Raw genomic sequence first — 72,089 nt, 5'->3', positions numbered from 1 at the left:
GACTAGGCTCCTGCTTTATGTAGTAGCAGTCTAGCATATAGAAGTCATGAATTGTTTTCTTACACAATTCGATATTTCCAAACTCCTTATTCATTACAGAGGTCACCTCTTTCTTTCATGAACAAAGCGAGAAAGCCCTCTGCAGCATGCTCACCTGGCTGAATTGCCTCTCTATGAGTGCTTGAAGTTTGTATGATTTTTTAATATTGTCTCTGGCGCTTCATAGGATAGCATCTGAGACATCTTTCATACTCCACAGTATCGTGACTAGATGATACACAGGTCTATGCCAGGAGTACAGTAACATGAGTATCCACTTATTAAGGTCTTCATTCTAAGCAACCATAAGAAACCATCTCATTAAAATAATCATAATTCAGCGGTTTTGGTAACATGTGATCTTTGCTCAGAGCAGCTGACCCAAAAAAATTTTGGTTATTCCTATGTGTATGCAGAGATTTTTGAAGGTAGTAAAAGTTGCAAAAGTATAAAATGTAAGCTATTAGTTCACACTTCACAGAATTATTAAAAATCTGGGTTAGTTTAGGAACTAATTCTTCTGATGAGTTCTAATCTATAACATGAAGAATTTTCTTTTTTCCTCTGAAATTTTACCACCCACTTAGTGAGTTCTTTTATGTTGTATATTTGTGTGAGAGAAATCTAAGTATTTTATGGCAAGGCAGTAAGTGCCTGCAGTGTCTGACCCAGGAAAGAGGGATTCCACCTGTGCCCACATCATTGACACCCAGTGATTCATTCGCATTAATGAATTAGGTGAGTCATTCATATTGATTTTTGATCAGTAATATGTTTTATGATATTACAACAAAGAGACAATGAAAAGACATGACATTTCTAAACAAGGTTCTCTCCTCAGCTGATCCCACACGAACCCTCTGCTGACATCAGAAGAGTCTGTTTTGTTGACATGTCTCCGTGCAGAAAACGGCACAGCATTGTCTTTAGTAACAGAATCAGTGGGATTCACAATGGAGGGTTCCCCCCTAGTTCACTACTACTAGCAGAATTGAGCATGAAAATCCCGAGGGCTGAAAATCTATAGTTAATATGCTTGATTTCTTTACAGCCATGAACTGTCTTACTGGTAAAGAACAGAGAATTGAGTAGGATTAAATATAGTAATGCACATAAAGTGGTTAGTAAAATGTATGACCATGTAGTAACTCTCAATAAACTTCAAATTTAAGCTTATTGAAAAATCCAACCTTCTCCTCCTTTTTGACCTTATCTTCATTACTAATGAGCTTAACAGAGGAAAAGAATGCTGGTATCATTAAGAAAGTTGTAGAGACAGAAGAGAGTATTTTAATGGGGGATGCATGTGAAAATATTTTAAATAATGTTAGGATGAAGGATAATGCAGGAAATCAGAAAGGAGAGATTATAACGGTGAAAATTTCGAAATAAATGATTGAGGCTTGATATATATAAATTGCCTCAAAACAGAGGCAATTGTTGTGGCCATGAGAAGCAAAGCGATGTTTTATAGGCCAATGTGGGAGAGACTTACAAGTTAAGAATATAAGGTGACAGAAGAGTCATTGAGAATGACAAATGAAGGAGGTGTCAGAGAAGTAGAAGAATCAGGAGAGCTTTTAAAGGCAGATGCAGTGGCTCAGGTGGTGCAGTATAGGACTCCCACGTTGCAGTCACTAGTAACAGGGAGTACTCAAAACTGGGGTGTGTTTCTTACATATTCATGAATTTTGCCATCTTATATTTTACACATGGAAGTTCCTATTCACTTTTTGTTTTTGTACAGTATAAAGGCTGCAATCCTGTGTCTAACTCATCAGTTGAACTAAAGTTGTCTGCATGGATAATTTACAGATCTGTTATTTATCTTGCTACTACAGATCTTTAGTCATCCCTTGATTTTGCTCATGCTTCATCAACTGCATAATATAATTTCTCTTCAACTGCTTACAGATCCTCCACCTTTTTCTGCATGTACAGTTATCATTACCTCTAATAATCTGAAGCCTGGTAAACTACATACTGTCTCATTTGATCTGGTGAAAAACCCAGGTGAAACTCACGTTCATCTGTTGGGCTTTTTCTCTTTCTTCAGGAGTGTGGAGGGAATTGGTGTGGCAGTTGTTGGTTGCATTGATATACTCTGGTTTGCCCTGGGCAATTTTTCATCCTGAAAGTGATCAGGCAATTAGTTAGGGTTGCTGGGTATTCAGTAGATGAACCCATTACCAGAACATTAACATGTTTGATAGACTGGAATTTTTTTAACGGGGCAGGGGAGAGTGTCACAAAATTTGAAAGTCATTCTTTTCCTACTTTTTCTATACATTGTCTCTATAAAAATGATTTTACATCTAACTTTTCTAAGTTCAGTCTTTTCCCTTCTCTATTTAACCGTTATCTTTTTTAATTTTTTTTTGTATTTGAATCAAATATAGTACATTTGTACATTTGGTGCTTCCCAGGGGACAGAGATATAAGAAGACTCAGGTTTGACCCTAGGTGAGGAGCATCCCTAGCAAGAGGGTACAGCAGCATACTCCAGTATTCTTGCCTGGCCAGTCCTATGAACAGAGGAGCCTGTTGGGCTACAGTTAGTAAGGTTGCAAAAAGTTGGACACAACTGAAGTGACAGAATGCATGCACCTATATTTAACCATTTAGTCTCTTGTTTACTGTGGGTTAGAGCCAATATATTGCCTTATAAGGAGTAATACAGTTGTGACGCTGACTTATCTCTAAATCCACACACCAAAAACCTTAGTGTTCATCCCAGGTGTAGAATACAATCTTGTTTATGGTGGGAAAATGGTGCATCAGAAAAACATGGTATAAAGTTATAGGAAATACTAAGCAATGGACTGAGAAAAATAAGAGTAGAAAAATCTAGCTAACACATTGATAGAGAAAAACTAATCTTTAGTAAAAGTCATGAACATTTCAAGAGATTCCTTGGAAGAGTTGGAAAAAAATGGACAGTCAAAAATGGAGGATGAAGCAAAAACTAGTGATTAAAAAGAACTACGTGAATTCAATAGAAACCTTCAGCACCACTTTTTATTAGCTGTCTGCTCTACTGTGTGCTTCTTGAATGACCTATAAGAATTAACATACAACTTTCAAATATTTTCCTCAGAAAGAGAATAATTGTTTCCAATTAGCATACTGTATTGGTGTTTTTGTTTCTGGCTTACTTTACTGTGTATAATAGGTTCCAGTTTCATCTATCTCATTAGAACTGATTCACATGTATTCTTTTTAATGGCTGAGTAATACTCCGTTTTGTATATGTACCATAGCTTTCTTGTCCATTCGTCTGCTAACGGGCATCTACGTTGCATCCATGTCCTGGCTATTATAAACAGTGCTGCGAAAAACACTGGGGTGCATGTGTCTCTTTCAGTTCAGGTTTTCTCAGTGTGTATGCCCAGCTGTGGGATCGCTGGGTCATATGGCAGTTCTATTTCCAGTTTTTACTGAATCTCCACCCTGTTCTCCACAGTGGCTCTATTACTATTTTAATAAATATCAACCCTAGTATACCAGAGAATTAAAGGGAATAAAATTACAATAGTATTAGTAATAATACATTCCCCCAAATTATAATCCAGTAATGCTCCCAGTTTTAACTGACTTTCTATCCATGTATAATTGAGGTCCCCTACTCGTTTTTCTTTACTAGGTGTTTCAATTTTGAAATAGAATGTAGAAAACAATTGAGTGGAAAATTTTGAAAATCACCTTGGATTTTAGATACCTCAAGATTAAGTATGTAATTATTAGTTTTTTACAGTTAGTAGGGCTATTCTTCAGAGAAGGCAATGGCAACCCACTCCAGTACTCTTGCCTGGAAAATCCCATGTACGGAGGAGCCTGGTGGCTACAGTCCATGGGGTGGTGAAGAGTCGGAGACGACTGAGTGATTTCACTTTCACTTTTCATTTTCATGCACTGGAGAAGGAAATGGCAACCCACTCCAGTTTTCTTGCCTGGAGAATCTCAGGGACGGGAGCCTGGTGGGCTCCTATCTATGGTGTTGCACAGAGTTGGACATGACTGACATGACTTAGCAGTAACAGCAGGGCTATTCTTAGCACATATACCTCAGTGTAGGGTGATTGCTATTGAGTGAAGGATGTATGCTGTGAAGTGCAATCACCAAACGGATGATTGGAGATAAAGAATGCAATGCCAAGAAGACACAGGCTTTCATTCTGGAAGGAAAAACATACAGTGTCTGTCATCTACAGTCTAATCTTCAGATTTTTCAAATACTTACTCTTCCTTTGCTCATTTAATAATTTGAGTTGCTTGATTTCTTTCCTACTGAGTTGCATGAGTCTCTTATAAACTTGGATATGAAACCCTTACCAAATATGTGAATTGCAAATATCTTTTTTTCATTGCATATGTCGCCATTTCATTTTATTGATGGCTTCTTTTACTATGCAGAAGGTTTTGAGTTCAATGTGGTCTCACTAGTTTATTTTTGCAGTTCTTGCCTTTGCTTTGGATGACTGAGTTGTTTGAGCTGCTTGTATTTTGGAAAGCAATCCTTTATCAGTTGTTTTATTTGCTATTATCTTCTCTCATTTTTACCAAAAGACACAGACTGGCTGAATGGATACAAAAACAAGACCCATATATATGCTGTCTACAAGAGACCCACTTCAGTCTTGGAGACACATACAGACTGAAAGTGAGAGGATGGAAAAAGATATTCCATGCAAATGGAAATCAAAAGAAAGCTGAATTAGCAATTCTCATATCAGAAAAAAATAGACCTTAAAATCAAAACTATTATGAAAGATAAAGAAGGACACTACCAAATGATCAAGGGATCACTCCAAGAAAAAGACATAACAATTTTAACTATTTATGTACCCAATATAGGGGCACCTCAATACATAAGTTACACAATAACTGACCCAAAAGGGGAAATTGATAGTAACACGATAATAGTATGTCATGTTAACACCACACCTATAATAATGGAAAGATCAACAGAACAGAAAATTAATAATGAAATGCAAGCCTAAAAGGAAATATTAGAGCAAACAGACCTAATTGATATCTAGAGCACATTCCATCCAAATGCAGAATATATTTTCTTCTCAAGTGCACATGGAACGTTTTCCTCATCTTGAGTCACAAATCAAACCTCAGTAGATTTAAGGAAATTGAAATTATTTCAAGCATTTTCTCTGACCACAACACTATGAGACTAGATATCGATTATAGGGGGGAAAAAAAAACAACTTTAACGAACACAAACACGTGGTGACTAAACAACACATTTTTAAATAATGAAAAGGTTACTGAAGAAATAAGGGAAATCAAAACATTCCTAGAAACAAAGAACAATGAAAACACGATGATCTAAAACCTATAGGATGAAACAAAAGCAGTTCTAAGAAAGAAGTTTAAAGTAATAGAAATCCTACCTCAAGAAACGCATTGAATAGACAACCTAACTTTACATATCTTTAACTCTTTTTAAATTTCTCTTATCAATGTCTTAGAGGTTTTGCATAAAATCTTTCAACACCATGCTTGTTTATTTCTAAATGTTTTATCTTTTTTTGATACAATAGTAAATGAGATTGTTTTCTTTATTCCACTTTCTTATAGTTCATTGTTGATATATAGGTCGGCAACTGAGTTTCGTATATTGGAATATAGTAAACATAATGTATGCTACATTTTTAAAGAATAGACATGTTCCCACAAATAAGACATATAGATGATCAACCAGTATATGACAAGATGCTCAGCATCATTAATAATAAAAGGAGATGCAGATCAAAAGCACAAGGGATATCACCTCATACCTATTTGAATGGCAGGTAACAAAAATGTAAGAAATGACAGACGTTATTGAGGATGTGGAGAAAAAGGAGTGCTTATGCACTGTTGGTGGGGATGTATACCGGTGCAACTCCCATGGAAAAATATTGTTGAAGTTCCTCAAGAAATTTAGAAGAGAACTGTTATGTGATCCATTATCCCACTTCTAGATATATAGTCAAAGGAAATGAAATCCTTGTCTCAAAGAGAGATCTTTATTCCCATGTTCATTGCAGCATTATTCACAGTAGCCTTGATATAGGAACAACATGGGTATCTTTCAAGAGGTGAATGGATTAAAACAATCTGATGTGACAGATATATTGGTAAATATTATTTATCCATTAGAAAAAAAGAGAAATCCTTCAATTTGTGGCAACATGGATGAAAGTAGAGGGCATTAAGCTAAATAAACTAAGTCAGAGAAAGACAAATATCACAAGATCTCAATTATAAGGAGTCTCAAAAAAAAAAATCTCTGAGAGAGTGGACATTATCTCGTGGCATACCAGCTCAATGGACATGAGTTTGAGTAAGCTCTGGGAGTTGGAGTGGACAGGGAAGCCTGGCATGCTGCAGTCCATTGGGTCTCAAAGAGTTGGATGCTACAGAATGACTAACTCAACTGAAGAGAGTGGAACTTACCTGTGTTCTCCTCAAAAAGCAAAAGTTAAACATGTGTGATGATGGCAAGGCTACTTAATAGAAAGGGAAACTCATTTCTAATATATGCACAAATGGGGGTGGACAAGATGATGGAGGGGTAGGTAGAAGTGGGGTACACCTCTCTCCACCCATGCATCAAGAACGTCTAAAGACGCAGCAGTTCTCACAGAAGACCAGGTGAATGCTGGCAGGACTCCCTGACTGCTGAGAAGGAATATCTGGATCCATACAGAACTCGGTAGGACAAAGGATAGAAGGGACAAGGAGGAAGGGGAAAGAAGGAGCAGAGCAAGTGGGACCAGCCTGCACCTGCGGGAGAGGGAGCTAAAGCGCAAGGGACAGATCCCTGTGTCCATGGCAGTCCACTGGGATGGGGGAGGCATTTGAGGCTGTTGGGGAATGAACTAACTAATCTGTGAGATTCTGAATGGAGTGAGAACCACATAGACAAGCCATGCTGCAGCCTTTCATACCTTGGACAGGGTTGTAAATCCATTGGTGTCCACGGATGCTGGGAGATGGAACCATGGGGATTGCATAATGATCCCAGGATGAAGACTCCTATGGACCGAAGGGAGTCAGCCCAATGGGATAGGATGGAGGAAATCTGCTGCATGGAATGCTTCTTAAGGAAAACTATAAGGCCATAAAATTAGGGTTCCACTGCCTGTGGAGTAGAGTTATCTCTTTCTCCATGCTGGTACCTGTAGGTTGAGCAATAGAGAAAGACTTCAGTGAGTGTGGTCCTTGAGTGCCTGAAGCACTAAGCAATGGAGAATTTTGAATGTCTATATACCCTGCTGCTGCTGCTGCTAAGACGCTTCAGTCGTGTCTGACTCTGTGCAACCCCATAAATGGCAGCCTACCAGGCTCCCCCGTCCCTGAGATTTTCAAGGCATGAACACTGGAGTGGGTTGCCATTTCCTTCTCAAATGCATGAAAGTGAAAAGTGAAAGTGAAGTCATTCAGTCGTGTCCAACTCTTTGCAACCCCATGGACTGTAGCCTACCAGGCTCCTCTGTCCATGGGATTTCCCAGGAAAGAGTACTGGAGTAGGGTGTCATTGCCATCCCTACCCTATTCAACTACCACAAAATTGGACTCATCTCACATGCTAGTTAAGTAATGCTCAAAATTCTGAAGCCAGGCTTCAGCAATATGTGAACCGTGAACTTCCAGATGTTCAAACTGGTTTTAGAAAAGGCAGAGGAGACAGAGATCAAATTGCCAACATCCGCTGGGTCATCGAAAAAGCCAGAGAGTTCCAGAAAAACATCTATTTCTGCTTTATTGACTATGCCAAAGCCTTTGACTGTGTGGATCACAATAAACTGTGGAAAATTATGAAAGAGATGGGAATACCAGACCAGCTGACCTGCCTTTGAGAAACCTATATACAGGTCAGGAAGCAACAGTTAGAACTGGACATGGAACAACAGACTGGTTCCTAATAGGAAAAGGAGGACGTCAAGGCTGTATATTGTCACCCTGCTTATTTAACTTATATGCAGAGTACATCATGAGAAACGCTGGGCTGGAAGAAACACAAGCTGGAATCAAGATTGCTGGGAGAAATATCAATAACCTCAGATATGCAGATGACACCACCCTTATGGCAGAAAGTGAAGAGGAACTGAAAAGCCTCTTGATGAAAATGAAAGAGGAGAGTGAAAAGGTTAGCTTAAAGCTCAACATTCAGAAAACTAAAATTATGGCATCTGGTCCCATCACCTCATGGGAAATAAATGGGAAACAGTGGAAACAGTGTTAGACTTTATTTCTTTGGGCTCCAAAATCACTGCAGATGGTGATTGCAGCCATGAAATTAAAAGATGCTTACTCCTTGGAAGGAAAGTTATGCCCAACCTAGATAGCATATTCAAAAGCAGAGATATTATTTCGCCACCAAAGGTCCATCTAGTCAAGGCTATGCTTTTTCCAATGGTCATGTATGGATGTGAGAGTTGGACTGTGAAGAAAAGTGAACGCCAAAGAATTGATGCTTTTGAACTGTGGTGTTGGAGAAGACTCTTGAGAGTCCCTTGGACTGCAAGGAGGTCCAACCAGCCCATCCTAAAGGAGATCAGTCTTGGGTGTTCATTGGAAGGACTGATGCTAAAGCTGAAACTCCAATACTTTGGCCACCTCATGCGAAGAGTTGACTCATTGGAAAAGACCCTAATGCTGGGAGGGATTGGGGGCTGGAGGAGAAGGGGGTGACAGAGGATGAGATGGCTGGATGGCATCACCGACTCAATGGATATGAGTTTGGGTAAATTCCATGAGTTGGTGATGGACAGGGAGGCCTGGCATGCTGCAGTTTATGGGGTCGCAAAGAGTCAGATATGAATGAGAGACTAAACTGAACTGAAAAATAAAATATGAATTAAAAATAAATCAAAGATCTGGAATAAGCCATAACCACATCCATAACAGCTTTCAGTGAGCTCTTGGAGTTCTAACTGATTATGGAACCCAAGAATGGTCTTGGGAGATCCTCAAACTTGTAATTGCTGTCTGAAGTGAATGAAGTCTTGAGGACTTTCCATAATGAAATTTGCATCCCTCTAAGGCCCTTCTTTTCATATGCATAGCTGCGATGTTTCCATGTTGTTCAACTGGTACTTTGTCTAAAAAATCAGTAATTAACTCATATTTCAAATAGGAACATATATAGGAGGGAGGGGATTGCTCAATTAGTGATAACCAAGGAAGACTGAAGTTACTCATATACTGTTGTGAAATCCATCAAAGAGTTTGTCATCTCAGACCCTCCACATGGGGCTGCTGGTCCTTACTCAGCTCCGTCAGTCCTTGGCTTCCTATCAGCACCACAGAGCATTCAGTATGGATGAAGCTTTGAGCTACCTTAGACAAGTAAGTCTCCTCACTGGGTGCCACAATCTAAATGCTTGTGTTCTCCCAAAATTCATATGTTGAAAATCTAATCCCCAAAGTGATGATGTTAGGAGGGAGGACCATTGAAAAATGATTAGGTCATGAGGGCAGAGCCCACATGAATGAGATTAGGGCTCTTGTGAAAGAGGCCTGAAATACTTGCTCATCCCTTTTATTTAAGAACATGTCCTGGAAGAGGCCCTCACTCATTTGACTATGCTGGCACCCTGATCTTGGTCTTCTAGCCTCCAGAACTGTGATAAGTAACGTAGTTTATAATCCACCCAGCCTCTCGCATTTTGTAATAGCAGCCTGCATGCACTAAAACACTGGATATGATTAAACAGGAAAAAAAAAATTGTCAGTCTTGTTTTTCCCTTCCAAGATCATGAATGTGGAACAGGTAACACAGATATAAACAATTCCAAATAAACTGTCACATGATAACATACTCCATAGAATTGTACATTTCTTTCCAATTATAGTTCCTTGACATGCCCACTTGGGAAGATATTTTCTTAGAGGTAATTAACATTTAAACCAATAGACTGGATTTTATGCAATCAGTTGAGGACCTAAGTGTAAAGATAGAGGTTTCCCAAAATCAAAGCAATTCAGCCTGAAGACAGCACCATTAACTGGTATCCCAATCTCCAGCCTGTCAGCCTAAACTGGACCCTAAAGCCTGTCACTGGGCTCTCTTCAGAATCCTAACATAACTGCTCTTTGACTTCGAAACTTATCTTCACTTCTCTAGGCCTTGGTTTTCTCACCTGGAAAAGGAAAATTAGAGTAGAAAATCCTTTACATTTCCAAATATTATACAAGTCTCTGTATAAAACAGGGTTCCAAACTGAGGTTTTATTCTTTTTCCTGAAAAGAAAATTATCGATTGGTTGTGCAGCTTAGCTGTTTGGATCTCTTATACTTCTCATTATCTGCTCTACCCCACAGTGTCTTTCTCTAGCTTTGCTTTAAGAAAAAATCCTTGATAGAAATAATTACTTGACTGTTATGGAATATTACTTTTATCTTTGATCTTCCACTGAAAAGCAGAGTTACAGTTAAGCACACTAGTGAGAGAAACTGTCTCTAAATGTCAGGATGTCACCTTGAAAAGTTTGCTGTGCGTAGTTGCTGAGTCGTGTCCAACACTTTACAATCCCCTGGACTGACTACCCTTTGGACTACAGCCCGCCAGGCTCTGCTGTCCATGGGGATTCTCTAGGCAAGCATACTGGAGTGGTTTGACATGCCTTCTTCCAGGGATCTTCCTGACCAGGGATGGAACCCAGTTCTCCCATACCGCAGACAGTTACTTTACTGTCTGAGATGCCAGCTCCCAATAAAATGGGTCTTGAAGTATACAGAAGATGCATGATTTGTCTACTTTTGTATCCTGCGACAGTGTTTTTTTTTTTTTTTCTAATTATCAGTCCCGTTTCTATTTACCTGAACGTTATCTAGAATGAGGCTCTCTCTAAAAGAAAAAATTTAACACTAAAGGAACTTTTATCTGAAATAGCAGTTAAGGTTTTTTTTTTTTTTTGTCCCGTTGTCAATTCATCCAAAATACCAGAGGCTGGGTATTTGCTTTTAATTATAGTATTTACCTCAGAAAGAACAAATGGCTGTCCAGTTTCCGCCATGTTTGATACTCAATAAATAGTAACTTCAGGGCAGTTGGCATACCCCTGTAGCCCTAGTGGAACTGAATGAAAGGAGTGGGAATTGATATTGTTCAGATAATTAGCTATAATATAAGTCAGAAAGTGGTGAGTGAGATGAAAATGGTGAGAATGACATTAGGAAGCCATAAGGAGGAAGATGGCACTTTCATCTAGGAAAGGTAGGTAACAATTCATCAAGGAAGTAAATTTCTTTTGAACCTTCAAAGAGAGATTAGGTGTTTGTGTACAATGTAAGAATATTTAATTTGTAGGCTCTGCTTAAAGTATTTTTATCTGTCATGATGAGAGAGTACAGCTAAGAAATTGAACTCCTTTAGTGAAGTTGAGAATCCTATGGCAAAAAGTAGACTCAAGTGGCAGGTTCCGATCACTGTCTCTGCTGCTGCTGCTGCTACTAAGTTGCTTCAGTCGTGTCTGACTCTTTGTGACCCCACAGACCGCAGCCCACCAGGCTCCCCTGTCCCTGGGATTCTCCAGGCAAAAATACTGGACGGGGTTGCCATTTCCTTCTCCAATGCCTGAAAGTGAAAAGGGAAACTGAAGTCGCACAGTGGTTTCCAACTCTTCACGATCCCGTGGACTGCGGCCTACCAGGCTCCTCCATCCAAGGGATTTTCCAGGCAAGAGTACTGGAGTGGGGTGCTGTCACCTTCTCTGGCACTGTGTCTAGTTCTGCCCTATTCAGGCTTTTAGTCAGTGATTCAATTATCACATTATCTTAGGACATGAACTGTGAGGGCTAGTGTATGTGGAATAAAAGACTGAACATCCAGTGCTTTCCATCTAATAGGGTAACAAAAGATGATGCATCCACAGTTCTGTGAAAGTGAAAGTCACTCAGTCGTGTCCGAATCTTTGTGGCCCCATGGACTGACTATACATTTCATGGAATTCTCCAAGCCAGAATACTGGACTGGGTAGCCCTTCCCTTCTCCAGGAAGTCTTCCCAACCCAGGGATCAAGCCCAGACCTCCCACATTGTGGGCAGATTGTTTACCAGCTGAGCCACAGGGGAAGCCCCCACAGTTCTAGTTCTTTAATTATGTCCAAATAACCAGGATTTAAGGGCTTGGGTGGGGAGAGAAGTCCTCCATGGTTTTAGTTCACTGTATGCTGTGAGAGCAGCATCAATAATTCACTGGAATTTTACTCTGCACGAATGAAAGTGTTTCATCGAACAAACACCTAAGGAAGGCCTGCTGGATGCAAAGAATGGATAGAAGTGAAGAGCACACATGTGGACTTTGTAAATTAGGACTTAAATTTTAGAAAAACAGAGGTAAATTTCAAAGTTAAATGTTGCACCACAATTGGGACATGAGTCAAGAGGGAAAAGTACAGAATGCCATATGTCCACATAACAAGGAGACCTGAGCTCTGTCAGAATCAAAAAAGGCTGCTTTGGGGAAGTGGTTTTTACTGAGATCTTAAAGATGTGGGGGAAGTCAGGAGGTAAAAGAGCGAGGATCTTCCAAGGAGAAGGAATGGCATTTATGAAGAGCTTTAGCCATATGTGAGAATATAGAGTGAGAAGATCAGACATGACAGGATTGAACCTTCAAGGAATTCAATCTACCTGGTAAAACTTATGCAAACTGGACAGTGAATACAAGGTGGAATATGATCAGTCTGTGAAAGAGATAAGAATCAAGTTTTGCAGAGCATAGGCGATATTTCCATTTGCTGGGTAATTCGGTAAAGATTCACCTAAACCTAGGAAACCTGGTTTCTATTGCTACTTTTGCATCGAGTTTTATAAGTTTAGATAAGTGACTTAATCATTCTTGGATTTACTTATATATCCTTAATATGGGAGGATTGTCCAAGATTTCTTCCTTTTCTGACTATCCAGTGAATCCCACTGGTGATTTTCTTGAATTTAAAAAACTCTTCTACATACCAAGAGTAATGGCTGAAATATCTATAATATTATATAAAAAGCATTGAAATTCTTAGTTTGTCTCCTTTTTCAGTTTTTTAGAATATAATTTCCAGATTAAATGGCAAGGTGTTTAAAGTATATGTGACAATTTAAATAGGCATACATGATTAATAGATTCCCTCATTGATTTAATTAACACATCTATTAATATCACCTCACATATTTACCTTCCAAGATCTTTTGGTGAGAACTTTTAAATTTTCCTCTCTTACATGTGTGCTAAGTGACTTCAGTCATGTCCAGCTCTTTGTGACCCCATGGACTATATAGCCTGCCAGGTTCCTCTGTCTATGGGGATCCTCCAGGAAAGAATAATAGAGTGGATTGCCATGCCCTCCTCCAGGGGATCTTCCTGACCCAGGGATTCAACCCACATCTCTTATGCATCCTACACTGGCAGGAGGATTCTTTACCACTAACACCACCTGGGAAGCCCCACAAATCTCAATAACACATTACAAACCATAATCACCATGTTACACATTAGATCCTCAGAACTTATTTATCATTTTACAGCTTAAAGTTTGTGCACTTTTAAAAATTCATTCTTAAATCATTGATTTCTCAGCACTTATTTTTACATGACCTGTGACATGTTCTTGCATTTATGATTTTGGAGTCAGGAGAAAAGATGTCCCCCTCCTGTTATAAGCAGTTTAGCATTACATCTTTGAGGGACCATCTTTATCTAGCAGCTCCATACCCACCCCTATCATTGTCAGAAATTGAGATAATTTACACAGGTAAGGAAAATAAAGAAAACTGGCTTCCCTGGTGGCTCAAATGGTAGAGAATCTACCTGCAATTTGGGAGACCTGGGTTGCACCCCTGGGTCAGGGAAGATCCATTCAGAAGGGAATGGTTACCCACTCTAGCATTCTTGTCTGAAGAATCCTTTGGACAGAGAAGCCTCATAGGCTAAAGTCCATGGGTATCACAAAAAGTCAGACATGCCTGAGCGACTAGCACACAATGAACATTAAAGATTTGGAAGCTGTATCAGAGCTAAGGATACCTTAAAACGAAAAGCAAAACTCTTCAAGACAGGCCAGAACATGGATGCATGAACACTTTTAGGCCAACAGGGCAAAGGAAGAGAATGGATATTGCAGTCTCTAAAGAGTCTTGTACATAGCTGCAGCTAAAAGCAAGGGCCTCTGACCAGAGCTCTGGGCTTCAGTGGAAAAACTTGGCCACTTCTCCTCAAGAAAGGAGTCAGAGGAAAAAATCAATCCACTAATCTCTTTCTCCACTGACTCACCAGGATTATTATGTATTCCTGCTGGATTGACTCTTTTTTCCTTATGTAATGTCCTTGTATTCCTTTGTCGTTAGATATTTTCTTTGCTCTAAAGTCTACTTTATCTAATATTAACATCTGTTTTTATCCTTTTATTTTCCAAATATCCATGCCATTATTGAATTTCTTGGGCTTTCCTGGTAGCTCAGACAGTAAGGAATCCACTTGCCTTGTGAAGACCCAGATTCAATCCCTGGGTTGGGAAGATCCCCTGGAGGAGGTCATGGGAAGATCCCCTGGAGGAGGTCATGGGAATCCGTATTCTTGGCTGGAGAATTCCATGGACAGAGGAACCTGGTGGGCTACAGTCCATGGGGTCATAAAGAGTAAGGTACAGCTTAGCAACTAAAGCACCACCTGGTGTTCCTTCACATTTAATCCTTGGGAGGAACAGCCCTACTCAGGCTGCCTTCTGATGCTAGGTTGAAGGTCAGGAATGCTGGGCCTGGCTTGTCTTCTCTTACGTGCTGCTGTGTTTATCTTCCATTCTTCAGGCCCTAATCTAGTTCAACGTCTTCTTGCCAAATATAAAAGGTCCCCTTTAGTGGTCTCTTCTTATTTCCAGAACAGAGGAGTGGGCACAAAGAGATCAAGCCCATCTTGTCTGAACCAGAAGCCCAAGGTGTGTTTTATAACCTAGGGAAGAGATCATGGAGGGAAGTGGAAGAGGGAAGTGGAAAGGATTCCAGTGCAGGCTGGCGATGAAAGTCATGGAGTCCCTTTCTTTAGAAGTCATCAGAAGCTGAGAAAGTATTTTTTCTAGGTGAGTGTATATTCAGCTCTAAGTGAGTACACTTTCTGGTTCAGCAAATGGTAAGTCTTCTGTATTTTTTCATTAATTTTCTTTACAAATGCATATATAATGATATCCATAAGACATTTTATTTGTTCTTCTAGGCCATTTCAGTTCAGTTCAGTTCAGTTGCTCAGGCATGTCCAACTCTGTGACCCCATGAACTGCAGCAGGCCAGGCCTCCCTGTCCATCACCAACTCCCGCAGTCCAACCCCATGTCCATTGAGTCTTTGATCCCATACAACCATCTCATCCTCTGTTGCCCCTTTCTCCTCCTGTCCTCAATCTTTGCCAGCATCAGGGTCTTTTCAAATGAGTCAGCTCTTTACATCAGGTGGCCAAAGTATTGGAGTTTCAGCTTCAACATCAGTCCTTCCAATGAAGACCAAGGACTTATCTCCTTTAGGATGGACTGGTTGGATCTCCTCGCAGTCCAAGGGACTCTCAAGAGTCTTCTCCAACACCACAGTTCAAAAGCTTCAGTTCTTTGGTGCTGACTCAGTTTTCTTTATAGTCCAACTCTCACATCCATACATGATCACTGGACAGAACTCTGACAAAGTAATGTCTTTGCATTTTAATATGCTGTCTAGGTTGGTCATAACTTTCCTTCCAAGGAGTAAGCGTCTTTTAATTTCATGGCTGCAATCACTATCTGCACTGATCTTCAGTTCAGTTCAGTTGCTCAGTCATGTCCGACTCTTTGCGACCCCAGGAATCACAGCACGCCAGGCCTCCCTGTCCATCACCAACTCCCGGAGTTCACTCACACTCACGTCCATTGAGTCAGTGATACCATTCAGCCATCTCATCCTTGGTCGTCCCCTTCTCTTCCTGCCCCCAATCGCTCCCAGCATCAGAGTCTTTTCCAATGAGTCAACTCTTTGCATGAGGTGGCCAAAGTACTGGAGTTTCAGCACTGATTTTAGAGCCCAGAAAAAAACGTCAGCCACTGTCTCCCCACATATTTGCCATGAAATTATGGGAATGCATGCCATGATTTTAGTTTTCTGAATGATGAGCTTTAAGCCAACTCTTTCACTAGTCCATTTGTTTCAAAGCCATTGCTCTGCTTTTATTAGGATTTGAGATTTAAACCCTGAAAAAAATAAATCTATTGTAGACTTTGAATTTTTTACCAGTAGATGAATTGATGATATACAAAACAACTAAAGATGTTTACTTTATTGAGCTCACAAAATTTTATATATCATATGAAGAGAGTTATTCACATATAATTTTATTCTTGGCCCCTTGTGGTATTCTGAGAACTTTGACTGAAGCTATATATAAAAGAAATTACTTTATTATGATAGTTAAACTACTGGTATAATTATATGTGCATATTCAAAATCCATAGGCCAGTGGCCATAAATATGAGTGTCTTCATCCCCTAGGGAAGAAAATGATAGCAATTCCATTTCTATTTATTTTTATCTCACTGTCATTTAATTTCTACTTTGTGTATATTTTTAAATGTCATAATATATTAGAATAACAATGCATATATAATATTTTTACATAATATAATTAGGTCACTGACAGTGTGTTGAAAAAATGGAAAATACTTTGGAGATTAGTTCTTTAGGAAACAGAAAATTATCAAAATTTGCTGCATAAAATGTTACTTAATTTGGGGGAGTTTACCAATAAGTTTTTATGAAACCAGTTCAACTGAAGAGAGGCAGAATGTTCAGAACATCCATGTTGGTATGAGTTTGCATAGAGCCTCAGAGATGGAAATATTTTTGAAGTTGGGTAGAAGACCAAGAGACCTGACTGGACAGGGGAAAACTTGAATCTTGACTGCAAGTGAGCATGTTTGCTCCCCTCAGTGTGGCCTAAGTTGTTTTTCTTTGAATCACCTCCCTTTCTTCACCTTTATTTCCTAAACCCTGTCCTCTGCTTTACTATTTCTTTTCCCATAGTACAGACCACCTGTTAACATATAATATAATATACTTGGATTCATGTTTATTGCAGATTATCTGTCTTCCACCAGCTGGAATATCAGTTCCCTGAGGATAAGTGTCTGCCTGCTTAGTTTATTGATGTAGACTAAGCGCCTATAAGACTATCTGAGTCAGGGATGAATTAAGTCAATGATCAATTGGTTAAATGACCAATAGCAGAGTACTGGGCAGGCTATAGGTTTCAAAATTATTTGATTTTAATTAGCTATTATAAATAAGCTGTTCTACAATTAATGTTACAAGGTTAAGATGTGTTTCTGTATCTTTTATCAGCATAAACATAAAACTACATTTGAAGATAAGGTTTTAGACCCAACATGATAGCTAAAATGCACATTTGGAAAATATATATGTACTAGTTGAACTGTTTTCTTTATCCAAAATATAATTATATTCCTTTTCAAAAACTGTTTCTTACATAGGTGTGTGTACATATATGTTTATATATATAAATAAAATTCCATCTAGTCAAAGCTATGATTTTTCCATTAGTCAGTATGGATGTGAGAGCTGGACCATAAGAAAACTGAGTAAGGAGGAATTGAAGCTTTTGAACTGAGGTGTTGGAGAAGATTCTTGAGAGTCCCTTGGACTGCAAGGAGATCAAACCAGTCAATACTAAAGGAAATCAGCCCTGAATATTCATTGAAAGGACTGATACTGAAGCTGAAGCTCCAATACTTTTTCCATCTGATGCAAAGAACTGACTAATTGGAAAAGGCTCTGATGTGGGAAAGATTGAAGGCAGAAGGAAAGGAGATGGCAGAGGATGAAATGGTTGGATGGTATCACTGACTCAATGGACATGAGTTTGAGCAAGCTCCAGGAGATGGTGAAGATGCTGGGTCCATGGGGTCTCAAAGAGTTGGATATGACTGAGTGACTGAACTTTACTGAAGGTATGCATATGTGTTATGTATATAACATAATGATTATATGATCATTATACATTGGTCACATTGACAAATAATGCTATTTTAGTTTCAGGTATCATTACACATAGATAATATTGACATATAATGAAACTTTGGTTTCAGGTGTACAACGTAATTATTTGATGTATATTGCAAAATGATCACCACAATAAGTCTGGTGAACATCTGTTACTAGAAATAGTTACAATTTTCTTCTTGTGATGAGAACTTAAAAGATTTCTTCAGTTCAGTTCAGTTCGGTCTCTCAGTCTTGTCTACTCTTTGCAACACCATGAATTGCAGCACACCAGGTATCCCTGTCCATCACCAACTCCCGGAATTTATCCAAACTCATGTCCATCGAGTCCGTGATGCCAGCCAGTCATCATATCCTCTGTCGTCCCCATCTCCTCCTTCCTCCAATCCCTCCCAGCATCAGGGTCTTTTCCAATGAGTCAACTCTTCTCATGAAGTGGCCAAAGTATTGGAGTTTCAGCTTCAGCAACAGTTCTTCCAATGAACACCCAAGACTGATCTCCTTTAGGATGGACTGCTTGGATCTCCTTACAGTCCAAGGGACTCTCAAGAGTCTTCTCCAACACCACAGTTCAAAAGCATCAATTTCTTGGTGCTCAGCTTTCTTCACAGTCCAACTCTCACATCCATACATGACCACTGGAGAAATCAAAGCCTTGACTAGACGGACCTTTGGTGGTAAAATAGTATATCTGCTTTTGAATATGCTATCTAGGTTGGTCATAATTTTCCTTTCAAGGAGTAAACGTCTTTTAATTTCATGGCTGCAATCACCATCTGCAGTGATTTTGGAGCCCAAAAAAAAAAAAGTTTGACACTGTCTCCACTGTTTCCCCATATATTTCCCATGAAGTCATAGGACCAGATGTCATGATCTTCGTTTTCTGAACATTGAGCTTTAAGCCAACTTTTTCACTCTCCTCTTTCACTTTCATCAAGAGGCTTTTTAGTTCCGCTTCACTTTCTGCCATAAGAGTGGTGTCATCTGCATATCTGAGGTTACTGATGTTTCTCCCTGCAATCTTGATTCCAACTTGTGCTTCTTCCAGTCCAGCGTTTCTCATGATGTACTCTGCATATAAGTTAAAAAAGCAGGGTGACAATATACAGCCTTGACATACTCCTTATCCTATTTGGAACCAGTCTGTCGTTCCATGTCCAGTTCTAACTGTTGCTTCCTGACCTGCATACAGATTTCTCAAGAGGCAGGTCAGGTGGTCTGGTAATCCTATCTCTTTCAGAACTTTCCACAGTTTATTGTGATCCACACAGTCAAAGGCTTTGGCATAGTCAATAAAGCAGAAATAGATGTTTTTCTGGAACTCTCTTGCTTTTTCGATGATCCAGCAGATGTTGGCAATTTGATCTCTGATTCCTCTGCCTTTTCTAAAACCAGCTTGAATATCAGGGAGTTCATGGTTCACATATTGCTGAAGCCTGGCTTGGAGAATTTTGAGCATTACTTTACTAGTGTGTGAGATGAGTGCAATTGTGTGGCTCCTTAGAGTACTTATTTCTATCATTTGTTGCAGAACCTTAACAGTTTTTGGTGATTTCTGGGACTAAGTTGAAGAAATACAGAAAAACACAGCTCAGATGCTTTTGGATGAAACCTTAATTTATCTCCTCCCTTCTCTCTGACTTTTCAGTCATTTATTGACTCAACTAGTCCCATACTGTTGGATGTCCTTTTTGACTCTTATGTCTGCCTCATTCCTTGCATGTGGTCAGGTCCATTTCATTTCCTTTACCTCCCAAATCCTTAGAGTCTTTTCACTTGGCAGAGCCCTCTTCGATTTTTAGTGTCATAATATTCCCAGCTCTTTCTAGTCTCTTTCTTTTCCTCTACCAGCCCCAACAGCCACAACTCCTCAATCCACATTAAAGTTTCTCTTTTCTAACTCTGGACATTCTGCTCTCTTGGACTAAATTTTCCTGGTTTCCTGTTTCTTTGTAGAGTAAAGACAAACTCTCCAAACTGGCATGATTCTCCCTAATGCATAAAAATCCATACAAGTATTTCTCCATTCTAACCCTACAATAGTATATATAGTATATCATGGGAGCATAATCATGAGAGATACAACATGCATGGTAAGAAATGAACTTTTTTTACGTTTTTGTCAGACATGATTATTCACTGATACCTTACAATGATATACATATTAATATCTCAGTTGCCTTGATATAGGATGTCAGACATTGTTACTTCATAAGATAATCCTAAATGAATTGACAGATATACTGTTTTACTCTTTTTGCACATCAATATCCCATCAACCTTTCAAAACTCCATAATAAAGCCAACTTATTTGTGTCACTCCTATGACTATTCAGATGGCTCGTAATTTTACTTCAATCTGCTGTAGCACCGTGTTGGCATAATATCTTATTCTTCTTCATGCTACATGCAATATAGTAATTAGTGTGTTTATATCACCCTCTCCTTTTCCACAACATGAGGGCCTACTTCTGGACAATAGAGACTTTTTTAAACCTCAGTTAATTGCTCACTGTATCCATGACATGTGACTTACTAATCTATAAGTTCAGTGAATTTCAAAGGTTCTTCATTTGTTTGTTACCATCCACTAACCACTGCTACTATTCTTGATATAGCATAGCCATTTCTTCAAATGTAATCTTACAAGGAAATCTGTAAAAGAGAGGGAAATGGATACTTTCAGGATAGTAAGGGAGAGATTGTTAAATCATGTCCAAATATCCCCACTTCGGCTATCCCTGATTGACTCTATAGAATATCTATGGCTCTGTTCAGTAGTGTCTGAAATCTACAGTATTCACTTTATTTGTCAGTCAAGCATGGAGCACTCTCAATGTAACCACCTCTGTTCTTGATCTAAAGTCCTAAATTTATGCTTGAAATAAATTTTATGAGACAAATACATGAAGCTTTGTGTGGTCTGTTGGTGAATGCATGTTTTCTCCAACTGCATTGTCTCTCTTATTGCCAAATTTTCCTTCTAATAAATACCATCCTCTCTGCTAGAAATATCTAGACATTGAAGGAAAGAAAGTTAAGCAAGTAACAAAATAGTTTGGATGGATTCTGCCCTGAAGAGTTGCGAATTGTTGTTCATCTATAGAACTATGGCCTTCAATAACAACAAAAGAATACTAATATAAAGGACAGTTCCTGAAAAGAAAGAAGAGAAAAGAAAATTGAAGTAAAAGGGAATATGAGATATTTGCTCTTCAGTTCACTCAGTCTTATCCCACTCTTTGTGACCCCATGAATTGCAGCACACCAGGCCTCCCTGTCCATCACAAAATTCCAGTGTTCACCCAAACTCACCTCCATCGAGTCTGGGATGCCATCCATCCATCTCATCCTCTGTCGTCCCCATCTCCTCCTTCCTCCAATCCCTCCCAGCATCAGGGTCTTTTCCAATGAGTCAACTCTTCCCATGAGATGGCCAAAGTACTGGAGTTTCAGCTTTAGCATCATTCCTTTCAAAAATCACCCAGGACTGATCTCCTTTAGAATGGACTGGTTGGATCACCTTGCAGTCCAAGGGACTCTCAAGAGTCTTCTCCAACATCACAGTTCAAAAGCATCAATTCTTTGGAACTCAGCTTTCTTCACAGTCCAACTCTCACATCCGTACATGACCACTGGAGAAACCATAGCCTTGACTAGACGAACCTTTGTTGGCAAAGTAATATCTCTGCTTTTGAATATGCTATCTACGTTGGTCATAACTTTTCTTCCAAGGAGTAAGCATCTTTTAATTTCATGGCTGCAATCACCATCTGCAGTGATTTTGGAGCCCCCCAAAATAAAGTCTGACACTGTTTCCAGTTTCCCCATCGATTTCCCATGAAGTGATGCAACCCGATGCCATGATCTTCGTTTTCTGAATGTTGAGCTTTAAGCCAACTTTTTCACTCTCCTTTCACTTTCATCAAGAGGCTTTTTAGTTCCTCTTCACTTTCTGCCATAAGGGTGGTGTCATCTGCATATCTGAGGTTATTGATATTTCCCCCGGCAATCTTTATTCCACCTTGTGCTTCTTTCAGCCCAGCGTTTCTCATGATGTACACTGCATAAAAGTTAAATAAGCCGGGTGGCAATATACAGCCTTGACATACTCTTTTTCTTATTTGGAACCAGTCTGTTTTTAGGATATTTTAAAAAGCATATATATTTGGGTCCTTAAAAATAACGTCTTCTAACAGCATTTCATCCTTCACTACCCAAGTCCTAGACTCACTTTCCCTTTGCTGCTTTTCCTTCCTTCTGTCTTTCGCTTCCTTCTCTCTTATTCATCCCCCTTTCCCTTCTACCTTCTGATTTCCCATTTTCTTTTTACCAAGAATTACTGCTAGAGCCCTAAAGATGCTGCAAAACCAGCCCAGCAACCTCACTGACTTCTTAGCAGAGCCAGTCAAGAGACTGGCCCTCATCCCAGGTTGTTTGGAGGCTGTTGAACAAGCTGAGCAACCCTAATCCAGTCACATTGATCCAGTCTCAGTAGAGACCAAATCCTCTATTTGGAGGATTTTATAATTCAGGGACCTACTAGGGCATGTTTGTAAGGCCATATAATTACTGACAAGGATCGTTATTCTAAAAGGAAGAGAGAATGGTATCTTACTTCTCAGATAAATGGGTATTTAAATTGGGCTTTGTGATCTACATCTACTCGGTGTCTATGTGACCAGTTGGACAATTTTTCAGAGGCCCCAGGCGGTGGACAGATGCACACCAGTATTTCTGCCATTCAATTATTTAGAGTGTTTATGATACATGGGTTCCCTGTGGGTCAGCTAGTAGGCAGCTCACTGTGGGCTGCTTAATTTTCTCCAGACGGTGCTTGCAGAGTGAGGGAAAAAGAGAAGCTGTGGTGACTATTGCAGGTGGGGAGCTGTGGGTTCCAGAACATTTCCCCTGATTAAAGGAAACTATGAATTTGAGGATCCCCAACTTGTGAATGTCCTGGAGAATCACAAGGATACCCCTCAAGAGAAACACTTGTCAGTCAGGCGGAATTTCAGATCAGTCCATCTGGACCAAGAGAAGGCTACAACAGCACCATGTAAGTCAGTGATGTCAGAACTTTCCCTGTTCCAACATGGCCCAAGGAATGAAGATCCAGAGAGGGAGAGAGAAGGAACCTTGCAGAAATGGACACATCTGCACTTCTTGGTAGGTCCCCTGGGCCTCAGCAGGGGAGAGGGAAACATTGAATAGGCTGAATATGAGATGGAGCTGACACTTGACTGACCTGGACTTGTGAAACTCAGAGTGATGGAATGTGTGGAATGGCTGCCCGGTGATGCAGGAAATGAGGATGCAGTGGAGTGTGGGTGACGACAGCCCCTGGAGGAGGATGAGCCAGGTCACATTTCTATCTACTATGGTCTCAGCCTTTGTATCCCCCAGAAATTTCATATGATGAAATGCTGATCCCCATGATTTTGGTAACCCTATAGGGTTACCCTAGCTGGTGCCTTTGTGAGGTGATAGAGTTATAAGGATGAAGCCTCTTCAATGAGATGAGTGCTTTTATGTATAAGAGACACACAGAGCTCCTGAGCCCTCCCCCTATGTGAGGATACAGTAAGAAGTGTGTGACCAAAAAGGACCCTGCATGACCACACTGTGGAAATCCATTTGCATTGTTTTTAAGCCTGTGATATTTTGTTATAGCAACCCAGAAGGACTAAGACAGTATCGTAACAATCTTAGACAGTTCAGTAAACCTCAGGCTATTTATACAAAGCTGGGAAGCACTTATCTTGTCAGATGAAACATTGTGATAGTTGGCTGACAGTTCGTGGCTGGCTTTCATAAAGAATCCTGAGAATTCAGTCTCCTTGGTAGCATGACCAGAACCAGGAACAATTATCTAATTCTTTGATTCTAATAACTTGACCCAAATAATTGGCTGTGATTCTTACAGAATCTCTTTATGATCTTTGTAATGCCAGCTTCTGCTATTTTTGACTAATTTTAATAGTTGCTTCATTCTCTCAATTGTAGGGGTGGATTTTCTTTTGATTTTCTATTAAATGAAGATAAGAAATGTTAACAAATTGCCCTCTTAGATTTTGACATCTCTACAGAGTCTGTGTTTATTTTTTTAAGAGGAGACCCATTTCACAGAGCATGCATTAAAAAGCCGTAAATTTCAAAGAAGCTTGCTATGGGTTAGATCATTATGGCCACCTCAGAGGTGGATGGGATGGATGTGGATTTAGCACATTTTGCAGATTCACCACACCAGGATCTTTGTGTACATTTCAAGTTTATGTGAATCCCTGCACAGGCATTTGAACAGGTTAATCAAATGCAGAATGACTCACATCTTCATCTCTGGACATCAGGGATGGGAGTCCTGACCAGTAAATGCAAGCCTTGTACATCTTCCACCTTACTGGAAAAATAATCTGAATACCCAAAAGATAATGACTTTTTCTGTGTTTTATTAGTATTTGCTTATGTTTTTTGCTTCTAATTATCAAATTAAGATTTGGGTAAGACACACCAATATTAAACTCTCTAGATATGGATTTTGGAGCCAGCCTATGAGAAAACTATTAGGAATCTAAAAAATAGAAACATAAGTCAACTTTCGTTTTAACTTTCTCTTTTCTTCCTTCCCACTCCCATCCATTGATTTGAGAAGAACACAGAAAGAAGATGAGTGGAACTTCAATAGCAGCTGTCCTGTAATACTTGAAGAAAATTCTGCTCTTGGAATTTCTGTTTTCTAGTTCTCTTATTCTTGAAAATATTTCAAACACCTGTGCCAGGAAGAGGCAAGCTTTTGGTGGAATTGTGTGCAATGCAGGGAAGGCTGCCCATGTCAAAAATTGCAGTGACATTTTGATTCCTTTACAGTAGAATCTATCACTATGAATGCCCACTGATGCTCCTGCTAAGTTGCTCAGTCGTGTCCGACTCTGTGCGATCCCATAGACGGCAGCCCACCAGGCTCCCCAGTCCCCGGGATTCTCCAGGCAAGAATACTGGAGTGGGTTGCCATTTCCTTCTCCATATGAATGCCTAGGCTCCTGCTTTATGTAGTTGCAGTCTAGAATATAGAAATCATGAATCTTTTTCTTAGAAAATGAGATAATTCCAAACTCCTTAGGCATTACAGTGGTCACCTTTTTCATTCATGAAGAAAGTGAGAAAGCCCTCTGCAGCATGCTCACCTGGCTGAATTGCCTCTCTAGGAGTGCATGAAGTTTGTATGATTTTTTAATATTGTCTCTGCCGCTTCATAGGATAGCATCTGAGACATCTTTCATACTCCACAGTATCGTAACTAGATGATACACGAGTCTATGCCAGGAGTACAGTAACATGAGTATCCACTTACTAAGGTCTTCATTCTAAGCAACCATAAGAAACAGTTTCATTAAAATAATCATAATTCAGTGGTTTTGGTAACATGTAATCTTTGCTCAGAGCAGCGGACCTAATAAAGCTTGGTTATTCCTACGTGTATGCAGAGATTTCTGAAGGTAGTAAAAGTTGCAAAAGTATAAAATGTAAGCTATTAGTTCACACTTCACAGAATTATCAAAAATCTAAGTTATTTTAGGAACTAATTCTTCTGATGAGTTATAATTTATAACATGCAGAATTTTCTTTTTTCCTCTGAAATTCTACCACCACTCAGTGAGTTCTTTTGTGTTTGTATATTTGCGTGAGAGAATCTAAGTATTTATGGCAAGTCAGTATGTGCCTGCAGTGCCTGACCCAGGAAAGAGGGATTCCACCTGTGCCCACATCATTGTCACCCAGTGATTCATTTGTATTAATGAATCAGGTGAGTCATTTGTATTGATTTTTTATATTTGTGATATTTTTGATATTTTGATATTTGTTTTATGATATTACAACAAAGAGACGAGGAAGAAGACATGACATTCCTAACAGGCACTCTTTTCTCAGTTGATCCCACACCAGCCTCCTGCTGATCTCAGAACAGTCTGTTTTGTTGACATGTTTCTGGGCAGAAAATGGCACAGTGTTGTCTTTAGTAACAGCATCAGTGGGATTCACAATGGAGGGTTTTCCCCTCTAGTTCACTACTACTAGCAGAATTGAGCATGAAAATCCCAGGGGCTGAAGATTCTAATATGCTTGATTTCTTTACAACCATGAACTGTTTTTATGGTAAAGAACAGAGAACTGAGTAGGATTAAATATAGTAATGCACATAAAGTGCTTAGTTAAATGTGAGGCCATGTAGTAACTCTCAATGAACTTTAAATTTAAGCGTATTGAAAAACCCTCCTCCTCTTCCTCTTTGGCCTTTTTCTTTTACTTGATCATCCTCAATATTAATGAGCTTAACAGAGGAAAAGAATGCTGGTATCATTAAGAAAGTTGTAGAGAGAGAGTGTTTTAATGGGGGATGCATGTGAATATATTTTAAATAATGTTAGGATGAAGGATAAGGCAGGAAATCAGAAATGAGAGATCATAATGATGAAAATTTGTAGCTGCCATAAATGATTGAAGCTTGATATGTAAACTGTGTTACCCTCAGAACAGAGGTAATTGTTGCGGCCATGAGAAGCAAAGCAATGTTAGATAGGTCATTGTAGGGGAGACTTACAAATTAAGAATAAAAGGTGACAGAAGTGTCATTGAGAATGACGAATGAAGGAGGTGTCAGAGAAGTAGAAGCAGAATCAAGAGAGCCTTGAAAGGCAGATGCGGGGGCTTGGGTGGTGCAGTATAGGACTCCGAAGTAGGAGTCACTAGTAATAGTGAGTACTCAACACTGGGGTGTGTTTCTTACATATTTATGAATTTTGCAATCTCATATTTTATACATGAAAGTTCCCATTCATTTCCTGTTTTCTTACAGAATAGTGTCTAATGCATTGGTTGAACTAAAGTTGTCTGCATGGATGATTTATAGATCTGTTATTTATTTTGCTACTACAGATCTTTAGTCATCCCTTGATTTTGCTCATGCTTCATCAAGTGCATAATATAATTTCTCTTCAATTGCTTATGGTTCCTCCACCTTTTTCTGCATGTACAGTTACCATTACCTCTAATAATCTGAAGCCTGGTAAGCTATATACTGTCTCATCTGATACTCTCTCATTTATATACTGTCTCATCTCATGTTCATCTGTTTGGCTTTTTCTCTTTCTTCGGGAGTGTGGAAGGAATTGGTGTGGCAGCTCTTGGTGGCATTGATATAGTACTGTTTTCCCTGGGCATATTGTTCATCCTGAAAGTGATAAGGCAATTAGTTAGGGTTGTTGGACATTCAGTAGATGAACCCATTACCAGAACATTAACCTGTGTGATAGACATGTAATTTTTTTGATGGGGAGCATCACAAAATTTGAAAGTCATTTGTTTCCTACTTTTTCTATACGTTGTCTCTATAAAAATGATTTTACATCTAACTTTTCTAAGTTCAACCTTTTCCCTTCTCTATTTAATCATTATCTTTTTTTTTTCATTTTTTAGTATTTGAACCAAATATAGTACTTTTGTACCAATACTTGGTGATTCCCAGGTGACGGCAGTGGTAAAGAACATTCCTGCCAATGCAGGAGATATAGGAAGACTCAGGTTTGATCCCTAGGTGAGGAGCATCCCTCGCAAGAGGGTATATTAGCATACTCTGGTATTCTTGCCTGGCCAATCCTATGGACAGAGGAGCCTCTTGGGCTACAGTCAATAGGCTTGCAAAGAGTTGGACACAACTGAGGTGACTTAGAATGCATGCATGAACCTGTATTTAATCATTTAATCTCTTGTTTACTGTGGGTTAGAGCCAATATATTCCCTTATAAGGAGTAATACAGTTATGACTCTGACTTATCTCTGAATCCACCTACCAAAAACTTTAGTGTTCATCCCAAGTGCAGAATACAATGTTGTTTATGGAGACAAAATGGTGCAGCAGAAAAACATGGCATAAAGTTATAAGAAACACTAAGCAATGGACTGAGAATAGTAAGAGTAGAAAAATCTAACTAAGACATTGATAGAGAAAAACTAATCTTTAGCGAAAGTTATGCACATTTCAAGAGATTCCTTGGGAGAGTTGGAAAAAAAAATGGACAGTCAAAAATGGAGGATGAAACAAAAACTAGTGATTAAAAAGAACTATGTGAATTGAACAGAAACCTCTAGCACTGCTTTTTAATAGCTGTCTGCTCTACTGTGTGCTCCTTGATTGACCTAAAAGAATGAACATACAACTTTCAAATACCTTCCTTAGAAAGAGAATAATTGTTTCCAATTTTAAACATCCCTTCTACTGTAGCTCTAAAGTTCTTCACTGCAAATCATAAAACAATAATTTGTAGCATTAAACAACTACCATTATTTGTTTTTGTGACCAGGATTCAGCTTTGTTTAACATGTTCCATCCACACAGTTCACTGCAGAGCAGTTCTCATTTATTGGCTATTTACTCTGAGCCTGGAGAAGAAAGCCCAAAGAGAATTGAAGGACCAGAAAATCAACATGCTTCCTTTCCCCCTGTCCCACCTAAAAGTGCTTTATGTCAGGTAGTATTGTGGACTGAATGCGTGTTCTTCAATTCATGTGTTAGAGCCCTAACTGCCAAAGTACTGTGTTTTGAAAGGGTTGCAACTTTTTGGGATCCCATGGACTGCAGCCCACCAGACTCTTCTGTCTACGGGATTTCTCAGGCAAGAATACTGGAGTGGCTTGCCATTCCCTTCTCCAGGGAATCTTCCAGACCCAGGGATAGAACCCAGGTCTCTCACATTGTGGGAAGATTCTTTACCATCTGAGCCACCACTGAAGCCCCGTAAGGTTAAATCAGCCCTTAGGGTGGAACACTGATCCAATAGGTTTAGTGTCTTCATGAAGCGAAACACCAGAGAATTACCTCTGTGTCTCTGTGTCTTTTCCTCTATCTCTCTTCCCCACCCCCGACCCTGTGAGGACTCACAGAGAATCCAGCCTGGAAGGAAAGAATTTTTACCAGAACCACACCTTCCTGGTGCCCTAATCTGGGACTTCTAGCCCCTAGAACTGTAAGGAAGTAAATTTCTGTTGTTGATTCCACTGAGTCTATTGTGTTCTTTTATGGCATTCTTGGCTGACAAATACAAAATCATTTATTTCAGAAATTTACAAAAGGAAATGAATGAATGGAAATTGACAAAGTTATCCTACTTCTTAGGAATCTTAGAGATTTCACAAAACTGATCTTTTCTTCGATTTCCACATCCTATGAGCTGACGGCTTCTTTGACCTAGAGACTCTGCTATTTGAAATTTGGCTGATGCAGCCTTCTTGTTTAAAGTATAGTATAGCCCAGTCAGTTAAGCGAAGGTACCTTCTGGGAGCCTGGTGGGCTACACAGTCCATGGGGTCACAAGAGTTGGACACGACTTAGCAACTAAACCACCACCACCACAGTACTTACAAACTCATTGAACATTATGATGGAAAGGTTATGGAAGTTGTGGGACAGCCTGGCGGCATCAATAAACAGGTCTGTAATTTACCCAGAGTTTTTTTTTTTTTTTTCAATAATTGTTATATGAGGAAGGGTTAATGAGTTGATATGGAGAAGGCAATGGCACCCCACTCCAGTACTCTTGCCTGGAAAATCCCATGGACGGAGGAGCCTGGTAGGCTGTAGTCCATGGGGTCGCTAAGTCAGACATGACTAAGCAACTTCACTTTCACTTTTCACTTTCATGCTTTGGAGAAGGAAATGGCAACCCACTCCAGTGTTCCTGCCTGGAGAATCCCAGGGACGGGGGAGCCTGGTAGGCTGCCGTCTATGGGGTTGCACAGAGTCGGACATGACTGAAGTGACTTAGCAGCAGCAAGGGATTCCAGGGGGATGTCAAACACATCAGGACAGCAGAACAGGCATGAGTTGCCTGGCACAAGAGCAGATTTGACATAACCAGCAAATGGAGCAGGCAGCACCCTGCTAAAATAAAAACATGAGCCATTCTGAGATGATCTAGTCACCTGAGGTTATCAAATCCATCCTGCGGAGGGAAGCCTTCTCTTTCCCTATAGCTCATAGCAGGAGTTGGTGCTGTAGTAGCTGGGGTGGGAAAGGAGTGTCTTCTGTGTAAATTTAGACAGATGATGATATTTGCACAGATAGAGAGTTGGAGAAGTAGGTTACTCCCTGTAATTTTATATTGCTCCCAGAACTACTTCTGTGCTCTACAAACATTTGGCACTTAATTCTGAGCCAGAGTGTCTAGGCCATTTTTTTAAAACAGTTTAATGTTGGGACTCTGCAGACTCTGGCAGCAAGGCCATCTAGGAGTTTGTAATTTTTTCACTCTACATTGACTAATGCTTGAATTTTAGACACTGAAATGACAAGAAAAGTCCAGTTGATCTGTGTGGTTTACCATCATGCTGGGGTAAGAGTAAACATATAACTGACTGATCACTACTTTTGAGTACCAAGAGAATACTAAGAGAAAAAGGATACTGTACCTCGGATCTGCTCACTCACCTTAGTAACCCCATGCATGTCTTTGATACTTTCCCAAAAGCTTTAAAACATCTTAAAATTTGTGTTTCACAAGAACCCTGTGAGATAGCCTTAATCTTCACTAAGATCATCAAGTTCTGTTAATGAAGATATGATGACTTGGAGAGGGCAAGTGATTTTCCCCAGGTTCCATTATTAGCAGATGCAGGTGACTGGGCAGATGTCACATCACACATGCCTGTGGCCCTTGGTTTGCATGTGTGTAACCAGGACCACATCCAGAGCTGTGATGACTCTGCTTAAAGAGAAAAATATTTTGTCTTTGACTGCAAAACAGCAGTGACCCTAGAACATTGGGTTTATCCACTTGTTCTGCTCTGTCTATAAAACACTCACTGTTACAGTCTCTGACAATTATCAGTGTGGGGGCCTGGTTCTCCTGGCTAGCCTTTCTTCTAGGCACCTTGACAGCTATTCTACTTTTATGCGTCTTTAATCTTCTCATTACATTTGTTTCTTCAAGAAAATAGCAAATATCTCTCCAAATGGTAAAACAAGAATATTACCTGGTCAGCACCCAAGACAATGTCATTGACTCTGCCAACAAGGCCTACCCTTTCCTGACTTGGACTTTTTAGGGACAAAATTTATCTGTCTGATGTGGAGTACATCCTGACAACCCATAGAACTTAGTTTTTGAACAATCTCCAAACATCTCCTTTTTGATAGTAGAACTAGACCTTCCTGCTTCCGTGATGTATTGTAATATTTCAGAAATTATTCCTGGCCCTGCCTTTGGCCAACAGAAGCATAAAATCATAGACTCTTGCAAGCATGATTTTAACATTACTCTTCCTGTCCATCCTTTGTAAGTAAGCAGAATTTAAGACTAAAGTGAGCAAAAATTGAGTTTGGACAAGAGAACTGATAAAATAGAGATTTTTATCCTCCTGAATGAGATCTTAACATGATTATTTTTCCAATATACCAGAAGAGTGGTAATTTAATTAAGGATAAGATATCAATAGTTACTAGATTTTCTCTATTCTTATTTAGTTTAAAGGGACATAGTATCTAAGAATAAAATGGTTATTTAAAATTAGGTGATGAAAATAAAAGAAGTGGTTTTCAAAATGAAGACATAGAAGTTGGAGAAATTTGGGACTATCTCTCTCATCAACTAAAGAGCTTATTGTGACAGGCAAGGAGAATAATAGCTTGTATAACATAGAGGTATTTGTGTCCATATATTTCTGTGCATTTATACATGTCTTATGCCTGAATATATGCTTAATTCCTTCATGGAACTTGGACATTATAAAATTCAATTTTATAAGAGCCACTAAATATAGCAGAATATCCTAATTCTAATGTGATTGATCTTCTGTTGGTAGATGACTGACTATATGATTTTTTTCTGTTAAATTGTTATTCGTGTGTTTGCTTTGGTAGCACATATATTTAAAAATGGGAATAATACTGAGGAGATTAGCATGGCCCCTGCCCAAGGATGACACACAAATCTGTGAAGCCTTCCATATTTTTCCGTAACAACTTCGAGGGGTGGGACGGGAAGGAAGGTGGCAAGGAGATTCAAGAGCAGGGGGGACATAGGTATACCTACGGCTGATTCATGCTGATGTTTCACTGAAAGCAGTACTATTGTAAAGCAATTACCCTTCAATTAAACATCAATAAATTTAATTATTAAAACTTTTATTGAGGATCATATAACAGGTTCAGATATTCATTGTATGACTAAAGAGGATCTGACTGGAAACTGATGGTGTCAATTATCATTGGTTAGTGATTCATTAACTTTATAGTTGAATGAAAAAAGTAAACTAACAAACACTACTGTCATGATTCAGTGCCATAGCAAGCTATAATCCTTGTCTGCATTTGCTTTTAGGTGGTATAGTGCCCAAACTTTGAAACTGAGCCTGTTCCCAGAAGCGCAGTCATGAGTCCTGCCCAGGGTTTTTGTTCCTGACGCTGGAGGCTTCTGTTCGCTGGTCACTAAGGCCCAAATTTTCTCTGCTGAGCATTCTCTGGGTCTATCACGTGCAGAAGTCTTTATATTTTGGTTTTCTAATTTGATTCTCTTCTTCTTTTGATCAGGCTACTAAGTCTCTTTGCAATTTATTTTTCAGACCCTCTTGTGCTTTGATTTTTCTGATGCTCATTAGTGTATTTGCTTCCATGTCTACCTCTCTGAGTAGTTTTCAGCATCTACATAAACCCTACCCTATTCTCTTACTGCCTGAATTTTGGTGTTTAGCATCAGCATATTTTATGAACTTCATTTTCCTTCTGGTGCAGTTTTTGGTACACAGTTTAAGCTGGCTGGCTCCCATCTGACTTGTTCGTGTTGTCTCCAAAAATTAGAGAACTCTGCTTTCTTTTGAGGCAGTACTTCCCCTTGTTTTAATATCATTGCTAATTTTCTATGTTTTCACTTTCTGCCTCATAAGCTTTGTCTTTCTCAATCTACTGTAACTTGAGTACTATGTGTCTCTATGTTGGTATTAATATTTTAAATAAATATCAGCCTAGCATACCTGAGAAGTAAAGGGAATAAAATTACAATAGTATTAGTAAGAATACATTCCCCCAAATTATAATCCAGTAATGCTCCCAGTTTTAACTGACTTTCTATCCATGTATTGTTGATGTCCCCTACTCATTTTTCCTTATTAGGTGTTTCAATTTTGAAATAGAATGTAGAAAACAATGGAGTGGAAAATCCTAAAAATCATATGGGTTCGCACAGAGTCGGACACGACTGTAGCGACTTAGCAGCAGTAGCAGCAGCAAGATTAAGTATGTAATTATTAGTTTTTTATAGTTAGTAGGGTATTTTTAGCTCATATAGCTCACTGTAGGGTGATTGCTATCAAGTGAAGGATGTATACTGTGAACTGCAATCACCAAACACATGATTGGAGATAGAAAGCAATGCCAGGAAGACACAGGCTTCTGTTCTGGAAGGAAAAACTTACAGTGTCTCTCATCTACTGTCTACACATCAGATTTTTCAAAACACTAACTCTTCCTTTGCTCATTTAATAATTTGGGTTGTTTGATTTCTTTTCCTACTGAGTTGCATGAGTCTCTTATATGTTCTTGGATATGAAGCAAAAACCAAATATGTGACTTGCAAATATATTTTGTTGATTCAATAGGTTGTCATTTCATTTTATCGATGGCTTCTTAAACTATGTAGAAGGTTTTGAGTTTGATGTGGTCTCACTAGTTTATTTTTGCAGTTCTTGCCTTTGCTTTTGATGACTGAGTTGTCTGAGATGCTTGTATTTCAGAAAGCAATCCTTTATCAGTTGTTGTATTTGCTATTATCTTCTCCCATTCTTACCAAAAGACACAGACTGGCTGAATGTATACAAAAACAAGACCCATATATATGCTGTCTACAAGAGACCCACTTCAGTCCTAGAGACACATACAGACTGAAAGTGAGAGGATGGAAAAAGATATTCCATGCAAATGGAAATCAAAAGAAATCCAGATTGGCAATTCCCATATCAGAAAAAATAGACCTTAAAATCAAAACTATTATAAGAGATAAAGAAGGACACTACCAAATGATCAAAGGATCAGTCCAAGAAAAAGACATAACAACTATTTATGTACCCTCATAAGAATACCTCAATACATAAGGTAAACACTGACAAAAAAGGGGAAATTGACCGTAACACAATAATAGTAGGGCATGTTAACACCGCACCTATACCAATGGACAGATCAACAGAACAGAGAATTAATAAGGAAACATAAGACCAAAAGGAAATATTAGAGCAAATAGACCTAACTGATATCTTCAGCAGATTCCATCCAAATGCAGAAGAATACACATCCTTCTCAAGTGCACATGGAACATTTTCCTCATATTGGGTCACTAATCAAACCTCAGGAAACTGAAATTATATCAAGCATTTTCTCTGACCACAACATTATGAGACTAGATATCGATAATAGGAAAAAATAAAATTAAAGAACACAAACACATGGTGATTAAACAACATATTTCCAAATAATGAACAGGTTACTGAAGAAATAAGGGAAATCAAAACATTCCTAGAAGCAAAGAACAATGAAAACATGATGCTCTAAAACCTACAGGATGCAACAAAAGCAGTTCTAAGAGGGAATTTATAGTAATACAAATCCTATCTCAAGAAACACATTGAATTGAAAACCTAGCTTTACATATCTTTAACTCTTTTTAAATTTCTCTTATCAATGTCTTAAAGGTTTTGCATAAAATTTTTCAGCACCTTGCTTAAGTTTATTTCTAAGTGTTGTAACTTTTTTTGATGCAATAGTAAATGAGATTGTTTTCTTTATTCAGCTTTCTAATATTTCATTCCTTATGATTATACAGTGGAAGTGAGAAATAGATTTAAGGGCCTAAATCTGATAGATAGAGTGCCTGATGAACTATGGATGGAGATTTGTGACATTGTACAGGAGGGATCAAGACCATCCCCATGGAAAAGAAATGTAAAAAAGCAAAATGACTGTCTGGGGAGGCCTTACAAATAGCTGTGAAGAGAAGAGAAGTTAAAAGCAAAGGAGAAAAGGAAAGATATAAGCATCTGAATGCAGAGTTCCAAAGAATAGCAAGGAGAGATAAGAAAGCCTTCCTCAGAGATCAATGCAAAGAAGTAGAAGAAAACAACAGAATAGAAAAGACTAGAGATCTCTTCAAGAAAATTAGAGATACCAAGGGAACATTTCATGCAAAGATGGGCTCAATAAAGGACAGAAATGGTATGGCCCTAACGGAAGCAGAAGATATTAAGAGGTGGCAAGAATACACAGAAGAACTGTACAAAAAGATCTTCACGACCAAGATAATCATGATGGTCTGATCACTCAGCTAGAGCCAGACATCCTGGAATGTCGTAAAGTCCAGTGGGCCTTAGAAAGCATCAGTACGACCAAAGCTAGTGGAAGTTATGGAATTCCAGTTGAGCTATTGCAAATCCCAAAAGATGATGCTGTGAAAGTGTTGCACTCAATATGCCAGCAAATTTGGAAAACTCAGCAGTGGCCACAGGACTGGAATAGGTCAGTTTTCATTCCAATCCCTAAGAAAGGCAATGCCAAAGAATGCTCTAACTACCGCACAATTACACTCATCTCACACACTAGAAGGTAATGCTCAAAATTCTCCAAGCCAGGTTTCAGTAACACGTGAACCTTGAACTTCCTGATGTTCAAGCTGGTTTTAGAAAAGGCAGAGGAACCAGAGATCAAATTGCCAGCATCTAATGGATCATCGAAAAAGCCAGAGAGTTCCAGAAAAACATCTATTTCTGCTTTATTGACTATGCCAAAGCCTTTGACTATGTGGATCACAATAAACTGAGGAAAATTCTGAAAGAGATGGGAATACCAGACCACCTAACCTGCCTCTTGAGAAATCTGTATGCAGGTCAGCAGGCAACAGTTAGAACTGGACATGGAACAACAGACTGGTTCCAAATAGGAAAAGGAATACATCAAGGCTATATATTGTCACCCTGCTCATTTAACTTATATGCAGAGTACATCATGAGAAATGCTGGGCTGGAAGAAGCACAAGCTGGATTCAAGATTGCCGGGAGAAATATCAATAACCTCAGATATGCAGATGACACCAGCCTTATGGCAGAAAGTGAAGAGGAACTAAAAAGCCTCTTGATGAAAGTGAAAGTGGAGAGTGAAAAAGTTGGCTTAATGTTCAACATTCAGAAAACAAAGATCATGGCATCCGGTCCCATCACTTCATGGGAAATAGATGGGGAAACAATGGAAACAGTGTCAGACTTTATTTTTTTGAGCTCCAAAATCACTGCAGATGGTGACTGCAGCCATGAAATTAAAAGATGCTTACTCCTTGGAAGAAAAGTTATGACCAACCTAGATAGTATATTCAAAAGCAGAGACATTACTTTGCCAACAAAGGTCCATCTCGTCAAAGGCTATGGTTTTTCCAGTGGTCATGTATGGATGTGAGAGTTGGACTGTGAAGAAAGCTGAGCGCCAAAGAATTGATGCTTTTGAACTGTGGTGTTGGAGAAGACTCATGAGAGTCTCTTGGACTGCAAGGAGATTCAGCCAATCCATTCTAAAGGAAATCAGTCTTGGGTATTTTTTGGAAGGACTGATGCTAAACCTGAAACTCCAATACTTTGGCCACCTGATATCAAGATTTTACTCATTGGAAAAGACTCTGATGCTGGGAGGGATTGTGGGCAGGAGGAGAAGTGGATGACAGAGGATGAGATGGCTGGATGGCATCACTGACTCGATGGACAAGAGTCTGGGTGAACTATGGGAGATGGTGATGAACAGGGAGGCCTGGTTGCTGCAATTCATGGGGTCTCAAAGAGTGGGACACGACTGAGCGAATGAAGTGAACTGAACTAAACTGAATAGTTCATTGTTGATATATAGATCGGCAACTGAGTTTCATATATTGGAATATAGTAAACATAATGTATGCTACATCTCTAAAGAACAGACATTTTCCCACTAATGAGACATATAGATGGTCAACAGGTATATGACAAGATGCTCAGCATGACTAAGATTCAAAGGAAATTCTGATCAAAAGCATGAGAGATATCACTTCACACCTGTTTGAAAAGCTAGTACCAAAAATGTAAGAAATGACAAATGTTATTGAGGATGTGGAGAAAAAGGAGTGCTTATGCACTGTTGGTATGGATGTATACCAGTGCAACCACATACCAAAAGTACTGTGGAGGATCCTTAAGAAATTTAAAAGAGAACGGTTATGTGATCCATTATCCCACTTCTGGATATATAGTCAAAGGAAATGAAATCATTGTCTCAAAGAGAGATCTGTATTCCTGTGTTTATTGCAGCATTATTCACAGTAGCCTTGGTATAGAAACAACCATCTTTCAACAGGTGAATGGATGAAAACAATCTGATGTGACATATATAGGTAAATATTATAAAGCCATTAGAAAAAGAAAGAAATCCATCCATTTGTGGCAACATGGATGAAACCTGAGGGCATTACGCTAAATAAATGTCTTCAGAGAAAGACAAATGCCATTTGATCTTAATTATAAGGAGTTTCCAATAAATGATGGAACTCAGACTAGAAAAATGATTGTCCAAGACTGGAAGGTAAGACAAATAGGGAGAGATTTTTAAAGGTTAAATATTTTCATGTATAAAAAATTTATAAGGTCTGAGTATCTAAGTTTGAGCTTCATGATCTAATCAGGAGATCTAATCATGAGATTGAACAAGCTCTGGGAGTTGGTTATGGACAGGGAAGCCTGTGTTGCCGCAATCCATGGGGTCACAAACAGTCGGACACCACTGAATGACTGAACTAAAGAGAGTGGAACTTACCTCCTACTGCTAAGTCGCTTCAGTCATGTCTGACTCTGTGCAACCGCATAGACGGCAGCCTACCAGGCTCTCCCAGCCCTGGGATTCTCCAGGCAAGAATATTGGAGTGGGTTGCCATTTCCTTCTCCAATACATGGAAGAGATAAGTGAAAGTGAAGCCATTCAGTCATGTCCGACTCTTAGCAAACCCTTGGACTGCAGCCTACCAGGCTCCTCCGTCCATGGATTTTCCAGGCAAGAGTACTGGAGCAGGGCTGCTTTATTGCCTTTTCCAAACTTACCTGTGTTCTCCTCAAAAAGCCAAAGATAAACATGTGTGCTACTGTTGCTGCTGCAGCTAAGTTGTTTCAGTCATGTCCAACTCTGTGCGACCCCATAGATGGCAGCCTACCAGGCTCCCCTGTCCCTGGGATTCTCCAGGCAAGAACACTGGAGTGGGTCGCCATTTCCTCCTCCAATGTATGAAAGTGAAAAGTGAAAGTGAAGTCGCTCAGTCGTGTCCGACTCTTAGTGACCCCATGGACTGCAGCCCACCATGCTCCTCCATCCATGGGATTTTCCAGGCAAGAATATTGGAGTGGGGTGCCATTGCCTTCTCCAACTTAACAGAAAGGGAAACTCATTTCTAATACATGCACAAATGGGGGTGGACAAGATGACAGAGGGGTAGGTGGAAGTGGGGTACACCATCTCCATCCATGCATCAAGAACATCTAAAGACACAGCAATTCTCACAGAAGACCAGGTGAATACTGGCAGGACTCCCTGACTACTGAGAAGGAATATCCGGATCCATATAGAATTCAGCAGGGCAAAGGAAAAATGGGACAAGGAGGAAGGGGAAAGAAGGAGCAGAGCAAGTGGGACCAGCCTGCACCTGGGGGAGGAGGAGCTAAAGTGCACGGGAGAGATCCCTGCCTCTATGGCCATCCACTGGGACAGGGGGTGCATTTGAAGCAGTTGGGGAGTGAACTCACTAATCTGTGACAGTCTCAACGGAGTGAGAACCACACAGACAAGCCATGCTGCAGCCTTGCATACCTCGGACACGGTTGTAAGTCCACTGGTGTCCAAGAAGCTGGGAGCTGGACCCATGGGGATTGCAGAATGATCCCTGGGTGAGGACTCCTGCTGACCTTGGGCAGTCAGCCAGATGGGATGGGATGGTGGAAATCTGTTTCATGGAATGCTTCTTAAAGCTGTGAGGCCATAAAAGTAGGGTTCAATTGCCTGTGGAGTAGAGCTATCTCTTTCTCAATGCGGGTACCGGCAGGTTGAGCAATAGAGAAAGATTTCAGTGAGAGTGGCCCTTGAGTGCATGAGGCACTCAGCAATGGAGAATTTTGAATGTCTATATACCCGCCCCTACCCTATTCTCTGTCTACATTTTGGGTTTTAGCATTGTACTATTTTTATGAACTTAAATTTCTTCTGGTAGGGTTTCTGGTTTACAAATTAAGCTAATTCCTCACATCTGGTTCATTCTTGGTGTTTCAAGAAACTTTGAGAACCTTCCTTCCTGTCGAGGTAATACTGCCCTTTACTTTACTGCCATTGCTGACTTCCCATACTTTGACTTCTTGCCTAACATATTCTATGTATTTCTCCATTCACTTTAACTTTAGTAGTATGTGTCCCTGTGTTGCTATTAATATTTCTAATAAATTATTAACCTGATGCAGTAGAGAATCAAAACGACTACAGTTACAACAGTAGTAATAAATTACCCCAAATTATAATCCATTAATGCTCCCATTTAAAACTGATTTTCTATCTATATATTATTGAGGTCTCTTAACTCATTTTCCTTACCAGGTGGCTCAATTTTGAAATGAAATATCAAATATAGAAATATATTTGATATATTATATAGAATAGAATATATTTGATATATTATATTATATATTATATATTATTATATAATTAATACATTATTATATATGATAAATTATAGTATATTATAATATATTAATATATTATTATATATTATACATTTGATATATATTATGTGATAAACATATTTGATATGTTGTATAGAATACTATATGGAATATAGAAAACAATGGAGTGGTAAACTCCAGAAATTACCTTCCTTTTGATATGTCTCATTAGTAAGTATGCAAATATTAGTGTATTTTTGCCCCCAGTGGGGCTGCTCTTAGTACATATTATAGCTCACTGTGGGATGATTGCTATTGACTGAAGAACGTACACTGTGAACTGTAATTGTAAAACAAGTAAGTGGAGATGAAGAAAGTAATGCCAGGCAGGCACAGGCTTTTGTTGTTCTAGAAAGAAAACCTTGCTGTATCTCTCGTCTACAGTCTAATCTTCAGATTTTGTGAAAGTGTTACTTTTCTTATGCTCCATTAAAAATTTGGATTATTTGGGTATTTTTGCCCTTGAGTTGTATGTCTCATGTATTTTTGGATATTAAGCCCTTATCAAATATATGACTTGGAAATATCTTTTGTCAGTCTGTAAATTACAATTTGATTTTGTTGATGTTTCTTTGTTTGGAGTTGGATGTGGTCCCACTTGTTTGTTTTTGCAGTTGTTGCTTTTGTTTTGGTTTGAAACCCAAAAACTCATTGCAAAGACTGATGGCAAGAAGATTACCTCAATGTATTCTTCTAGGGGTTTAATCGCTTAAAGTCTTGTGTTCAACTTTTTAATCCCTTTTTAGCTGATTTTTCTCTATGGTAAAACACAGGGGCACAGTTTTATTTTTTCATAGGACTCTCCAGTTTTCCCAGTGCCATTTTTGAAAAGCTTGTCCTTTCCCCACTGGATATTCTTGGCTCCTTTTTCATAAGCTAACCGACAGTATGTGGGTGTGCTTTTCTTTCTAGCTTCTCTGTTCTGCTCTGTTGATCAATGTATCTGTTTTCATGCCAGAAGCAAATCATTCTGTTTTGATTGCTATAGCTTTCTAATATAATCTGAAATCAGCAACCCTAGTCTAAAACTTTGTTCTTTTTTCCCAAGATCACTTTGACTCTTTGGTGTTTTGTGATTTAATACAGCAGAATAAACCAAGAAGAGATGGAAAAAGTACACAAAAGAAATATACAAAACAATATCTTAATGACCTGGATAATGACAATGGTGTAGTTTCTCCCTCAGAGCCAGACAATCTGCAGTGTGAAGTCAAGTGGGTCTTAAGAAGCACAGATGCCCATAACCTAGTGGAGGTGATAGAAGCCCAGCAAAGCTACTTAAATTCCTAAAAGATGATGCTAAGAAAGTGCAGCACACAATGTGTCAGAAAATTTGGAAAAGCCAGCAGTTGCCAAAGGACAGGAAGAGGTCAATCCTCATCCCAGTTCCCCAGAAGGGCAGTATTAAAGAAAGCTCAAGCCACTGAACAGTTGCACTCATCTCCCATGCTAGTAAGACTATGCTCAATTCCTCCAGGCTATGCTTCAGCATTATGTGAACCCAGAAATTCCAGATGTTCATGCTGCATTTAGAAAAGTCAGAGGAACCAGAGATCAAATTGCCAACATTTGCTGGAATATAGAGAAAGCAAGGGAATTCCAGAAAAACATCTGCTTTATTGATCTCACCAAACTGTGTCGATCACAACAAAGTAGAAAATTCTTTAGGAGATGGGCATACCAGACCAACCTTACCCATTTTCTGAGAAACTTGTATGCAGTTCAAAAAGCAACAGTTAGAAGCAGACAATGAACAATAAACTGGTTCAGAATTAGTGAAGGAGTCCGTCAAGGCTGAATATTGTCACTCTGCTTATTTAACTCATATGCAGACCATGTCATGAGAAATGCTGGACTCGATGAGTACTTAAAGGCTGGAATCAAGATTGCTGGGAGAAATATCAACAACCTCAGATATGTGAATGACACAACTATAATGGCAGAAAGTGAAGAGGAACTAAAGAGCCTCTTGATGAGGGTGAAAAAGGAGAGTGAAAAAGCTGGCTTAAAACTCAATATCAAAAAAGCTAAGATCATGGCATCTCATCCCATCACTTACATGAAAATAGAAGGGGAAAAGGTGGAAGCAGTGACAGGTTTCCTCTTCTTGGGCTCTAAAATCACTGTGGATGGTGACTGCAGCCATGAAATTAGAAGACGACTGCTTCTTGGCAGGAAAGCTGTGACAAACCTAGACAGTGTGTTAAAAGCAAAAACATCACTTTGCCGACAGAGGTCTGTATAGTCAAGGCTAAGCTCTTTCCAGTAGTCATGTACGCATGTAAGAGCTGGACAGACAATAAAGAAGGCAGAGTGCTGAAGAACTGATGTTTTTGAACTGTGGTGCTGTAGAAGACTCTTGAGAGTCCCTGGGCACCAAGGAGATCAAACCAGTCAACATTAAAGGAAATCAACCCCATATATTCTTCAGAAGGACTGATGCTGAAGCTGAAGCTCCAATACTTTGGCCACCTAATGTGAATAGCTATCTGATTGGAAAAGACCCTGACGCTGGGATAGATTGAGGCAGAAGAAAAAGAGGGTGACAGAGGATGAGATGGTTGGATGCCATCACCAATTCAACGGGCATGAACTTGGGCAAATTCTAGGACATGGTAAGGGACAGGGAAGTCTGGTGTGTTATAGTCTGTGGAGTCACAAAAAGTCAGACACGACCTGGCAACTGAACAACAACATTTTTATACAAGTTGTAGAATTTTTTTTTCTGTTTTGTGAAAAATGCCTTGGAATTTTGAAAGAGACTGCAGTGAATATGTAAAGCTTTGGGTAGTATGGATGTATTAACAATATTAATTCTTCCAATCAATAAATATGAAATATGTTTCCTTTTGTGTCTTTTAAACATTTCTTTCATGTGTGCCTTGAATGTTTTCATACATAGATCTTTCAACACCTTGCTTAAATATATTTCTAAGTATTTTATTTTTTATGCAATTCTAAATGGAATTATTTGTGTTTCTGTAATTTGTTTTGGTGTATGGATAGGTAACTGAGTTTTGTATATTCAAATACAGCATACAAAATGCATGCTACTTTTTACAGAATAGACAAAGTTTCCCCCAAATAAGACATACAGAATGCCCAAGAAGTATACGACAAAATGCTCAACATCACTATCAGGGAAGTGGAAATCAAAAGTACAACATACACCACCTCATTCTTGTTTAAATGGCTTTTACCAAAAAGTAAGAAATAAGTGTGGTTGAGGATGTGTAGAAAATGGAGGTCTTAATGGACTGGAAAAGGTCAGTTTTCATTCCAATCCCAAAAAAGGCAATGCCAAAGAATGCTTGAACTACTACCCAACTGCACTCATCTCACACACTAGTAAACTAATGCTCAATATTCTCCAAGCCAGGCTTCAGCAATATGTGAACCGTGAACGTCCAGATGTTCAAGCTGGTTTTAGAAAAGGCAGAGGCACCAGAGATCAAATTGCCAACATCTGCTGGAGCATCGAAAAAGCAAGAGAGTTCCAGAAAAATATCTATTTCTGCTTTATTCACTATGCCACAGCTTTTGACTGTGTGGATCACAATCAACTGTGGAAAATTCTTCAGGAGATGGGAATACCAGAGCACCTGACCTGCCTCTTGAGAAACCTATCTGCAGGTCAGGAAGCCACAGTTAGAACTGGATATGGAACAACAGACTGGTTCCAAATAGGAAAAGGAGAACATCAAGGCTGTATATTGTCATCCTGCTTATTTAACTTCTATGCAGAATACATCATGAGAAACGCTGGGCTGGAAGAAGCACAAGCTGGAATCAAGATTGCCGGGAGAAATATCAATAACCTCGGATATGCAGATGACACCACCCTTATGGCAGAAAGTGAAGAGGAGCTAAAAAGCCTCTTGATGATAGTGAAAGAGGAGAGTGAAAAAGTTGGCTTAAAGCTCAACATTCAGAAAATGAAGATCATGACATCTGGCCTCATCAGTTCATGGGAAATAGATGGGGAAACAATGGAAACAGTGTCAGACTTTTTTTTTTTTTGCTCCAAAATCACTGCAGATGGTGATTGCAGCCATGAAATTAAAAGACACTTACTCACTGGAAGGAAAGTTATGACCAACCTAGATAGCATATTGAAAAGCAGAGACATTACTTTGCCACCAATGGTCCGTCTAGTCAAGGCTATGGTTTTTCCAGTGGTCACGTTATGGATCTGAGAGTTGGACTGTGAAGAAAGCTGAGCACTAGAGAATTGATGTTTTTGAACTCTGCTGTTGGAGAAGACTCTTGAGAGTCCCTTGGACTGCAAGGAGATCCAAACAATCCATTCTAAAGGAGATCAGTCCTGGGTGTTCTTTGGAAGGAATGATGCTAAAGCTGAAACTCCAATACTTTGGCCATCTCATGTGAAAAGACCCTGATGCTGGGAGGGATTGGGGGCAGGAGGAGAAGGGTACAACAGAGGATGAGATGGCTGGATTGCATCACTGACTCGATGGACATGAGTTTGGGTGAACTCCGGGAGTTGGTGATGGACAGGGAGGCCTGGTGTGCTGCAATTCATGGGATCGTAAAGAGTGGGACACGACTGAGTGAATGAAGTGAACTGAACTGAATGGATTATTGGTAGGAATGTAAATTGATGCAATCCCATGGAATACTTCCTGGAATTTTCTCACGAAATTTCACAAAGAACTGTTATGTGGCCAGTAATCCCACTTCTGGGTATCTATTCATTTCTGTATTTATATTTAAAGGAAATGAAATAATCATCTCCAAGAGAAATCTGTACTCCCATGTTCATTGTATCAGTATTCACAGTACCCTAGAAACAACCTATTATATGAATAATCTAAGTATCTGTCAGGAGGTGAAGAGATTAAAACAATACAGTGTGATATATATATATATATATATATATATATGTAAATTTTATTTAGCCATTAAAAAAGAAAGAAATTCTTCCATTTGTAGCAGCATGGATGAAATTAGAGGGCCTAATGCTAAGTGAAACATGTTAGAGAAAGACAGTTACTGTATGATCTCAATTGTAAGGAATCTAAAAAAGAAAAAGTGGAACTCAGAAAGAGTGTAGTTAAATGATTGCCAAGGCTTGGAGAGTGGGGGAAATTGGAATGGGTTCATAAAAGGGTATACATTTAAACATATGAAAATTATAAGGTCTGAGGATCTAATGAATAGCATGATGACTACAACTGATAAAATTGTGTTGTATAATTGTTGCTGTCTAAGAGAGTGGACTTACCTGTGTTCTCTTCAAAAAATAAAAGGTAAACATGTCAGATGACAGGAATGTTCTTAATGGAAAGGGAAAATATTTTCTAATATATATGTAAATGAGGGTCAGCACTATGGCAGAGGGATAGGTGGAAATTGCAAGTATACTGGAGTGGGTTGCCATTGCCTTCTCTGGAGGAGCTTCCCGACCTAGGGATTGAACCATCTCCCGTGTCTCCTGCATTGCAAGCAGATTCTTTAGCTGCTGAGCCATCAGGGAAGTCCTAACAAACCTATCATATGTCCTAGAAATTCTACTATTGGGCATATACCCTAAGAAAACCATAATCCATAATGACACGTGTACCCAAAATTCATTGCAACAGTGTTTACAATAGCCAGGACATGGAAGCAATCTAGATGTGCATTGAGAGAGGAATGGATAAAGAAGTTGTGGTATATTTATGCAAGGGAATTTCATTTAACCTTAAAAGGAAGTGAATTTGGGCCACTTGAGCTGAGGTGGATGACACTACAGCCTGTTATATAGAGTGAAGTAAGTCAGAAAGAGAAAACCAAATATTGTATATTAATGTATATATGGAATCTAGAAAAATGGCACTGGTTAACCTATTTTCAGGGCAGGAAGAGAGAGACAGGCAATGAACATGTTTGTGGACACAACGCGGAAGGAGAGGGCGAGTTGAATTGAGAAAGTAGCATTGACACATAGTACATTTCAGTTCAGTTCAGTTCAGTTCAGTCGCTCAGTCATGTCTGACTCTTTGTGACCCCATGAATTGCAGCATGCCAGGCCTCCCTGTCCCTCACCAACTCCTGGAGTTCACTCAGACTAACGTCCATCGAGTCCATGATGCCATCCAGCCATCTCATCCTCGGTCATCCCTTTCTCCTCCTTCCCCCAATCCCTCCCAGCATCAGAGTCTTTTCAAATGAGTCAACTGTTCGCATGAGGTGGCCAAAGTACTGGAGTTTCAGCTTTAGCATCATTCCTTCCAAAGAAATCCCAGGGCTGATCTCCTTCAGAATGGATTGGTTGGATCTCCTTGCAGTCCAAAGGACTCTCAAGAGTCTTCTCCAACACCACAGTCAAAAGCATCAATTCTTCAGCGCTCAGCCTTCTTCACAGTCCAACTCTCACATCCATACATGACTACTGGAAAAACCCTAGCCTTGACTAGATGGACCTTAGTCGGCAAAGTAATGTCTCTGCTTTTGAATATGCTATCTAGGTTGGTCATAACTTTTCTTCCAAAGCTGTATATTGTCACCCTACTTATTTAACCTATATGTAGAGTACATCATGAGAAACACTAGACTGGAAGAAACAGAAGCTGGAGTCAAGATTGCTGGGAGAAATATCAATAACCTCAGATATGCAGATGACACCACCCTTATGGCAGAAAGTGAAGAGGAACTAAAAAGCCTCTTGATGAAAGTGAAAGTGGAGAGTGAAAAAGTTGGCTTAAAGCTCAACATTCAGAAAATGAAGATCATGGCATCCGGTCCCATCACTTCATGGGGAATAGATGGGGAAACAATGGAAACAGTGTCAGACTTTATTTTGGGGGGCTCCAAAATCACTGCAGATGGTGACTGCAGCCATGAAATTAAAAGACGCTTACTCCTTGGAAGAAAAGTTATGACCAGCCTAGATAGCATATTCAAAAGCAGAGATGTTACTTTGCCGACTACATTATCGTATGTAAAATATTAATAGACAGCTAATGGGAAGTGGCTGTGGGACACAGGAAGCTTACCCAGTGCTCTGCGATAACCAAGAGAAATGGGATGGGGTGCGTGGTGGGGGGATTCAAGAGGGAGGGGATACATGTATACTTATGGCTGATTCACATCATTGTACAGCACAAACCAACACATTGTAAAGAAATTACACTCCAATTAAAAGTAAATTTAAAAAATAATATATACATATATCAAATCATCATGTTATATACTTTAAATATCTTACAGTTTTATCTGCTAATTCTGTCTCAAAAAATACTCTGCTTGCATATGACAATGTCTACATAGGAAAAAGAAAAACTTTGCAGTATCTACTGAGAAAGGCAAAATGGAGACTTTTTCAATGCTTAAATATCACTTAAGCAAAAGGATTAATAATTAAATAGTTATCAGTGGACAAATAGCCCCTCAGCCTCTGGCCTCACTTTTAACTGGACCCTCTTCTCCTCTTTCTAGTGCTTTGGTAGGTTCCTTATCTTTGAGGGCAAATTTAACAAGTCAGCTTCCTACAAATGTTATAACTGGGTGCTTAGTCCCCAGAGGTGACAAAGTCCCTTATACTTGAACCTGCCTGTGCGACATAAAAGCCTCCCAGAATCATTCATGTTTTTAAGGAGATCCAAGAGGCTGAGGGTAGCACTGAGGGGGAGGTTTTGTTTTCCAAGCTGGATCCTCTTGTCAGGACTAGATCGGTGGTGTGTGAAATTTTTCAGGCTGCTTGAGCAGCAGTGTCTGTCTTGTGCTTGCACACATATGCCCATCACACACACACACACACACACACACACACACACACACACACACACACATAATAAATGACTGGCATACAGAGGAAAGTTAGGTTCCCATTTTCCAGTGACTGAAGATAAAAAATTTAGACTGATCTTATGCCCTAATTCTCTTCTTTTCAAAGTAAAATGTGAATAAAAAATATGAAAATCCCACACAAAATCTTCAAATCAGAAGAGAATTTTAACGTTCCTTCTTCATTATCTTAAAATAAAAATATTCAACAAATATAAATGCATAGATATCATATATTCATACAGATACACATAAAGGGTAGCTGAAGGATCTTCTAACCAGAATATCATTAACTTTGGTGTGGAAGGTCTCTGACAGTGTTATGATGACCAGTCACCGAAAGGTTTGATGTTTTTCTTGTGGCTGAATATGGTTTTCCTTTTGGACACTTCAGATCATAAAGCCTTTGTGGGGCTACAGCAAAAACCGAGAAACCTGCTGTTGTTTTGCTATCACCACCTCCGATTTTTTAACCTCTGGGGGTGTCTTATCAACAGAAGTCTCATCTGAAATGGCTGCTGTTAAAATGAACACGTGTTGCATTTGAAAAGATATTTTTATTATTTGTTACCATAAAGCTGGAATTTTTGACTACTTTTCCATTCTGTAGGAAATTTTACAATTTAAAGTATGAGTGTTTATATTAAATTTATAGGGACTTGAGAAGGAAATGGCAACCCACTCCAGTACTCTTGCCTTGAAAATCTCAGGGACAGAGGAGCTTGGTGCAGGCTAGTGTCCATGGGGTTGCAAAGAGTTGGGCATGGCTGAGTGACTTCACTTTCACTTTGCATAAAAGTTTTAAAAAATTAAAGCTTTGATCAATATTTGGAACTAGAAAATAAGATTGGGGTGACCTGATTTCTCTTAGTCGTTATGCTTGGTTACAGAGTGTGAACCACATAAGGTGGTGACCATTCTGCTCCTCACACAATTCCTGGGAAGTCAGTCCACAGTCTCCTTTAATGATCCACCCCAGGACTCAACAACCCAGGTTGCTGAAATTTCTTGTTATACATACCTTGAAGCATGAAGTCATTCCGTGTTTTCTTTTCCATTTTCCATGGAATTTGAAACATCTCTCATCTAATAATTCTTAATAACTTTGATGTGATTATTAAATGATCTTGAACATAATTTTCTAAGGGTAAGCCATCTTCAGCATTTAGCATTTCTCATGTCTTCCTTTCCACTCAATCCTTTGTATATTTTGGCATATGAATAAATAATCATGATTGAAATTGTTTCAAAGCTTCATAATTTACCAAGCAATTTTTTACCCGTGCTGGTCTTAGTCTCATTGTGATAAACAAGGAGACAAGGGTTTCATGCACTTAAGGAAGAAAGAAATCTGGGAAAGAAGGAAGTTAAGGTGATGTGTAATGAAGGGTTGAATAGAGCAGGAAATGGATGTAAGAACATGAAATAACGGGATGCTTATGATAATATTATAATAATATTATAATATATATAATATAACGGGATAAATATGATAATATTTCAGTGGCCAAACTATGTAAGATAGATGAGTCTGCCAAGAACAGTTGCCATTTTCTGATTCACTAATTTTTGTAGCAAGATCACAGCCTCATATTTTTTGCAGACTCTTGCCTGATTGAATCCCATCCTGACAAAGTTGGCACACACCTCCGCACACAGGTGTGTACACAGACCTTGACAAGTGAAATGAGCCGATTTGCATTGTGGCTACCAATTGCTCTTCGGTCTGCCCCTCTTTCCCTCCAATTTTCTGTACTCTTCTTGCATGTTCTACCAGGTAGGATGTGGGAAATGGGTAACTCCAACACACACATTTAAAGTTGTGGGGATAAAGTTGACTCCATTACAAATTAAAGTTACACTGCTGGTTCAGCAGTAAAGAACCCACCTGCCAATGCAGGGGACATGGGTTCAATTTCCTGAGTAGTGAAGATCCCCTGGAGAAGGAAATGGCAACCCACTCTAGTATTCATGCCAGGGAAATCCCATAGACAGAAGAGACTGGTTGGTTACCGTCCATGGGGTTGCAAAAGAATCAGACACAAATTAGTGACTAAATAACAAAATCAAGGAAGTCTTTTCCCTATCATTTCCTCCTTCTGACCACTACTGAACATGATTTAAAAACAGGAGATTTGGAGTTGTAGTTGAAAATCAGAAACATATATTACTTTTCCAACTGAAGGAGGAATCTGTAAACTCTGTCCATAAATGTTTAAAATCTTAGAACTTCATTAAGTTGTGATGACTACAGTGAGACAGTCAAGGTTGAGAAATAGAAGCTCAGCCTTTTCTCCACAGCAAGACAGCTGCCAGATGACACTGTGCTCTGAGCTTGTTCTCTTGGCCTCTGTTCTGCTTGTCTCCTGCATGCAGAGCAAGAAAACTTTAAAAGCTATTAGGGTTTGGGGGGCTCAGATACACAATGTCAAAAAATTTCCCCAATCCCACAAAGAAAACAAACCTTCGTCCTTTTTTTTTTTTTTTTTTGAAATTTTAAGGAAAGATTTATGGACTTTCATATTTATAAAACCATCTGATGCTTCATAGTTTCCAGGCCGGTTGCTTTGAGAGTTCAAAGTTTGGACTGACCACACCACTATTGTTACGAGTCCCTCCTTCTTGAGTAGTTCAATTTAATTTCTACATTAATACTTATGAAGCTAGTCTTTTAAACTATTGGACAACTTGTAAAAATCAGTAGGATTTAGGAGAAGGTACCTGTTGCTTTTTAAAAGCATTTTTACTGTGTGACCCTTGCTGCATTTAGGAGTCCAGTTGGTGACCTCTGAGTTTCCACTTAGCTTCCTTGTGGAAGCACTGCATAATTTTTGTTTTGTTTTAGCAGTTGGTGATCTTTGACCCCTCTCAGTAAAGTGTTTAAGCTGAGGAGAACTGAAGAAAGCTTTCAGATGGGATATTTCCTAGAGTAGTCTTCCTCTCACCATAGCAAACCCTTATATAGAAATGGTTTCCAGCCTCTATAGAGTGTTCTAGTGGAGCAACTCAGATTAAAGGCTTGATATTTGAAAAATGCACATTCACATTGCAGAGCAAAAAAACACAAATGTTATGCAAGTCAATAATATCACTTCAAAGTGACTCAAGTTAGTTCTCAATTTCAAAAGAAAATGGACAAAATGAGAACAGGGTGTATAAGTTTTCTCTGCCTAATTCAATTTGTAACTGAGATGAAATCTCAACTATGCCTTTACTGCTAGTGACGGGTCCCCAAGGACCCTGGGTGTAGGGCAATCTGCTTATTAATTGCCTGTACCTGTGATAATCTTGTACATTTAGATTACAAGGGTGACAAACTTCTATCCACTTCACACTTTTGGAATGCAAATTAGTTACACTTTATTGAAGGAATATCATTTTAGGGAAGAATATAAAATGAGAAACAGAGATAATGTGGATTCACCCTTTAGATACCTTTAGTCCCAGAAAATTAGTTGTATTTGTAGGATTTTTTACTGTTGTTGTTATAGTATTTGTTGATTAAACATTTTATGGGTGTCTGTCATTCTCCTAGGTATAGTATAATTGTATCTTCAGATTACACAACATTTTAGGGATAGGGCTCTTTATTTTTTTCTTTGCATGTTCAACATGCTTTATGATAACAATAGAAAAAGTCTTCTGTGTGCATCCACACATGCAAATGTTTTAATGTATTATATTGGTGCTTACTTGACATATGTGTCTTGCATACATTATCTGATTTGCTAGAAACTAAATATTAACCATTTTGTGATGAAAATTAACTCTCCTGACAGCTCTTTCTTTCCCCATCTTCTTTCCTGAAATGATGATGGTGAACTATAATATTGTGGAAGTCTATGTTCAGAATGTAAAGCTCAAAACGTGAGACTCAGAGATTGAATCTTGAGGTCTGATCTGTTCCTCAACTTTGCCTTAACCCGTTAGACATTATGTCAGCTGTTAGGCAAGGCAATACGTTTCCTTCCACAAGAGTAGCTCTTATTTTGCTTCTCAACCTCTGATAAATCTACTTGTTTGCATCCTCTTTCCAACACAATGCTAACATGTCAAAGTTCATATGTAGACTGAGATGAAAACTGAATTGTGGATCTTAAATGATACTACACAGTCATTTGTTTGGAAAATGGAGAGACTGCAGATTGAGCAGATATGATACACAGATATTTGTCTAAACTGGTTCTGGATTTGACTCATCTGTGACTGAATCTTGGTTACCAGACGTGCATTTCATTTCTATTTAAACTCCGAAAGTGCTTCGGAGATTTTGATCAGGTTCTTTTGAATTTACTTTTAGTTAATCCTCTTAAACACAGTTTATAGACTAAGGGGAACCTCCCAACACTTTGCAGAATGAAATTGCATCCCCTAAAATGGTTCCTCCTTGTATTGCTCAGTGACTGATTGATGTAAGAAAGCAGGCTGACTTGGGCTGTTTTCTTTCCTACTGTTTTGTAGTCAGTAGAAAAGCAAAGGGCTCTGTAATCATAGTTGAGTGAATACGCAGCTAGAGGCTCAAGATTTTAGAGTCACCTTTTGCTTACTCACTTCTCCTTTCCTATCCTCATATCACTTCTGTCACCAGTTTTCTGAGATGTTTCCTCCAGATAGTGGGCCTTTCCACCTGCCTCTGATGTGAAATGCACTGAAAATGGTTTTGAACCTTGACAGACATTTCAACTTCAGTTTTTCTAACTAGCAACACCAAATAAACTCTGACATGGGGATTACTAACCTCATGTCTGCCAACAGGTTGATCCATGGTTGCCATTTCCATTTAGAAAAATACATTTGAAAATATCACATGATATGTGTTTCAGTTGCAAATTTTGGGAATCTGCAATACATCTATTGTCATAACTGAGAAATTTAGAAAATGTCTGAAACTGTATATATACAATTTTATATACTGTTTTATATATCGATATAATTTATGCATATATACTTAAATATGCATGCTGCTAAGTTGCTTCAGTGTGTCCGAATCTGTGTGACCCCATAGACGGCAGCCCACCAGGCTTCCCCATCCCTGGGATTCTCCAGGCAAGAACACTGGAATGGGTTGCCATTTCCTTCTCCAATACATGAAAGTGAAAAGTGAAAGTGAAGTCGCTCAGTCGTGTTGACCCTTAGCGACCCCATGGACTGCAGCCTACCAGACTTCTTCATCCATAGGATTTTCCAGGCAAGAGTACTGGATTGGGGTGCCAATGCCTTTTCTGTGAATATGCATAGCATTAAATACTTTTTACCTTTATCAAGAAAGGGCAAAACGAATTCAGTCTTACATGTTATTGTGTTTGGTCTTTCCTGTTAACCTTCTGAATCAAGTTCTAGTTTTCACTCTAAATTGAGTGGAATCCACACCAAATTTGCTTTCTCCCTAAGCTTACTAAATACTTCATCATGGGTCATCTTCATGTATATTCTGACCTCTAAATTTCACCAGAGCAAACCCACAGTTTGCCTCAAAACTATCGTGAGAGTCTGCCAGCCTTGGCCTCTTGATCATTTGTGTGAGATTTTTATACTAACCACTCATTTCTGGGTAGGTAGCCACACATATCCATGCTTTTCTGCAATATTATGGCAAAAGCCTTGGTCAGTGGTTTTCATAGGGAGTGGGGAAGCTATATTTTTAGTATTAGAGTGACCCCTGGGGCCTGGGCAAAATGCAGATGGCAGAAAAGAAGACATGACCATTCCAAGAACTTTGGCCTTTGACCCAGAAATATATCCTAATGGGTCTCTGGCTGAATTTCCACAGTGATTCTTAGCACAGTAAAACTGACAACCATGAGTTTTTCTGAAATGTTTATACTGTAGTTTCTTAACCACATGTGAACATCATTGAAGCATTTATAAATAATCTTTGGATTCTCAAAGTTCACAAACATTTGTCTGACCTTGAAAAAGGCCACAGGCAAATTATATGGAATTTGGAATCCAGAATAACTGAATTAAATGAGATAATGTACATGATAATTCTCTGTGACTTGTAAACTACAAGACTAATGTTGATCATTGGTATGTACAGTTTAATTATTTTTTTTAGGTTCCATGGAATAAGATTTATGTTAGGTCAGATTATTTGGTTTCTGTGTGTGTCATAGTGAAACATAAATTGAATTAGGTTCAGATAACTGATTCGTTTCTTGCTTTGGGATACCAGTTATCTGTAGTTCTACACCTCTTCTATTTGTATTTCTAGGGACTGTTTCTTCCCTCTACTTTCTTTCTCTTAGAAATCTATTCCCCACCTGAGTCTATGTTTTAGAGGTGGGGCTGACCCTATTTCCTCACTCCAGGGATGGCCAGCTGTCTTGATCTGACCACTCAGGATTCACTTAGTTTGTTCATGGTGGGTTTGTGAGTAGTGCAAATTTAACCATACTTGCCTCTGGGATTTGCTAGAACTTTTGGGATGAGTAAAGATACAGCATCTAGTAGTTGCATTTTCTGTTCTGTTGAGACAGCCTGCCTGTCAACCAGGAGCTAAGGAGAGGGATGGATAAAAGAGACACATTCCTGATAATAAAGGCTGGACTCTGCCTCCTCCAATTCTCCAAGTCAGCCTCACTGAACTCCCTGCTTTATGGTCTAAAGAACATCTCCATCTTTTTGTCTGTTTAATTTGCTTCAGAGAAGCTTCTGTTCCTGGCAATGGAATTTTCTGTTTTCTTCCCACATCATTCACTGGCTGCCTAGTGGTTGTGTTACCTGGAACTGGGAAGCCATGTTTCCTCAGGTTCAGTGTTTTTATGTGTAAAGTTAAATCGTAGCATTTAGAAATCAAACAAACAGTGTACAGAAGTGAAAATATTTCAGGAGTGTTATCAAGTTATGGAAGTTGGGTCCTATTAAATGAGTTGTTATCAGCCTAGATCCAAAGAAATGGGAGAAGGGGGCATCTGTGGAACTTAAGCAGAGTCCTGCAGAGGAGGACACCTTGAAGAAACTGTGATTTTATCTGGGAAAATTTAAGAGGAGGGAGCCAGGGGAATAAGTTCAGGGATCTCATTCTGTTTCCTTCCATCCATCTCTTGCCAGGGCTTCCCATTTTTTGATCCCAACAGGAAGACAGAAAGTAAGAGGGCCTGTTGATGTGGTCCCTAGGCCATCCCACAGAGGCCATAAACATGGTGGAGAAGGAAGAAAGTATATCCAGAAGGGCAAAAAGAAGGTACCTGGCAAGGCAGATAATCTTGGACTTGTCTTTCAGTTCTAAAATTAAATGAGAATGAATAAAAATCTAGAATGACATGACATTGGGATTCGTTTGGATTAATGTACACATATGAGCGAGAAAAGAGGAGGGAAATCTTATGTTGCTCCCCCCTCTTTTCTGCACATTTAATATTCCAGTTCATTAAAAGGATGGTTAATTAAGCCAATGATGTTTTATTGTTACAATGACATGGCAAAGAGTTAGGTAACTTACCAGTTAAATTAGACAAAAAAATGATTCAAATTATTCTTGAAAGCTGATTTTAAAAAATAGAATATGAGTTTTAGTGTTGATTTTGAAAATAGATTTAGAAAAGTCCTTTTCTTTTTTATGCAGCCAAGTTGAATAGCTTTAACCACGCGGCAGAAGTGCGCCGGCTTTGACAGACCTTGCAGAAGCGTGGCCCAAATGAGCTACCCCACGTCCGAGGTCAGAGGCAGCGGCTAGGAGGAGCTACCCCACGCCCAAGGCCAGGGGAGGTGGCCAGGAGGAGCTACCTCATGCCCGAGGCTAGGGGCAGAGGCCAGGAGGGAGCTACCTCATGTCCAAGGCTAGGGGCAGAGGCCAGGAGGGAGCTACCCTACACCCAAGGTCGGGGGCGGCGGCCCAAGGGGTAACCTCACATTCAAGGAGCAGTTGCTGCGCGGTTGCAGGAGGGCCAAGAGGAGCCAGTCCATGTTCAAGGTTAGGAGGGGCGGTGGTGAGGAGATACTCCTTGTCCAAGGTAGGGAGCAGTGGCTGCTCTTTGCTGGAGCAGCCGTGAAGAGATGCTGCACATCCAAGGTAAGAGAAACCCAAGTAAGATGGCAAGTGTTGCGAGAGGGCATCAGAGGGAGACACACTGAAATCATAATCACAGAAAACTAGTCAATCTAATCACATGGACCACAGCCTGGTCTAACTCAATGAAACTAAGCCATGCCCTGTCGGGCCACCCAAGACAGGCGGGACATGGTGGAGAGGACTGACAGAATGTGGTCCACTGGAGAAGGGAATGACAAGCCACTTCAGTATTCTTCCCTTGAGAACCCCATGAACAGTATGAAAAGGCAAAATGATAGGATACTGAAAGAGGAACTCCCCAGATCAGTAGGTGCCCAATATGCTACTGGAGATCAGTAGAGAAAAAACTCCAGAAAGAATGAAGGGATGGAGCCAAAGCAAAAACAATACCCAGCTATGGATGTGACTGATGACAGAAGCAAAGTCCAATGCTCTAAAGAGCAATATTATATAGGAACCTGGAATGTCAGGTCCATGAATCAAGGAAATTGGAAGTGATCAAACACGAGATGGCAAGAGTGAATGTCGACATTCTAGGAATCAGCAAACTTAACTGGACTGGAATGACCACTATATCTACTACTGTGGGCAGGAATCCCTTAAAAGAAATGGAGTAGCCATCATGGTCAACAAGAGTCCGAAATGCAGTACTTGGATGTAATCTCAAAAAAGACAGAATGATCTCTGTTCGTTTCCAAGGCAAACCATGCAGTATCACAGTAATCCAAGTCTATGCCCCAACCAGTAATGCTGAAGAAGCTGAAGTTGAACGGTTCTATGAAGACCTACAAGACCTTTTAGAACTAACACCCAAAAATGATGTTCTTTTCATTATAGGGGACTGGAATACAAAAGTAGGAAGTCAAGAAACACCGGGAGTAGCAGGCAAATTTGGCCTTGGAATACAGAATGAAGGGGGGTAAAGGCTGGTAGAGTCTTGCCAAGAAAAGGCACTGGTCATAGCAAACACCTTCTTCGAACAATGTAAGAGAAGTCTCTACAAATGAACATAACCAGATAGTCAACACCAAAATCAGATAGATTATATTCTTTGCAGCCAAACAGGAAGAAGCTCTATACAATCAGCAAAAACAACATTGGGAGCTGACTGTGGCTCAGATCATGAACTGCTTATTGCCAAATTCAGATGTAAATTGAAAAAAGTAGGGAAAAACACTAGACCATTCAAGTATGACCTAAATCAAATCCCTTATGATTATACAGTATAAGTGAGAAATAGATTTAAGGGCCTAGATCTGATAGATAGAGTGCCTGATGAACTATAGACGAAGGTTTGTGACATTGTACAGGAGACAGGGATCAAGACCATCCCCTTGGAAAAGAAATGCAAAAAAAGCAAAATGGCTGTCTGAGGAGGCCTTACAAATAGCTGTGAAAAGAAGAGAAGCGAAAAGCAAAGGAGAAAATGAAAGATGTAAGCATCTGAAGGCAGAGTTCCAAAGAATAGCAAGAAGAGATAACAAAGCCTTCCTCAGAGATCAATGCAAAGAAATAGAGGAAAACAATAGAATGGGAAAGACTAGAGATCTCTTCAAAAAAATTAGAGATACCAAGGGAACATTTCATGCAAAGATGGGCTCAATAAAAGACAGAAATGGTATGGACCTAACAGAAGCAGAAGATATTAAGAAGAGGGAACAAGAATACACAGAAGAACTGTAAAAAAAGATCTTTACGACCAAAATAATCACAATGGTGTGATCACTCACCTAGAGCCAGACATCCTGGAATGTGAAGTCAAGTGGGCCTCAGTATCACTATGAACAAAGCTAGTGGAGGTGATGGAATTCCAGTAGAGCTAATTCTAATCCTGAAAGATGATGCTGTGAAAGTGCTGCACTCAATATACCAGCAAATCTGGAAAACTCAGCAATGGCCGCAGGACTGGAAAAGGTCAGTTTTCATTCCAACCCCAAAGAAAGGCAATGCCAAAGAATGCTCAAACTACCGCACAATTGCACTCATCTCACATGCTAGTAAATTAATGCTCAAAATTCTCCAAGCCAGGCTTCAGCAATACGTGAACCGTGAACTTCCAGATGTTCAAGCTGGTTTTAGAAAAGGCAGAGGCACCAGAGATCAAATTGCCAACATCCGCTGGATCATCAAAAAAGCAAGAGAGTTCTAGAAAAATATCTATTTCTGCTTTATTGACTATGCCAAAGCCTTTGACTGTGTGGATCACAATCAACTGTGGAAAATTCTGAAAGAGATGGGAATACCAGACCACCTGACCTGCCTCTTGAGAAATCTGTATGCAGGTCAGGAAGCAACAGTTAGAACTGGACATGGAACAACAGACTGGTTCCAAATAGGAAAAGGAGTACGTCCAGGCTATATATTGTCACCCTGCTTCTTTAACTTCTATGCAGAGTACATCATGAGAAACGCTGGGCTGGACGAAGCACAAGCTGGAATCAAGATTGCCGGGAGAAATATCAATAACCTCAGATATGCAGATGACACCACCCTTATGGCAGAAAGTGAAGAGGAACTAAAAAGCCTCTTGATGAAAGTGAAAGAGGAGAGTGAACAAGTTGGCTTATAGCTCAACATTCAGAAAATGAAAATCGTGTAATCTGGTCCCATCACTTCTTGGAAAATAGATGGGGAAACAGAGGAAACAGTGTCAGACTTTATTTTTTTGGCTCCAAAATCACTGCAGATGGTGATTACAGCCATGAAATTAAAAGATGCTTACTCCTTGGAAGGAAAGTTATGCCCAACCTAGATAGCATATTCAAAAGCAGAGATATTACTTTGCCAACAAAGGTCCGTCTAGTCAAGCTACTGTTTTTCCAGTAGTCATGTATGGATGTGAGAGTTGGACTGTGAAGAAAGCTGACTGCCAAAGAATTGGTCCTTTTCAACTGTGGTGTAGGAGAAGACTTTTGAGAGGCCCTTGGACTGCAAGGAGATCCAACCAGTCCATTCTGAAGGAGATCAGTCCTGGGTGTTTTTTGGAAAGAATGATGGTAAAGCTGAAACTCCAGTACTCTGGCCACCTCATGCAAAGAGTTGACTCATTGGAAAAGACTCTGATGCCTGGAAGGATTGGGGGCAGGAGAAGGGGACGACAGAGGATGAGATGGCTGGATGGCATCACCAACTTTATGGACGTGAGTTTGAGTGAGCTCTGGAAGTTGGTAATGGTCAGGGAGGCCTGGCGTGCTGCAGTTCAATGAGTCGCAGAGTCGGAAACAACTGAGTGACTGAACTGAAATGAACTGAACTTACTCAATTAACGTGTGCTTGAAAATAAATCAGAAATGTAGACCCACAAATGTGTAGAATGGACTTGTGGTTAGTAGTGGGTGGGGGGTTATTTAATGCTGGGGAGTGTCCAAACTATTGGATATAAGATAGGCTGAAGGATGTTTTGTACAACATGGGTAATATAGCCAACGTTTTGTAGTAAATATAAGTAGAAAGCAAACTTTAAACATTGTATATATTGTTTTAAAAGGGCAGAAGACAGACAAACATTTATTTTTAAAAACTAACCACTAAATGGAGGCCTAGTGTTTCATCTGGTTTCTCTAAAGAGGTAGGAATTTGTCTAAATGCTTGAGAAAGTCTGACCATGTTAGGCTTATTGCAAGACCACAAAGTACGTATAAAACCACATATACCATTCTTTGTGGGTGATTTAAAGAAAGTTCAAGAGTAAGTTTTTCTCCATACAAATTGTCCCCACTTATTTAATTCCTGAATAACAGAGCTCCATTGTAATGGCACAACAGAATATTTAGAGTTGTTGTTGTTCACTCCTAAGTCGTGTCCCACTATTTGCAACTCTACAGACTGTAGCACGCAGACTTCCCAGTCTTTCAGAATATTCAGAGGGAATAATTTTGTATCAATACGGAGGTCTTACAAATTTAGAAAGAAAGCTTGTTCAACTCTCTTTCTTATGTTGTAGATATGAAGTCTAAATGTATGTATGTTAACCTATAATACAGAAACACCACCCTCCTCCTTGGTGATAGTGATGATTGTGTCTATAGCTAGGTAAGTAAAACAGGCTTCTTCTGTTGTGGATGGCTCTACTGTGACCTGCCCATCAGAAAGATCTGTGTGTGGCCATCACCATCTATGCATACCTTGTCTGTTTGTCAACCGCAGTTCTTTAGCACCCCTGCCAAGAACTTTGTCTTGGCCACTGGAGGTGCAAACTTCAGAGTCTCAAGATTTTATTCCATCCCAAAGGGTTTCATCAGAAAGGTATAACGCATAGGAGTGAAAACAGACTCTCTGGAAGAGAACGCAAACCATGATCAAGATCATGCTCTTGATCATCTTCATAAATTTAAGAGAAAAATCTCACCTAACAGACTGATATATATTTTCAAATAACATTTTTCATTGGCTGCAAGCATTAAAGGTGGAACATTCATAATCTGGAGATCACAGTGTAGACTCTTTCCACATACACAGCTTCCTGCCACATTCTTTTCCATTTGTATTGGTGAACTGGCGTCTTTGCCTCCAATGGCAGAGTGCAAAATAAGGGATTTGACTCAGAAAAAAATTCAACCTCACATCACTTGTAAGAAGTGTGAATTGCTATTTCACTCAAAAGATAGCCGTTTTCTTTTTTTTTTAGTTTCTTCTATGCACTAGGAGGTATAAGAGATGCTTAATGTAGTCTACAATGTCACATTTATATTTTTATTCACACGACCATACATGGCAGGGATGACTCTCTAGTTATTTTATAGCTAGAGAACTTCTTTCTCTCATGCTTTGCCTAACCCTCCTACCTATTGGAATTTGTTGTAAGTTTTAAACATTCTTTTACTTAAATCTTTTAAAGATTTCTTTTCCTTAGAGACCTTTTACCACAAACTGTTCCATCAATCTCCAGGGTGATCCCCAGTCCCTACATTAATATCCCTGAAATCCCCTTCTGCTCCCTTAAATACTGGCTCTCTTCTTCAGCAGGACGTTGTTTTAAAAATACAATATAATCATGTCTCTGCTCCCTAAACCCTTGGATGGCTACCCTTTTCCCTAGAGAGAGCCTACTTTTCTTCCCGCTGATCCTGGGTCTCTCCTGGATCTGGCCCTTGCCTGGGCTTCAGCTCCACTCCTGCCTCGTCCTCTCCTCTCTCCAGTCCAGCTACACCAGACCTGACCAGTTCCCTGAACATACCATGGTCCTGCACTATCTTCCTTGCCTTGATTTGCTCTGCCGAGAACGTTTTTTCCTATAGTTTGTTCAGCTTCCTCCCATGTATCTTTTAGACTGTTAGCTTCTGCTTCAGTTCCTTGGACAGTGACTCCTAACCCTTTTGACTAGGAGCCGAGTTCCCTTGCTCTCTGCTCCCACAGTGTGAATCCTTCCTGTTTCCCCATCTCTTCATGTTTGCATTACTTGTTCAAATACCTGTCTTTTCCACTAGGAAATAATCTTAATGAAATCAGTGACTTTAGCTGTCCCATTTATCAAATTATTTTCTTTCTGTAATGTAGAATCTGGTGCTGGGTAGGCATTCAGTAAACAGTTGTCAAATACATAAAGATTTTTAAGAAAACAGAAAACTGGGGAGGTTGAATCTCCTGCCCTCATTCATACAGGTTATACCTCTAGCCACACCTGGATTAGAACCCATGTGTGTTAGTCAACAGAGTCCAGCTTTCCCTCCATTTGACTGCTACCTTGGGGAAGGGCTGGTGTGACTAGAAAGGTTCATTTATACTGTTTCCTGTTTTTTGCTCTTGGAACAGTATTTTGCATTCAGTTGTATATAATAGACAGTTCTAAGTTCCAAGATCTTTGTAAATATAGATCATATAATTTTAAAAAGTATTTTGAAAATTATAGATGCCTGCTTAGGGATATTTCTACATGTTTCAGAAAGTTGTATAATCTAGAACATTCTTGTGAAATCTATCATTAACCACTTTTAATTTCCATCTTGGATTTTATGTTAAAATTTAAAGTAAGTATTTTTGTTTTGCTTTTTTTTTTATCATCTTCTAAGTGCTTGCTTGGTGGCTCAGATGTTAAAGAATCCACTTGCAATGAAAGAGACCTGAGTTTGGTCCCTGGGTTGGGAAGATCTCCTGCAGGACGGCATGGCAACCCACTTCCATATTCTTGCCTGGAGAATTCCATGGATGGAGGAGCATGATGGGTTACAGGCCATGGAGTCGCAAGGAGTTGCACACAACTGAGTGAATCAGACACACATACCACTATCAACTATTTATTCACTGTAAGGGTGTATAGGGTGGATGTACCCCAAGTTTATACATCAGGATAATGCAGATACTTTTAATGTATTGGTTATGGACTAACCATAAAGAAATCTTGCTGTTTGCAATAACATAAATTAATCTTGAGCACATTATGCTATATGAAATAAGTCTGAGAAAGACAAATGCTGTATGATCACAGTAAATGTGGAATCAAACAACAACCACGAGGAACAAAACATAAATACAGAGAACATATTGGTGGTTTCCATACGCGGGGTTTGGGTGGGCAGCCAACATGGGTGAAGTGGGTTAAAAGGTACAAATTAACAGTTACATATAAGTCATGGGGATATACCACAGGGCATGGTGACTCTAGCTAATAATAGTGTATCACACACTTGAAAGTTGCAAAGAGAGTAGATCTTAAAACTTCTCATCACAAGAAAGAAATCATAGCAATGTGTGATGATGAATGTTAACTAGATTTACTCTGGTGATTACTTTCCATCTGAGCCACCAGGAAGCCCCTATTTGCAGTATATACAAATATCAAATAATTGTATTGTACATCTAAAACTTGTGTGATGCTAAATGTCATTATATTAATATCTCAATCTAAAAAATACACCATGAAAAAAAGGAGAGAGAGACTTTGATCATATGCATTACTATGTTCCTTATGATCTTACTTCACCTATATTATTTGACCTAAGAATCTATGCCCACATAGCCCTGAATAACATGATGACTTGAGAAATTTTACTAACAAGAGAGAAAAGGAAGAGAGTCTAAGTATTAATATTCATGCAACAGTCATTTGACCTTAGAAAGCAGAAAATAAGACTCCCCAGATTTTACTGATAAACCCTCTACCATTTGTCCCAGTGGTGAAAAATGAAAGTAAAAGCTGCTCAGTCATCTCTGACTCTTTCTGACCCCATAGACTGTATCCTCCAGGCCAGAATCCTGGAGTGGGTAGCTGTTCCCTTCTCCAGGAAATCTTCCCCACCCAGGGATTGAACCCAGATCCCCCATAATGCTGGCAGATTCTTTACCAGCTGAGCCACAAGGGAATATGCCAAGAAATGAAGAAATGCTCAGTTTTCCACTCTTATTTAGTCAGGGTAAAGCAATCCAGGAATATGCTTGTGTATTTTGTGATGTGTTTCTATATTTATGTTATTTGTTCATTTTTTTTTGCATTTTAATATATGTGGTATAATATAAGAGATGTGGTTACCTTATAGATGTGTACAATTCCATGTAGTAATATGGTAATATATTGTATTTTTACCAAAGAAGATAATTATGTTCTAACTCTTATACAAAGTAAAACTCCTGTTTCACTGTAAGAAATAATTTCTGAAGGACATTGTAGACATATATACCTATATAGCTGGTCGTGAGTGATGTTAAAAATGCAGTTCATAAATATACATTTTCTCATCTACCACATATTTGACATTCATTCTAAATTGGACAATATTATTATACATTATTAGTGAAATGAAATAAAACGTGAAATGTATGAGTTATGTTTAAAGATGCAACTACTTTACAAGTCATGCATTTGTAACCCTATTTTATTATGATATGGGCAAAATATAAATAGAGATATAGTATTCTGAGGTGATTTAAATTTAGGAAGGATAAAGGAAATGGAATTTTGATTGAGAGAAATACATTAAATAGATTGATTTTATCTTTGATTTTCTTTAGGTATAGACTTCATCTTAGGGCTTCAACTAGATAAAAGGGAACCATTAAATAAGCTAGAGTTAGAAATTCGTTTTAATATTGAATATTTTAATTAAGTTTTATTAGTGTCTTATCTTTTTTTTTTTTCCCATGTTGGGTAGTATCATGGATAGATTTGCATTGTATTTTTATAAACAGTGATACATGTTTATTTCTTAATATAATTTTTTTCACATAAATTGAAATGACCAAGGAAAGAAAGAGTAAGCAATTGTGAAGCATTAAAATCCACGAAATTTAGTCACTGAATTGCTTATTTTATTTAAAAACTGATATATTTTATAGTTTCTCTAGTAAAAATTGCATTTGGTTCACTCCAGGAGCCACCCCGTGTCCGAGGCCAGGGGCAGCGACTGGGAGGAGTGACTCCTAGTCCAAGAAGCAGTGGCTGCATGGCCGCAGGAGGGCCTAGAGGAGCCATCCCACATTGAAGGTCAGGAAGGGTGGTGGTGAGGAGATACCCCTCATCCAAGGTAAGGAGCAGTGGCTGCGCTTTGCTGGAGAAGCCACAGAAAGACACCCCATGCCCAAGGTAAGAGAAACCCAAGTAAGATGGTAGGTGTTGCAAGAGGGCATCAGAGGGCAGACACACTGAAACCATACTCACAGAAATCTAGTCAATCTAATCACACTAGGACCACAGCCTGGTCTAACTCAATGAAACAAAGCCATGCCCATGGGGCAACCTAAGACAGGCGGGTCATGGTGCATAGGTCTGACAGAATGTGGTCCACTGGAGAAGGGAATGGCAAACCACTTCAGTATTCTTGCCTTGAGAACCCCATGAACAGTATGAAAAGGCAAAATGATAGGATACTGAAAGAGGAACTCCCCAGGTCAGTAGGTGCCCAATATGCTACTGGAGATCAGTGGAGAAATAACTCCAGAAAGAATGAAGGGATGGAGCCAAAGCAAAAACAATACCCAGCTGTGGATGTGACTGGTGATAGAGGTAAAGTCCGATGCTGTAAGAGCAATATTGCATAGGAACCTGGAATGTCAGGCCCATGAATCAAAGCAAATTGGAAGTGGTCAAACAGGAGATGGCAAGAGTGAAAGTTGATATTCTAGGAATCAGTGAACTAAAGTGGACTGGAATGGGTGAACTTAACTCAGCTGACCATTATCTCTACTACTGCGGGCAGAAATCCCTTAGGAGAAATGGAGGAGCCATCATGGTCAACAAAAGAGTCTGAAATGCAGTACTTGGATGCAGTCTCAAAAATGACAGAATGATCTTTGTTCGTTTCCAAGGTAAATCACTCAATATCACGGTAATCCAAGTCTATGCCCCAACAAATAACTCTGAAGAAGCTGAAGTTGAACAGTTCTATGAAGACCTACAAGACCTTTTAGAACTAACACCAAAAAAAGATGTCCTTTTCATTATAGGGGACTGGAATGCAAAAGTAATAAGTCAAGAAACACCTGGAGTAACAGGCAAATTTGGCCTTGGAATGCGGAATGAAGCAGGGCAAAGACTAATAGAGTTTTGCCAAGAAAATGCACTGGTCATAGCAAACACCCTCTTCTAACAACACAAGAGAAGATTCTACACATGGACATCACCAGATGGTCAACACCAAAATCAGATTGATTATATTCTTTGCAGCCAAAGATGGAGAAGCTCTATACAGTCAACAAAAACAAGACCAGGAGCTGACTGTGGCTCAGATCATGAACTCTTTATTGCCAAATTCAGACTTAAATTGAAGAAAGTAGAGAAAACCGCTAGACCATTCAAGTATGACTTAATCATCCCTTATGATTATACAGTGGAAGTGAGAAATAGATTTGAGGGCCTAGATCTGAGAGATAGAGTGCCTGATAAACTATGGAATGAAGTTCATTCCACTGTACAGGAGACAGGGATCAAGACCATCCCCATGGAAAAGAAATGTAAAAAAGCAAAATGGCTGTCTGGGGAGGCCTTAAAATAGCTGTGAAAAGAAGAGAAGCTCAAAGCAAAGGAGAAAATGAAAGATATAAGCATCTGAATGCAGAGTTCCGAAGAATAGCAAGAGAGATAAGAAAGCCTTCTTCAGTGATCAATGCAAAGAAATAGAGGAAAACAACAGAATGGGAAAGACTAGAGATCTCTTCAAGAAACTTAGAGATACCAAGGAAACATTTCATGCAAAGATGGGCTGGATAAAGGACAGAAATGGTATGGACCTAACAGAAGCAGAAGATATTAAGAAGAGGTGGCAAGAACTGTACAAAAAAAGATCTTCACGACCCGGATTATCACGATGGTGTGATCACTCATCTAGAGCCAGACATCCTGGAATGTGAAGTCAAGTGGGCCTTAGAAAGCATCACTATGAACAAAGCTAGTGGCGGTGACGGAATTCCAGTATAGCTATTTCAAATCCTGAAAGATGATGCTGTGAAAGTGCTGCACTCAATATGCCAGCAAATTTGGAAAACTCAGCAGTGGCCAAAGGACTAGAAAAGGTCAGTTTTCACTCCAATCCCAAAGAAAGGCAATGCCAAAGAATGCTCAAATTACCGCACCATTGCACTCATCTCACATGCTAGTAAATTAATGCTCAAAATTCTCCAAGCTAGGCTTCAGCAATATGTGAAATGAGAACTTCCTGATGTTCAAGCTGGCTTTAGAAAAGGCAGAAGAACCAGAGATCATATTGCCAACATCTGCTGGATCACGGAAAAAGCAAAAGAGTTCCAGAAAAACATCTATTTCTGCTTAATTGACTATGCCAAAGCCTTTGACTGTGTGGATCACAATAAACTGTGGAAAATTCTGAAAGAGATGGGAATACCATACCACCTGAGCTGCCTCTTGAGAAACCTATATGCAGGTCAGGAAGCAACAGTTAGAACTGGACATGGAACAACAGACTGGTTCCAAATAGGGAAAGGAGTACGTCAAGGCTGTATATTGTCACCCTGCTTATTTAACTTCTATGCAGAGTACGTCATGAGAAACGCTGGACTGGAAGAAACACAAGCTGGAAGCAAGGTTGCCGGGAGAAATATCAATAACCTCAGATATGCAGATGACACCACCCTTATGGCAGAAAATGAAGAGGAACTAAAAAGCCTCTTGATGAAAGTGAAAGAGGAGAGTGAAAATGTTGGCTAAAACTCAACATTCAGAAAACAAGATCATGGCATCTGGTTCCATCACTTCATGGGAAATAGATGGGGAAACAATGGAAACAGTGTCAGACTTTATTTTTTGGGCTCCAAAATCACTGCAGATGGTGTTTGCAGCCATGAAATTAAAAGACGCTTACTCCTTGGAAGAAAAGTTATGACCAACCTAGATAGCATATTCAAAAGCAGAGACGTTACTTTGCTGACTAAGGTCCATCTAGTCAAGGCTATGGCTTCTCCTGTGGTCATGTATGGATGTGAGAGTTGGACTGTGAAGAAGGCTAAGCACTGAAGAATTGATGCTTTTGAACTGTGGTGTTGGAGAAGACTCTTGAGAGTCCCTTGGACAGCAAGGAGATCCAACCAGTCCATTCTGAAGGAGATCAGCCCTGGGATTTCTTTGGAAGGAATGATGCTAAAGCTGAAACTCCAGTACTTTGGCCACCTCATGCGAAGAGTTGACTCACTGGAAAAGACTCTGATGCTGGGGGGCATTGGGGGCAGGAGGAGAAGGAGATGACAGAGTATGAGATGGTTGGATGGCATCACTGACTCAATGGACGTGAGTCTGAGTGAACTCTGGGAGTTGGTGATGGACAGGTAAGCCTGGCATGCTGCGATTCATGGGTTTGCAAAGAGTTGGACAATACTGAATGACTGAACTGAACTGAATGGTTTTTGCCAAAGTATAGCAAGTGTTCCATGTCCCAGCTCTCAGGCCAGGTGCAAATGATGCTTGCCCTTGCACTGGACATTGGGAATCAAGTCCAAAGGGGCACATAGCAAAATGGTGTCAAGCAAACAGACAGGAAACAGTTAAAGAGTAAATTACATGAATTATACCACTATCAACAGTTTGTTCACCATGAGGGGTGAGTAGGGTGTGGAGCTAACCAACATTATCCTCAGGATTATGCAAGTACTATTAATGTATTAGTTATGGACTTACCATGAAGAAATCTTCCTCTCTGCGGTAGCATGAATGAAACTTGAAGACATTATGCTATGCAAAATAAGTCAGATAAAGACAAATGCTATATGAGCTCACTTAACAGAGGAATCAAAACCAATAACCACAAAGAACAAATTATAAATAGAGAACACTTCGGTGGTTTCCAGAGGCAGGGTTTGGTTGGGGAGCCAGAATGGGTGAAGTGGGTATCTATTTCCTGTTACAAATAAGTCACAGGGATATAATACAGAGTGTGGTGACTATAGTTAATAATAGTGTATTGTATACCTGAAAGTTGCTAAGAGAGTAGATCTCGAAGTACTCACAAGAAAAATTAGATGCAGTGTATGATGATGGATCACACTAGTAATTTAACACTAGAGTAACTGTGGTGATAATTTGGCAATATATACAAACCATTGTGTTGCATATCTAAAATGTGTATGGTGTAATATGTCAATTAAAAAATAAGCTACATCTTGGGAAAAAAGTAGACGTAGACTTTTACCATATGTTTTTCTACAGTCCTTCATATTCCTATTTCACCTTATTAACTTATATAAGAATCTAGGAGGATATATCCCTGAATAACTTGATGACTTGTGAAGTTTTCCTGACATAGGAGGGGAAAGAATGAGAGTCTAGGTTGTAATACTTATTCAATAGGAATTTGACCCTGGATAACAAAAAAATAAGATTCCCCAGACTTTCCTGATAAACCCTCTGCCTTTTGCCACACTTGGGATCAAGAGTAAAAAGTTACCTTGAAGGTTAAGTATAAAAACTCAATATTTTCAAGGATCCCTTTATGTTAAGAATTTGTATTTATAGATGAGTGTTTGAAATTATTCACTTTTGCAAAATATGTAACTGACTTTGAGTTTACTACCTTACTCCTTTGCATTAATAAAAATGTAATACTATCCTGAAACATAGCCTAAGCATTCTGGCATGAGAAATGACCATGCCAATTTATCAGTAACCAATTATAAATAAATGACATATTTTGAGCATTTGTTCAATATACATTAATTGAATATTGGAGGGGTTAGTGTTTAAATTTAATCTTGCTGGTCCCAAATTTTTCACGAGAAAGAGATAAATATGTGAATAAATAATTAGCCCAGTTGTATTTATTTCTTTGGTGAATGTAAGTAAAACTTAACATAGCAACCCAAAGGAGAGAAGAGCTGATTTGTTAGGAAAAGTCACAAGAATTTTCAAAAAGCAAATAAAATAGGATTTGAAGGAGCTCCCCAGGAGGAGATGGGGATGGGACTCCAGGTTGGAGAAGAGCTTATAAAAAGAAAGACATTTAAAATCCGAAGAGTGCCACAGGCTTGGGGAAGGGCACCACACGTTTGGGGAAGGATGATGAATTCTATGAGCTCTCTCCTATCTTTGAGAGGGCCAGGCAAAAACAACAAAAGATCCATAGCCTGTGACTCACAGGTCTCACTTGCTCCCTGTAGCTGTGGACTTCCGGGCAGACACATGGACTCATGTGCATAGGAGCGAAACCTCTTCTCCTGTCTGTCCTGGAGACAGGCCTCCTCACATGACCTTGGGAGAGAGCACTGGGTTCTATAGGTAAGATCCCCTGCAAAAGAAAATGGCAACCTAATCCAATATTTCCTTCTGGAAAATCCCACAGACAGAGGAGCCTGGTGGGCTACAGCCCATGAGGTCCCCCAAAATTCAGACACGACTTAGCAACTAAAAAGCAACAACAATTAGAAACTGGTAGTAACAACAAATCAAAGAATTGTGATTACGTTGGGCCTTTTAATTGTGCTGTGATTAGCCTTTATTACAACTCAGATTACTGAAGTTATTCTATATGTGTAATGTAAGACTCCTTATATTTCATAAATATTAAACTTCATATCCACACATGAGGCCTTGTTCTTCTTGTTGTTCAGTCACTAAGTCATATCTGACATTTATGACCCCATGGGCTGCAGCACACCAGGCTTCCCTGACCTTCACTATCTCCTGGAGTTTGCTCAAACTCATGTCCATCGGGTCAGTGATACCATCCAACCATCTCACCCTCTGTTGGCCCCTTCTCCTCCTGCCCTCAAATTTTCCCAGCCTCAGGGTCTTTCACAATGAGTCAGCTCTTCGAATCAGGCGGCCAGAGTATTGGAACTTCAGCATTAGTACTTGCCTTTGAATATTCAGGGTTGATTTCCTTTAGAATTGACTGGTTTCATCTCCTTTAATCCAAGGGACTCTCAAGAGTACTTCCAGCACCACTGTTCGAAAGCATCAGTGCTTCAGTGTGCAGACTGCTTTATGGTACAACACTCATATCCATACATGACTACTGGAAAAACCATACCTTTGAATATACAGTCATTCTTTTGGCAAAGTTATGCCTCTGCTTTTTAATATGCTGTCTAGTTTTCTCATAGCTTTTCTTCCAAGGAGCATGCAGCTTTTAATTTCATGGCTGCAGCCATCATCTGCACTGATGATTGTCCCAAGAAAATAAAACATGTGAGGCCTATCAAATACCTAACTCAAACTTTTCATCAAGATTAATGTGGTTAAAGAATTATATAACCTTTGAATAACCACATTTTGACTTTTTTTAACAAATTACCATGTTTCTTTAATGATTCTGATTTATATCTCAAAGTTTTATTCTTTATAATAGAGCATGACACAAATTTACATTGAATCTACTATGTTCGCTAAGAAATCCTGTGGCCAATGTCACAATAGGGGAACAAATTTAAAACAAAAATTAGGTGATTAAACCTGACATTGGAGAAAAAGAAGAGAACCATAAATAAATGTAAAATATGCACTGAATAAAGTTGTGGGTGGTAGGAAAAATGTCCATTTGAGTCTTTAAGAACAGTAGCCATACAGGGACACTTTATATGAAGACAGGGTACTCATTTTTCCATAAAGCTTCTACTTCCTGAGCACAGTGGGTATTCAGTTCAGTTCAGTGCAGTTCAGTCACTTAGTCATGTCTGACTCTTTGCGACTCTTCCTTGGGACAGTAGATATTAAGAAATTAAAAATTAAAACTTGCATTGCTACAAGAAATTTAGTGAAGAAGATGACACATTGGGTGTGGTAGGGACAAGGTCACTTTTCTCAGCAAAAGACATTTTAACCTCAGGACATATTCTAAAATAATCAAAGTAATTAAAAAGCAGGCAGGTGTCCCATCTTTTAAAAACAATTTCACAATCACCTGTTTCTAAAATTTACAGGCAGTACAAGAAAAGAACATCTGTATTTAATATTTCATTTTATTTATTTATTTATTTATTTTTGTGGTTTTTTAATTTAATTTTTTTTAATTTTTATTTTTACTTTATTTTACTTTACAATACTGTATTGGTTTTGCCATACATTGACATGAATCCACCACAGGTGTGCATGCGTTCCCAAACATGAACCCTCCTCCCACCTCCCTCCCCATAACATCCCTCTGGATCATCCCCGTGTACCAGCCCCAAGCATGCTGTATCCTGCATCGGATATAGACTGGCGATTCTATTCTTACATGATGGTATACATGTTTCAATGCCATTCTCCCAAATCATCCCACCCTCTCCCTCTCCTTCTGAGTCCAAAACTCCGCTATACACATCTGTGTCTTTTTTGCTGTCTTGCATACAGGGTCATCATTGCCATCTTTCTAAATTCCATATATATGTGTTAGCATACTGTATTGGTGTTTTTCTTTCTGGCTTACTTCACTCTGTATAATCGGCTCCAGTTTCATCCATCTCATTAGAACTGAATCAAATGTATTCTTTTTAACGACTGAGTAATACTTCATTGTGTATATGTACCACAGCTTTCTTATCCATTCATCTGCTGATGGACATCTAGGTTGTTTCCATGTCCTGGCTATTATAAACAGTGCTGCAATGAACATTGGGGTACCTGTGTCTCTTTCTATTCTGCTTTCCTCGGTGTGTATGCCCAGCAGTGGGATTGCTGGGTCATAAGGCAGTTCTATTTGCAATTTTTTAAGGAATCTCCACACTCGTCTCCATAGTGGCTGTACTAGTTTGCATTCCCACCAACAGTGTAGGTGGGGAGGCCGTTGATATTTTCACACTAAGAACCCCTTGGGTTGCTTAGAACAGGTCTGTGTTACTCCTCCATCACTTGGTCATTTGTATTGCTGTTGCTGGATAGGTTTTGGATACCATTGCCTACAGACAACTTGTTCTGTCTATAATGAAGGGCTCTGGGCTGAAACGCTTCTGTTTTGCCGCCAGAACTTAGACTCCATCCTTTTCCCTGTCCTCAGTTGATGCAGGGAGTGGGCTCCTTCACATAGAACCTGGAGGACCACATCTCACCAACCACCATTCCTCAGAAAAGTTAAAAT

The 72,089-nt window shown here is 39.3% G+C and overlaps 1 non-coding gene and 2 pseudogenes across 1 annotated transcript; 1 reads left to right on the top strand and 2 right to left on the bottom strand.

Annotated features, from left to right (window-relative positions):
- The window catches only part of LOC128055512 (placental prolactin-related protein 3-like), an 11,728-nt pseudogene extending 668 nt beyond the window's left edge, over positions 1-11,060 (bottom strand).
- A 13,240-nt stretch (positions 11,061-24,300) lies between these two features.
- Positions 24,301-39,015, bottom strand: LOC128055511 (placental prolactin-related protein 3-like; annotated as a pseudogene).
- LOC128057017 (U6 spliceosomal RNA) lies at positions 31,957-32,067 on the top strand. The gene has a single exon (XR_008200214.1). It is a non-coding gene; the product is annotated as a U6 spliceosomal RNA (small nuclear RNA).
- Positions 39,016-72,089: the final 33,074 nt, after the last annotated feature.

Source organism: Budorcas taxicolor, chromosome 11 (genome assembly GCF_023091745.1).
Source record: "Budorcas taxicolor isolate Tak-1 chromosome 11, Takin1.1, whole genome shotgun sequence".
NCBI lineage: Eukaryota > Metazoa > Chordata > Mammalia > Artiodactyla > Bovidae > Budorcas > Budorcas taxicolor.
This window is presented reverse-complemented; position numbering and strand designations above follow the sequence as displayed.